Below are 54,695 nucleotides of genomic sequence, written 5' to 3'. Positions count from 1 at the left end.
CCTATTCAATGATATAAAGATGAAATCCGTAGAAGAATTGTCAAGATGCCACTGCTAGAAAGAAAGAATTTCCTCCTTCCTTTCCTGTCTACTGGCATCATCTGTGAGTTGTTAGTTTAACAAATGAATTTTTTAATTTGATGCTCATATTTAAATATCTTTGAGTCAAGCAGAAGTATGACAGAAGATTATGACTTTCAAAACAGATACCTTTGAAGATGACTTTCAAATACAAATTACCTAAGGAATTTTTTCCAGGAATTATGTAGCAGGGAGCGTGATGTCGTGATTATTTTGTGATATTTGAAGTTTTCCTCATTTCAAACTACTGGTAAATCTTTTTTCCTGGATTAAGAAGATTTGGACTCTTCCAGTCTTTAAAAACTTAGTTGGACAATTATATATGGTAGTAGAGAGATCTTACTGCTTAAAAAAATGTTATTTCTCCGTGTAACTAAATGGTGTGTGCTTACTTACATGTGTGCCTTGCAGTAAAGAAAATTTATCAGCAGCCAGCTAATTCTATTCTTGATCACATTGTTTTGTTCTTCATTATCTGTCAGAGTCACAGGATTTCAGTGTAAGGGAAGCCAAGCTACTAGTTAAAAACCTATATTTGTCTGCAGATTGCATCTGGTCTGTACAACAAAGGTCAGGCTGTCTGCTGCTTGCTAAAATTACCCAGTTGTGAGAAGGAAGAAGGGCTACCAACTATGCATTTTATCTACACAGATAAAATGTGTCATTAAAATCCCATATGCTCTTTTCCATTGCTGGAAAAAACTCAAAGGCATAAAAATGATCCAAATGTCAACTGATAAAATGTGACTAGAAATATAGCCAGAATTAAAATCTCATCAGTGATTTCTCATCAGTAAAAATGCTTTCGTAGTAATAGAATTCCTTTCTTAAATGATATTTGATGTACCTATCTGAAGTCCAAAGCACGTGACTATGTTTGCACAAATGTTTCATGATTTTGTGGTAACTGTGATGGTCTGGCTTAAAGTCATAACCCATCAACATTTGTGGATAGAGGTATTAAGAGGGAGTACAGCTAAGAGGGAGTAATATGTTTCATCCCATTTACCAAAAACTGTCATGGAAACTGTCTGTTACATGTCAGAATAAACCCATTAATGAAGGACAAAACCACACTATTGCCAGATGAGGAATGATTCTGGCAAAATATCTACCACCTCTCTGAGTCTTCAGTGCTGATCCTCAAGGGAAGATGTGTGGAACGTCTTCCAAAGGCAAATCTGTGAGTTCAAGCCTTAATTCTGAATTTTAAAAAAACACGTACTAGGCAGAAATTTGCTTTATGCTTGGCCTTGCTTTTTTCCACAAACCATAACGTATCTGCCTTGTTCTTTCCTTTTAGAAAGATAATTATCTTACTTCCCATGCTCTTTCTTATCTGTCTCATTTCTCAGCTGTTCCCCAGGTATCAACTGTTTTTCAAGTGTTCTGAAGATCTAGTTAACATGGGAGGAATCAGTGCAAGCTGAGAATTACTTTGGAAGTTTGCTCCTCCCTATTTCAGGCCTGAAGAAAGGCATAAGCACCCAAAAGGTTATCTGTTTCTTCCAGCTCATTAGTCTTAAACACTGATTTGCAAACTATGATGTATACCTTTGTACATTCTAATATTGATAAAGAAGATAAGCTAGCTGTGGTTTATCATATAACAATCAAAACAAGATTTGTGGCTGCAGGCATTGCTTAGTGTGCCCAAGATTGAAAGAAACCTTACTTAAAAGAATAACTTTATTTAAAAGAAATCATTAGTGAAATTCTTAATACAGATATTTAGAAGAATGAACAAAATGCTAATCCACTTGCAAAACGAAGGTATTTGACATTATAAATACCTTGTTTCAGACAGTCTCTCTGAAAAATCCAAGTTGCCCACATACATAAGGATACTTGATGTCAACTTATGGCCATCAAATTTCATTTATCAAGGTGCTGTCGGTACCTCTTATCATCATCATACATGATGCACTTAACGAGTGAAGTAAATAGCATGAGAACTGTAATAAAAACTTCAAATTCAGCAGTGTTTTAGACTGACATTGTGCCAGTGGTTTACAGAAGATGCCTGTATTTCTGAGTAGAAAATATGACTGTTATGCTACTTGCATTAAAGATATTTCTGTTTTACTGAGCTGAACTCAGATCAGCAGGGCCCCAGACATATACACACTTTCAAAGGAAGTTAAGAGCTAAAGAAACTGAATCACCGCGTAAGAAAAACACATTTCTTAATAGGAAGTACAGAAGTTACTAGGACCTTCCTCCACAGGGCTTGCAAGAAGCCTATACATGTGCATGCTTCTGAACTTGAACTGTAAGAAGAAAAGAGGGGAAAAAAGCACCCGTTTAAAAAACAAACAAACACCACCCCAAAACTCTTTCTTAGTAGCTAGGATTTTACTCTTGTGTAGATTGGCAATGTTGTAACTTTGATATCTAATGAAATGAGATAAAATTTGGTGGGACAGGTAATATCTTTTATTGCAGTTACTAGCTGGCTTAATGGAAGCCCAAAACCATGTACTGCTTAGTCTGTTACAGACCATTGCCTACACTGGCAAACCCTGTCTTCCTCATGTAAATTACTTACACTAGCCCCTTATTGGTGTTGGAGATCATCTGAACTTACCTGCCTTCCCTCCCAAGACAGTTTCAATTGCTGAAGGAGCTATTAAATACTAAATGTGAACTGAATGTGCATCCTAACTGCAGAGCAGAGCAGCAGCAGATGGGGTTACTACTTTAATGAGTATAAAAGCGGCATATGCCCAGCTCGGAGGCCTGCTGTGACCTCACTTGTCAGAAAGCAAAACAAGTTATTTTTAAACTTGAGGAAATATATAGCTTCCTTTGCTGAGTTTTGTTAGTATCTCTGCACGATTTAATTCGAACAAAGGGGTTGAGACATTTGGGCAGTCATTACTGCCCATTTAATGCAAGTGTTTTACGAGATCGTGAATCAGAAGGTTTGGGGTTTTTTGGTGCGAATAAACGTGTGGGAAGACGCTGTTTGCAGCTGTACCTCCACTGCGAAGCACCGGAGCAGCTCCCCTCCGAGAACATCGCTGGCCAACTTTTGAACACGCCGAGGGGTCTTTTACCGATGGAGCAACACCGCTAACCGCTGTGGTGGCCGGCTCAGCGTGGAGCTCCCCTCCCGGGACCCCACCATGTCCAGTGAGGCGTCCCTCTCCCTGCTTGGAAACGTTCGGCCTCCCATCTTCATGTAACCCAGCTGCAAAAGGGGGGGACGGCCGCGCGTCCCGTCTGCGGCTGCCGGTCCGGAAAGGCGCTGCGGGAGCGGCGGGTCGGAGCCGCGGCACTGCCGCCCTTTGCCTGCCCGAGCGGGGCTCCCGGGCCCGGCTGCCGGGCTTCGGCCCGGGCCCGACTTCTCCTCCACCTCCCTTCGCGGGAGCCACGGCGCCTTCCCCGCGGGAGGCGAAACGCTCCCGGCCTCTCCTCGCCCGCCCCCTCCGCGGCCCCCGCCCCGCCGCCGCGCCAGCCGGGGAGCGAGCGAGGGCGGGCGGGGAGGCGCCGGGCTCCGCCCGGCCCCTGGCAGCCCCGGGGCGCCGCCGCCGCCCGCCCCTCGCCGCCCCGCCCAGCCCCGTCCCGTCCCATCCCGTCCCGTCCCGTTCCCCTGTCCCGGGCCGGGCGGCGGCGAGGGGAGCGCGGGAGCGAGCCATGTCTCACGGGGCGCGAGTGATCCGCACCGGGGTGAGCAGCGGGGGGGCCGCGGCCCCCCCGGCCGCCACCGCCGCCTCCTCAGCGGGCTCGGACGCGGAGCTCATGGACGGCGCCTATTTCCGCTCCTGCGCCGGCATGCTGAAGGTGGCCCAGATGGTAAGGGGCGAGCGGGGCGGGGGGCGGCCGTTGGGGCCGTTGGGGCCCTCGGCGCGCGCGGGCGCCGCAGTCACCCCTGCTGGGTGTTTCTTTTGGCGCCGGGTCTGGAGAGCGTCGTCGCGGGGTGCCGGGGTGGCCGCTCATCGCCAGTTCGGCCGCTGCGATTTCACTCCTCGGCTCTCGCAGCTCGCGGGAAGAAGAAAAGTCCGGGTTCCTCTGGCAAAGCCAAGCGTTGAGGTCTGTCAGAAGCTGCCTTTGCGTTTTCCTCGGGCAGCAACGCGCGCTTCTCTTCAGACGGACGTGTGCGAGCCCAGAGGAACGCTACTTGCTCCAAGTACTGCGTAGTATTGTCTTGATAATGGTAGCTATTGGTAATGATTAGCATTAACAACTTTTTGCCTTTAATAATAATAATAATGGTAACGCCATGATGCGAAGGCACATCGTGCCCCAGTGGAATGCCTCATTCCTTAGAATGGGTAAGTTTGTGGGGGAAAGCGGGGCCGAGTGCCAGCGCCGACAGTGGGCTGGTAAGGGTGGGCACCATGGCTGAAACTGCTAGTCCGGCTGGCTCCATGCCCTGGCTGTCGGAGACCTCCAGGCAGTGACCCAGTGAGCCAGGGAGGGATCTGGGAGATGTATGACTGGAAAGCAGAAATTCAGAAGAAACCTATAGAAATCTGGATTTGAGCTGATGCCTTAACTTGACTCAGTGCACGAAATTTTGCTCCATCCAGATACGGAGAGGATTAACAGATGGATAAGCTCTTTCTCATTTCTGTGGCACATAATTGTCTATGGAGCGATTTGTCAGCTTAATTCCAGTAATGGCAGCAAATAATGGCTAGGAAAGAGCATGGACGACAGCACATAGCGATACCTCCTCACATACATTCTCATCCTGCAAAAACTCGTACCTCGACAACGTTTTGTGCTGGAGTTGTTGCCTTCATTTTTTATAAACCCCAATGCCTTTTTTTCCCCCCCTGCCTTTATTTGTCTAGTCCTTTTTTAAAAATTCTGTAAGTTATTAGCATCCAGAGTCCTAAATTGACATTAGAAGTTAGGAATCATTTTGTTCTAGGTTACTGTGGAGTAATATCAAATCCTGAAGTTTCTCTTTAAAAGCTGCCCAGTTTCTTCCAGTTGATTAATAGCCATCAGCTGCCCTTAGAAATGAGCCTGGGTAGCAAGAGACCTAGTGGAATGTGACTGGGCATGGCTACCTGCACCTGCAGAGCGTTTGTGCTGCACTCCTGAGACCTTGGGCTTGTCCCTCACTATGAATTGTGTTCCGTAGGAATACGAAGTCATCTGCTGCCTTCTCTTCGCCTGGGTTGTTCGCAAACCATTGCGTGGATCTGGAGTGTCTTTTCAGGAGACAAACGACATTCTTTTGAGCGTGTGTCTACATTGCAAATGAATCTGTAGTCCTAAACCAGTAGACTTGTGCTTTGCTGATGAGCTAAAAGTCTCTTTATCCTTTTGCTTTCACCACTGTGGAAAGAACAGGTCCTTTTATGGACTAGAAATACCTAGTCCTCTCTGCTCTCCATCCTGCTGTGGTGTCACTACAGCTGTGACGTATGACTCTTAGAGCTCGCACAGGCGTGCTTATTTGTGCTGAAATTTCAGGGTTTGGTACACGTATGAAGTGTGTGTATATATACTTTACATGTTTTTATGTAATGTCTGTAAATCTATGTAATTTTATGTAATACTTCACATAAAGTATTATTTTATCAATGCTGTTCAATATCAAATTCATCAGAATTTAAACTAGTGGCTTTCTGCGGTGACGTTAACTGAAGCTAAAAAAATGTAAATTAGTTCCCCTTAGCACTCTTTCAGCTTCACCTCCTTACATTTTTCTGCTTTCCAGCTTGCCTGTAAATAACATCAGTAGGAGTTACCTCGGGTATCCAAGGAACTTTGGGCAAATGAACTCCTTTTAATATGGTATCACGATGGTGTCTTCTTCACAAATAATTCCCGAAGAAAATTAAACGTTTGTGCTGCAGTGTGCAGAAATAACCAGGATAGGTTAGTTCTAGATTAACTCCTGCACCCAATAAAAAACGGAGAGCTAAATATTTTTGCAACTCTCCTTTATCTCTTCTCAGACAGTATTTCCACTGTGTCCATGGGTCCATTTGTATTAGTATTCAGTTCTTCTAGTAAGAAGTGTTTGCAGTGTCCTTCTTTGAAAATAATTCTTTATGGTAAATCTATAACCATTTCTGCATTAGTGTTAATGTGGCTGTGTGCAGTCTTACTAAGAAGGAGAACAATTTGCGGGCAGAAGACAAGGGTAAAGTCTTTTGGGTTAGATGTATATCACATTAAATTGCGTAGTGGGCCTCTGAATGGTTGTGGTTATGAAGAGGAAACATTACTGTTTCTGTTTTCTCTTTCTTCGTCAATCCATTTTACTAAGAAGTAAATGATGTGAGAGAGAACAAGAAAGAAGCATTTCATCATTTACTGTAACGTTAAGGGTTGTTAGCAGTGCTTGCAACCTGAAAGAAAATTTGATTGTATGTATATGTGCATGAAATAATTCTAATAGATGACAACAATATGCTATGGAAATCATACAAAGGAAATAGATAATGTTACAGCTGTTCTTCTGTAAGAAAGATCATAACACAAGGACTGAAACTCAGATATCTTGGACAAGATGAAGAGATGGTGCAGCAATCTGATGATTACTGAATTGTTGATAATGTCTAAATATTACCAGTGCTTTCTCTTCAAATTCTAGGAGCTGTGGTGTCTAGCATAGAATGAAATTAGAAAGTAAAAAATGTGTTTCTTGCCTGTAAGCCTACACAAATTCCTTTACTTTTTTGCTAAAGAATTTCTTTAGCCTTGCAGAATGATTATAGCTTTGAAAAGGTAATGCATTTTATGCATTGAGTTCGTGGCTTTCTAATGCTTAGGGAATGGTCTGCAAATATTTTGAAAATAAAATGGAGGAGGCTTGTGTATTTTACATGGCAGTAAGACAGTTTGAAAGCTGTTTTGCATGCGTGAGTATTACTAATGTTAGTAGGGGCTCCATTTTCAACATCCAGTCTGAATTGACGCTCTGACTTTAACAGGAAGTTATGAAGTATCTTCAACATCTAACCCACTTCAACTGGTTTAACTTGATGGTGATTAATGTAGCTTTTTCTTTTTTTTTTTTTTTTTTTAAATATATTTGCAGTTTTACCAAGATCTCTCATATTCACAGGTATACATGCAGGATTCCGTTGTGGCCACCTTGGTTCTATAGCAGCAGTGTACTAAGTAAGTGTATGAGTGGGTATGTACCAGTGTGCACAACACACTTATACCTGAGAAGTTAAATAACTTGAATTTTAGCAAGCTTGGCAAAATCAACACACGTGGCAATCTTCAGTATGCTACACTAACTGTGCTGATTTGTTTGAAGCACATTTGCTCTGTGTCCATGCTACCGCTGGCTTGTTTTATTGTAAGACTTCTTAGAAACCTATGTTACTACTTCTCAGTAGATCGGTTCTTGGAAGCCTTTTGAGGCATCCTGTGCCATTAGAGACAGTGGTATGAATTTGCATCCGTATTCTCACCAGGGTGGCTCAAGTGGCAGTGTTTATAGATCGAAACAAGTCTCTTCAGCTGAATTTCTTGTGGAGCCATGCCCTTATGTGCCTTTTGTATTTTCACAACTGAAGTCTGGAGGATGCCACAGACACTGTATTAGACTAGGTCCTGCTTTCAGCACAGCCCATGTTGGACAGTGGAGCCTATACAGGTATCCTACCATCTTCAGCAGTTGGCTGGTAGGAATGGCTGTGATTGTATCATCTGTCCAAAGTGTCTGAGGCAGAGATTTGCAAGAGTATGACCAATACAGACTGAAGAGAGAAAAGTGTTGAGAGCTCACATGCAGGAGAGCCATCACGGCACAGGACATGCTTGTGTAGGTCTCTGAGGCTTCTCAAACTGTTCTTGGACTGTTCCTTGTTTCTGGACTCTGAGAGATGCAGAGGTGGCCCATGGCCTTTTGCCCCTCTTTCACCTCCTTCAGGTTGGGCCAAGCTAACTGACCAGTTCAGACTGAAGGCGATTGTTCCCACAATGACACTCTTGTTACTGAGAGGACAATAGTTCTGGCACAGTTAAGCTCAGCCTCAGAATACAGGGTGTTTTAAGCTAAAACCAGCGCTGATTCTTTTAGCTCAATATGAACCAGGAAAGAGCAGTTTCACCAGACAGAAAAGAAGAAAATCAAAATGATCTTGTCAAGGCTGAAGAAAAATTTACAAACAATTGCAAGGTAAAAAAGGATAAACTCAATAAATGTTGACTTAACAACATTATTTTAACTTGTTAAAAATACTAAGGCAATAGTTAAAGCTTTTCTGCTGAGTATCTATTTAATTTCCAAAGTATGTCTTGACAAAAGCAATGACATACTTGATAAGTTAATAGCCAACAAGACAGTCTGTAAGTTTGAGTAATTTTGAAGTGTGCTGAAACCTCTCTGGGTTATTTGTGTACAAACATACAGTTGAATAATAGTATTCAAGAGAATATTAATACGTCTAACACTGAAAGCTAGAAAATGCTGGCAGTTAGGTTGCTGGAGCCAAGATCAATTTCTGAATGTGTTGGATATCAGACAAATTTACTGGGGAGCTAAATTCAGAAGAAGTTAGAATATGAAAAGAAAGCAAAATCTGTTAGTGGAAGAAAACAATTCCTAATCAAAACCATTGATACAGGAAAAGGAAATTCATAAAAGCAAATGATGCTTGGAGTGATTTGAGAGCTACTCAATCTTCTAACTTGTTCTTGAACCTGAAACATCTTTCTGTCCCTGGAGGTGATTGAAGTAAAACATCTAATTCTTTGCAGCAGCATGTCAGTGATGTATGATTTTGCCTGTATGGTCAATATGCTGCTCACTCAGAAGAGAGGGATTCTGGTGATAAAGCAGAGATGCTGAACCTGTAAGCCTGTCTCTGGGTCCTGTGTAGACTGCACTTTCCACTTTCCCCTACTATCGCTCTGCCTATAGCTCTTCCAAAGGAAAATAATGGCCAGACGTAACAAGCTTCGCGAAAGTTGCGGGATGCTAACCTACAAAGCTTAGATTCAAACAGTTCTGTGTTCTGCTTGACTTTTCATCTGGCTGATAACAGAAAACATGAAAAATAATGCTGTAATAGCTATCGGTGATGTCATGACATATTATACAAAAAGTCTTATTTTGAGGCATGCAGGAGGCATTTTATGTTTGCAAAGAAAATAATAATTGAGGACACACACACGCCCCCCAGAATGTGCAGGTGTCTTCAGTCTGCAACTGTGTGATAAACTACTGGCTGAGCAATAAGAAATGGGACATGTTTTTAGCAGCTAAGTTATTTTCAGGCCAAGGTCAGAGCTATGTGTTGTAGCTGCTAATTATTTTTGTTGTTCTGCTAGAAGCTGCAGTAAAAGGACCTTGCTTGGCATGCTGAGCAAATATCTAAGTCTCAGATGGCTCCAAAGTAAGCAGGAGCACTTGAGTGAGGAATGTCCAAGCTTAGTAATTAAAACCAATAGGTCTGGGAAGTCCTGTTATTTTCACTCTGAGATCACCGAAACAGGCTGGCTTGGCCAGTTGTATTTTTTTCCATGCCTCTGCTCTGGGTGGCCATTTTGCAGTTTCTGCCCAGGTATTTGCGTAAGAGCTGGGAGCAAACAGTGTTGCTCTGTGTGTTAACCAAGGAGTGTTTGGTGGTAAGCTGACACAGTTTTATTTGATGAGACAAAACTTCACAAGCAACACCAGTTTATGGAATTTTCCCTTTCTGTCTCACCTCCATGCAGCCATTCACAAGTGATGCAGCTGTTCACAAGGTTACTCAGTAAACCAAACTGGGGAACTGATTTAGCTTTACTTCAGCTTTCCTTCAGTTTTCCTTTTTTCATAAGAGTTTTTAGAGAACAGTGCAGCTGTAGAGACTACTGTCAGCAAGAGCAAGTGTCTGGCGTATAAGGGCAGGAACTACATAAGCCTGAAGTGGTTCCATGCGCTTCAAACCACAAGCTGAGAATGTAGTCCTTTTTCTCTTGGGCAGGGGAAGGTTTTGTGCCATCTGTTTTAATTTCTGCCTCAGCAAAAAACAAACTAGTAATTTTTCTGATGTTGAAACTGCTCTAGAAGGCTAAGAAATCAACTCCAGTACATTTTGTAAAAAGACAAAGTCATTGTTAAACACTAGGGAATCTCTGTTCTGAATGCATCAGTGAATGGTTTATTTGTATCCTAAAAGAGGCTTCCTAAAAGCACGAAGTTGGAGCTACTCTTCATTGCTTATTTGACCTGTCCGTTAGGATTTGTTGCAATATCTTCATTAGCAACCTGAGTGCATGTAGTGCTCTTCGTATAGAGGTGATTGAAGAAGGGTTAGCAAATACACTTTCTGAAACAAAAAAAAGGAAATGAAGCCTAGAAATTTACCACATCACCTGAGATGTGTTTAGTATGCTTGAAAGAGTAGAGTGAAGTATTGGCAGTGGTTTCCTGGCACATTTGTTTTACAGGAAGTTAAATTTGCAAATGCCATTTAAAAATCTTAGTCAGGTGTACATGGTGTCCGTGGATAATAAGATGTGGTGAAAAGCATGGATTCTTACTGCTTTGTGACTTCCCTTTAAGATGTGCAAGTGCGGTGTGTTCCCTGTCTTCACTCTCTTTGGGGATGGTGTCCCTTTGAACATCCTCCTCTCCTGCCACAGAGAAGCAGAAAGCAGGGGATCAGTTCTTTCCAAGTGCGGTCTCCATCTGCTCAGAACCTGTGAATGATAAAGAGCATCTTGCCAAGCATCCTTCACTGGGTTCCAGGGCTGTAGATGCTGGAACAATTTGTTGTGTCTCATCGTGATCCAGTAAAGCCATGGCTATACCTCAGTGAGGGCGGTATACCTGACCGTGAGGCTCTGTTAGGTACCTGCTCTGCATTACCAGGGTAATGGGGTATCGTCCCCCAAAGCCAGACAGTGTTTGCTTACTATGAGTAAGTGTTTCCTCCGCTCCCCTCCCTGGGGAGTCCTTGTGAGGTATTCGCTCAGTACTGCGGCTGAGTTGTCTCCTTTGCGCTATTGTCACGTCATGTGCGCCGTGGCCTTGTCCTCCTATTCTGTGGTGAGATGTAAAGTATACAGCAGCCAGAAATTGCTACTTTCTGTACACAGAGATCAAACTCTAAAATTGCCGTGATTTTCTTTCACCCACCTGTGAGCTTCCTCTTTTTTGCATAACTCAGATTCTTAAGGGATCATCACGGCTGAAACAACCCCCTGCACTGCGATGCTGGTAATTTGATGAATGTAATGGCAAGTACAAATGTGTCTGACTGGTCAAAGCTAGGTGTCTGCAGCTTTCAAAGCCAAAGCAACTTTGGCTGCTGTTCTTGCAACAATGGCAGCAGCTGCAACGCTGATGGTTTCCTCTCCTGCTCACAGCTTCCCTTAAGGAAAATGGAAATGCGATGATGACAAGATTGAGAAGCTGCTTCAAGGGGGAATTTTCTTAGAATGTTTTGGTGGGGTTTTTTTGGTTTGTTTTTTGTGTTTGGTTGGTTTTGGTTTTTTTTTTTTAAATGCCATTAGTGAGTTCAAGAAACAAGTACTGACAGCTGGGAGAGAAGTATGCTGTTAACCCGAGATGACCAGCAGCAGCTGCAGAACTACAGAACGACTTAGCATACTTTCCTGCAAGTCTGTAATCACACTCTGGGAAGGCCACTTCAAGAGCTCTTTCATCTGTTTGGGAAAAACACAGTCCCCAGTTGCTGCTTGTCACCTGCTGGCTAATTGAGCTTTTTGTAGATTGCTTGAGTGAAGCTTCCTAGTAGACACGGGAATGCTGTCCCAGTGTGTTTGAGAGGGCTGCTGGTCTCCAGGTGGTCACTGAAAGCTGTCAGCTGCGACAGTGCCACTGGGGAATCTCATCTATTCTCAGTTTTCCCCCCTTCATTCATCGCCCTTCACTTCTCTGGTACCTTGCCGAGCATCAAGTGTTTGCACTTAGAAAAGGGCAATCTTTTGTCTGCTAAGGCCTGGTCTGATCCAGCAGCCAGGTTGTGATGATGCCGGTTGGTCTGGAAATTGTCATGATGTTAGCATTTTCGGGAACTTTCACCTGTTTTTTCTGATAAAAATTATGATGTGCCAGCACAGCTAACAACATGGACTTCGGTGGTATAAGCAAGTCCTCCTCTTATTCGAGGAGACCTTGCTCAAGGCTCCGTTGCCATGGCTAACAAAGCCTTTGCTGGAGATGACAGATATGAACTTTTTAACTGCTGTCTGTGCGACTGCCAGATGTCAGTGTGGTGTTCTCTGGAGCAGGGAGAGATATGGCAGGTGTTAACTGAAGATTTGAATCAGTCAAGCAATAAATGCCTCAGACAATGAGAATGGGTTGTGTTGTGAGCAGCATCTGTAAGGGCGAGTGATGAACAGATTGCTTTCTGAGGGTTAGCAGGCATAGGCACTGACGCTGCACTGAGCGGTTTGCAAGACATTCCTTATCTTGGTAACAACTTTCAGGAAGATGAGATTGCACATGCTTTTTATTTTTTGTGCATCTAGTTTGATAGGTTACTAGAATGACTGTTGCCGTGAGGTACTGGTTTTGTATTATATTTCCTATTCAAGTTTTAAGTAGCAGTATGCTGTCAGATATGTATTAGATATCCAGGTCAAGGGGGAAACTTTGCAGCTTGCTGTGCAGAGTTTGTGGGTGTTTGTTAATAATAAACACTGTGTACCCTGGGCTTTAAGCAGCCAGCCAGTCTGAGCCAGGCTTGGCTAGTCAGCCAGCGTGGGCTCCTTCTCTGTAGGTGGTATTGCCATGCATGGTTGGTAAATCCATTTTTAGACAGCCATGAACTTTATCTACAAGAGCTCTATAGCTCACAAGTAAGGATTAAGCTCTTTCTGTATCGTATATTACTGACAATATAGGACTTTATGGACTATTTAGAGAGCAAACAATACAAACAACCTAAACAATATATCTGAGAATGGTTCAGAGCAGTGGTTTCGGAGGTGCCTTGCTCCTACAAGCAGCTCTTCTTCCCAGCTGACTAAAAGGACGTATGGCAGGTGAGGTGGGCAATCTCCTGCCCCCAAGGAGGGCTCCCTCTCCAGACCCAGGGGTGGTGAACTCTGTTGCTGCTTTTGCAGCAACAGCCTCAAAGGACAAAGTTCTCCAGCAATGTTTACATACCTTAGGTGTCTTTGTACCTCCATGAGCATGTATATTCCTGTACACCATTGTTGGATTCCTTTCTGCCATCGAGAGCCACTTTCCTGCCATTCCTTAAGAGAGCTCAAACCTGTTAATTTTTAGGTTCTACCAAACGCACTTTTGCTGGCCTACAGTTCTCTTCTCCTGGGCCATTTCTTTTTCTTGCCTCAGAAGCACCTTGTGTGCTTGAGGTAGTCTTTCCCTGTTTACACAAACCTATCCACACTGTGGACTGTCTTCTCCTGTCATTCTGTCTGACTCTTGGGTTTACCAGAGCAAGAGAACAGTTAACATGGCTGTCTAGGAGGATCTAGATGTTGGAAGTGTTGGCTTTGCAGAGGGGAGAAGTAACAATCACAGCTTGCTGTGCAATTTCTGAATCTGCAGAGATTTGCTTATGTTAATCCCTACATTTTTGGTTGCTATCACCGGATCCTCCACTTTTTACTAGAGGACTCTGGAGATTTGAGTCTCTTACAAAGTTTTTTACTTCCTATAATCTTCTGAGTTGTGATATAGGGATTCTCCCTACCATGCAAGATAGATGGTCTTCTACAGTGGAGTGAATTACAGCAGGAGCCACGTGCATGCATGCTTTTTGCAGCAATCAGGTAGTATTTTTCTAAATGGGCTTGGTGGTGTAGGATGTGGGTTCCTAGTGAGCACCACAACCAGTACATTACCTGGGAGGAGGGCAGAGAGCATGGGCAGAGCCAGTGATTGTATCTGTGCATCTGCAGAGAAAACCAATTATAGAAGATGTGTCCCTGCTTTTACCTGAAACAGCAGGTTCACCTATGATTTGGGGATTATGACTTGATTTGAGATGGGAGAGACCACTGGAGGGGGTGGCAGGCTAGCTGTTACATGGGGGTAATTGCCTGCACAGAGAAGTAATTCCTTATTAATAGATGGACAAGCTATGTGCTTGCAAGGTGTAGAGGCTGGCTTTGTCCAGAGTAGTCCTGGCTTTGTCCAGAGTAGTACCTTCAGTCATTGCAGGTGTCTAGAAAGGCATAAACACCTCTTTGAGAGTTAGAAGGAAAGCAGCGGTGTTTCCCAGAGTTACAGCCCTGGTAGGGCATTTGCTGTGTTTAAAATTCTGTTCCTGTCCTTTGCAGACATGCTAGCAGTCAGCTGTGCCACTAATACTGTTTTGCAATGAGTTTTACGTGTTTGGGGAATTGTTTTTGACTTGAATATGGCACTTGTGCAATGTTACTCAATTATCACCTACATTGCTGCAGTATTTTGAGTGTTGTGTGTGTGCATCTTTTATGTAGATTGGAAAAACTTACTGATAGTGCTTTTACAGTTGAAATGTTTTAAATTTAAAAGTTGATTTTTAAAACAAATCTGATCAATATTGGAGAGAAAAGAAATAAAATTATGAGGTGGTTGTTGGTAACAGACTTGCATTATGGGTTTTTTTAAATTAATTTGCTGCCTGATAAGAATATAGCATATTCTTTGCCATATAACTGTAAAGTCCTCAGCTTTCAGTTAATAACATACAGGATGGTATGGTGTCTTCCAGTGTGGTGCAGTGGTGGTGCAGGCAGCTGTGGGGATTGAGGCAGGGAGCTAGTTAAGCCGGCAGTCGTGGAATTGAAGTATTGCATACACTGGACTTAATTGTAGCTGGTCATTACAAAGAATTGCCTTTTTAATGACCATGGCTAACACCCTGTAACAAGGGCTCTTCAATAATGTCATTCATATGCTGGTTCTGTGATTACCCCACATCCTTTTTTACCACCAAGGCCTGTACTTGAGCAGGTAGATAACTTGTTATTAATAAAGAATACCACTTGCTTGTATTTAGGATTGTCCTCTTATCTGGGTTGTAGAGGGTCTGAATAAGATTATTTTGCCTTTTCTCACCCTCCCACCATTTTAATCTTCAATAAATAGCCTGTGGATGGGCGTGCACAAGAAAAGTCACTTATCAGAGGCCAGGCAGCCTCCTTATTTTAGCAAAGCAGCCAGACAAGGAGGAAATCTGCCCAGACGCAGGGGCTGAGAGATTATTGTGCAGCCAAAGATTGACTGCTTCACAGAACCATGCACTTGAAGGCAGCTGATTTCATCTGTCATTAGTGAAGTTTTAAATGGACTGGGTTTTTTATCTGCCTTTTCTAGTAGGGGTTTGGCTGTTACAGCTCCCATTTCCAACACTGCCCTGGAAGAAGGAAATCTCAATTACAGCAAGCAGTCAATGTTGTTGCTTAAATTAGCTGAACCAGTCTTGCATGAACTACAATTGTAACCTTGGCCTGCTCTTCGCTCATCTTTCTGTTTTGGGAAGCTGTTCAAAAAAATTATTCTATTCTGTCCAGAAATATGTACTTAATAATATATGGGCGTTGCTTCACTGTGTTGAGGTGTAACATTCAGAAATGGTACAGCTGCAGTCAGTGACATTTCTCCAGGGCATGGTTGTCCTGATTGGCTCACTTAGGGATGGAAAATTGCGCTTACTATCTTGGCTAGTGTCAGAAGCTGGAAACTTTGACTTTTTTTCATTCAAATATGGAAAGCATTTAACTCATTATATTGTTTTTTTTAAAAGACTGTGATAAAACTGGATATGAGTCAGTGGTGTCCCTTGCTCCAAATCTGTAGACAGACAGTTTTTGTACTATTGCTTGCACTAGGACTTGGGTAAGTTTTAAGAGAGTGGAAATCGACCAGTTTTTATCAATGTCATGGATAGTTCTCAGGGTCCTCCTCTTTTCAGATTCAGGAGTAGGGACATTAAAGCAGTACAAAGATTCATCAGTGCTCCAGCAAGTGCAATGGAGAAGCTCTCCTCTCAATGCTGTTTTACAGCATCCGGGGGAAAAAAAAAAAAAAGCTGTTTCTGTCTTCTAGGGGTTAAATTGTCAGAGAAGGATGGAAAGGAAAAGCACTTTCAGGTATTGCCAACTACCAACTGGAGACTAGTAAGCCAGAGCTGCTGCCTACAGTCTTTGTACAGGTGTAGCATCATGCTGAACCCCATCCCCTGACCTTTTTCCCCTAAATGGTGCTAATTTTTAGTTAGCTAATTGCAATGCATGTCCTGATGTAAGGGAGTGGGGAAGATAGCTAGGAAACATTAAAAGAGGGAATTATGGTGTGCTCACATGTATAGAGGGAAATTTAGATGGGAGAGAATGAGAGATACAAAGGAGAAGAAATATGGAGTGTAATGTAGGGAAAGAAGAGGAAAGGGGAATAAAGAGCAGGAAAAAAAGGAAACACTGGAGACAAAAAGTCGTAGTACAGCTTCTTACGGGAGAGTGTAGCAGAGGGGAGTACAGTCAAGAAAGAAGAGAAGATATTCTGAGAAAAGCAAGAAAGTGGTTGTACATTTCATGGCAAAATAATTCAATGAAAAGATAATGCAGTGCTGGGTGGATTATACATGACTGTGTGTGTCACAGTATTATGGTAAATCTTTGAGATGAGAGTTATAGTGTTTCTCTAGAACTGGGCACCTTGAGGCAATTTTGCTTCTTATTGACATTATCTTTCCTCCCTGCAGCTTAGCTGGCATTTCACGTCTTATTTCTATATAGAAAAAGAAAATTATTATCCATAGCTAAAAGTTACACAGTAAAACAGCAGTTTCAGCCTGTCAGTTCAGGGTATGATCTTGGGGCTTGCAAAACCCACGTTCAGTTCCTTTCTGCAGTGGCGGTGTTTCATATTGTTCTTTGTACTACTGCAGCAGCTAGAAGTCCCAGGCAAGGAGCAGGCCACCTGCAGTGGGTTAACCCCAGCCAGCAGCCAAACACTGACCCAGCCTCTCACTCGCTCCCCTCTCCTGCAGGATGGGGAGAAAATAAAGGAAGGCGAAAAGACCCATGGATCAAGATAATGATAGTTTTATAAGGAAAACAAAAGCTGCACATGCAAGCAAAGCAAAAGGAGGAATTCATTCACTACTCCCCATCAGCAGGAAGACATTTAGCCACTTCCTGGAAAGCAGGTCCTCGGCATGGCTAATGGTTGCTTGGGCAGACAAATGCTATAACGACAAATGTTTCCCCTTATACCTCCTTTTCTTAAGTTTTTATTGCTGAACATGACATCATATGGTCTGGAATATCCCTTTGGTCAGTTGGAGCCAGCTGTCCTCTCTGTGTCCCTTCCCAACGTCTTGCCCACTTGCAAGCCTGCTTGAGGGTGAGGGGAGGGAAAAGAGAAAAAGCAAGCCTTGCTGCTGTGCAAGCATTGTTCAGCAGCAGCCAAAAGACTGATTGTTATCAACACTGTTTTAACCACAAATGAAAAGCACAGTGCCATATGAGGTGCTGTGAAGGCAGTTAAGGCTACCTCGGCCACAGCCAGTACATCACCACTGTACAGGGTGTTGTACAGGCACAGTGGGAAAAGGGTAACCCTTACTTGGCAGTCATTAATAGAATTGTGAAAGAATGGCTGGATACGGGCAAGTGATAATGTGCGGTACAGAACAGTCAGGAATGGTCAAGAAGATGAATAGTAGTCTTGGCTTTAAATATTGCCCTTCCAGTTAGAAAACAGTTTATTTGCAATGTCTTGTGCATGGTGGCTTTTTTGCAGCACATGATATCAAAGTCTACTGTAGGTAAATAAGTGACAGTCAGGAAATAAATACTAATGCAATTTTACAGTGAGCTAGGACTCTCACTTTTTATTTATCTTTTGTGGTGTAATGGCAACATCAACCAAAAAGCAACCCCCAAAAGACCAACCTTTTCCTACCGTTTTACTTGTTCTGTGGCTTCCTCCTTGGATGTTTTAGGGTCATTCCCACACATATTTTCACCCATGCTTGTCTGTTACATCTGTGATCCGTTGGTAATTGGTTTGGGCTTTTCTGGGGGGAGACGCTGTGGGTTCGGTGTTTTGGGTTTTTTTTTTGTTTTTTTTTCTTTTTTTTTTTTTGTGGGCATCTATTCTGATTCACACTATGAAAGAAAACAGTCATCTTGACCTAGAGGTTGCTCAAGATTTTTGCCTTATTTTACACATCTAAAGTGTTTTGAAGGTGAAAAACTTTAGCACAATGCATATGGAGTCTTTATTAGCCCTCATTTGGCGAATGGGGGAGCTGAAGCAACGAAATACATGATTTACTGAAGTTCAAACAGTAAGATGGTTACAAAGCTGGGGTCAGAATGCAAGAGCCAGTGACATTCAGTTCCTCCCTTGTCAGTGTTTGTCTGTGGAAATGTATCTCTAATGCTCAGGACATTAGGCTTTCCTTTAGAGTAGGCTGTTGTCAATATTGGAGATCATGCTGGATTTATGTTTGTGCAGGTAGGTGTCTCAGGAAAATTTAGTTCTCTCCAAATGTTACAAAAGAATTAAGTATTGGTAATAAAGCCAGAGCTTTATTTATTACATCCATTAAAGCAGGACAGTAGAAAAAGATTATATGAAGCACTTGCACAGATTGATTCTTGGGTTATAAAATTGTTCTGTGGTCAGACAAACTATAGTCTTCTACCAGATGATCAGAAAATGCTTAGTGGTGCCAGCTGGCCTATGGGTACATGGGGGGCAAAACAAGTCCTTTCTTATGTTATGGTTCCTTTGATACCTTCAAGGCACTAGTGAGGAAAATTGCATCTGTAATCTCTTCTGCCTGCCTGTTCCTTGGAGCAGGTGATTCTCTAGTAAGCTGCTTTGAACTTGCTGGCTTGGTCCAGGTTCTTCCATCTGCTGGTACACTCCAGCACGATTGTGTTAGTGAAGGGGAGTCCAGCCTGTTAGTCCTGAGATGCAGGCAGCTCTTGGGCAATTTCACGGTGGCCCATGTGACTGGCAACAGGACTGGAAATCACAGGAGGATCTAGCCACAAGAGAGGCTGAGGATCGTGTTGCTGGCTTTCTCTTGGTCCTGTGAAGCTAGGATGTTTGGAGCTGAGCTTTCTCTGTAAACTAATTGCATCTGCAGTACTACAGCCAGCCAAGAGCAAGTGCAGGGAGTTAGGTGGAATCTAAACCATCTGAAATGAGTACAGTGGCATCTGGGCCTAATGCCATGGGCCTCTTCTCCAGTGTGCATTTGCCCTGAAAGTAACTGCAAAGTGAATCTTCATCCTGTATATAATCTCTTCATAATACAAAGGCATGATTCCTCTCCTTTTCTTAAGAATGTGTTGAATTTTCCTGCAGTGGAAGATTGACTTCCTTGTTTTTTACTGAGTGTAATCAATGACCAATGGACTTTAGATGCTTGTTCTTTGACAGGGACAAGAAGAAACAAGGAGGAAAACAGCTGTTTTTTAAAAAGGAACAGCATTTTTAGGGAACACTTCAAGTAGCATTTTATAGCACAGGGAAACAGAATTTATCACTGTTGTTCAGTCCTTCCCTATCCTCTCTAGCGTAAGAGGTACAGAAGGAAAGTGTGCCATTCTGAACAGGTTGATGTCATCTCTATGGGCAGGAAGGAAGATCCAGGGAACTACAGGTTGGTCAGCCTCACCTCAGGCCCTGGAAAGGTGATGAAGAAAATCCTCCTGGAAAACATTTCCAAACACATGAAGGACAAGAAGGTGATCGGGAGTAGTCAGCATGGATTTACAAAGGGGAAATCATGCTTGACCAGCCTTACAGCCTTCTGTAATGAGGTAACTAGCTTGGTGGTCAAGGGGAGAGTAGTGGGTGTTCTTTACCTTGATCTTAGTAAGGTTATGGTCTCCCATAATGTCCTCATAGACAAGCTGACAGGGTATGGCTTAGGTAAGTGGGCAGCGAGGTGGGTTAAAAACTGTCTGAATGGCCAGGCCCAGAGGGTTGTGGTACAAGGTCCTTGGAGGCCAGTCACTATGTGGTATACCCCAGGGGTCAATACTGGGGCCAGTACTGTTCAACATCTTCTATCACTATCTGGACGTTGAGGCAGAGTGCACCCTCAGCAAGTTTGTAGATGATAAAAAAACTGGGAGGGGTGGCTGATGAGCCAGAAGGTTGTGCTGCCATGGAGAGGGACCTTGACAGGCTGGACAAAGAGATATTTCATCAAGTTCAACAGGGAAATGCAAAGTTCTGCATCTGGGGATATCTGAGGATAAGCCCCTGCACCAGTACAGGCTTGGGGCTAACTGGCTGGAAAGCAACTTTTGCAGAGAAGACCTTGGGGTCCTGGTTGACAACAAGCTGACCATGAGCCATCAATGCACCCTCATGGCAAAGAAGGCCAACAGCATCCTGGGCTGCTTTGGGAAGTGTTGCCAGTGGATCAGGATCCTTCCCCTCTACTTGACACCGGTGAGACCACATCTGCAGTGCTGTGTGCAGTTCTGGGCTCCCCAGTGCAAGAGAGCCATGGACTTACTGGAGTGAGTCCAGCACAGGTCCACAAAGATGCTGAAGGTTGTGGAGCATCCTTCATGTGAGGAGAACGTGAGAGAGCTGGGACTGTTCAGCCTAGAGAAGAGAAGGTTCAGGGGAGCCCACCAACTTGTATAAATACCTGATGGGAGGGAGTGAAGGACAGGGAGAGGGAGTCTTCTCAATAGTGCCCAGTGACAGGACAAGAGGCAGTGGGCACATGAATGTCAATCTGAACATCAGAAAATGCTTTTTCACTATGAGGATGGTCAAACACTGGCACAGATTGCCCAGAGAGGTTGTGGAGTCTCCATCCTTGGAGATATTCAGAACCTAGCTGGACACAGTCCTGGGCAACTGGCTCTAAGTGTCCCTGCTTGAGTAAGGGGGTTGGACAAGATGACTTCCAGAGGCCCCTTCCATCCTCAACTATTCTCCGATTCTGTGATCCTTGCTGTGAGCACGAGACACGTAACTGTCTATATTTCCCGCATGGCTGGGACACACATTGTCCTGCTGCAGCCCCTCTCTCACCCCCCAGCCCTGGGGTGTGGCTGGTCGGCCTGGCCCATGCCTGGCACATTGAGTGAGTGTTGTCATGGCACAGGGGAAAAAGGGGCTTGAGCCTTGCCCTCATCACTTAAAGGCAGCAGCAGCATAACCCCTGGTCCTTCTTTGTTGTGAAGATCAAATCGCCTAGCCCATGTCCTACCTTCCATTAACATCCTTGAAAGATCTGTACTTGTTCACCCCTTTTTAGGGGCCATGAGTTGGCTTTTGAAGGAAGACTGTATCAGGAAAGAGCAAATTATGTTTCATTTTTGGTAGAGCCGTGCTCACTTCAAATCAGAATGGAGTTTAGGCTTGGGAGCTTATGTCAGTCCTATTCAAGAGCCAACATTTTCCACAGGCACATTGCAGAGGATGTGGTTGCCTCGTCTCCAGCTCAAAATAGAGATGAGAATGCAGACTCTTACCATCTTTCTTTTATGATGTCTGTTCTGTCTGGTAAGGTGTTGAGTGCCTCCTGGCAATTGCTGATTGCCTTTAGTTCACATTGGCTTCACTGCAAGATAGTTCCTGATATATAGCAGTGTTCCTAAACACGCTTCATGACTCACATCAAATACCTGGTTCAGTGGAAAGTCAAGAAGTGGATTAGTTTAAGCTGATCAGCTTCTGTGAAACAGAGTAAATATGGAACTTTATTGAAATCCAAAAATCTCTCCTTGGAGTTGATTGATGCGTATGTTCTTCGTTTTGCTTTTCAGAAGGCACTTAAATAGCAATGTCCTCCAATGTGTCCCCCACCCCTTTTGTAATACAGGTCTGAAGCCTGAATGTATTTTGTAGAGTGAAATCTTCTAACAAGACTGACCATCATTTGACCTGTACTGCTGGTCTGACTGGCTTGCTGGCTATGGGTTATATGTCTGCTGCTCTCACAGTCTGTGAAATACTGTATTGAAATGGAAATGGCAGTGCTCTAATTTTTTTGTGCCTCTAGTTTTTATTTTCAAGATGTATTAACCTACTCCCCTGAGCACAGATGCATAAAGAACACTCATAACATTTGATCATTTTATGGCTTTGCCATTCGTTTCTCTTTCTCTCTCTCTCTCTCTCTGTGCCACAAACTGACTTCTAAGATATATGTTGAACTGTATCCCGGACAGTTATGTATTAATCATTTTATCACTCAATTTCAACAGGGATTACAGGGGGCAAAAAAGATACAGCCATCACCGAGTATATCATGATAAACTGATATCTCGTGAAGGAACATTGGTATTCGTCACTTCTAAAGGAAAAATAATATTATGTGGCTCTATTTCCTACATTTGTTAGCATTCCTATTCAACAGGTGAGTTTTAAACTCTTGACTGTACCTGCTAGCCATGCAGGCAATATAGTGTGGCAAACATGGTATAGCTTTATATAAAGTTGTTGATATCGTCCCCTTTTGCACCTGTCCTGTGAAATAGCATTATGTGCCTCCAATCAGAGAACCCGCTTTAGAAACTGCGTGTAAATCTCATGTTGTGAAATTTACGCTAAGAAAGGAAATCTTTGAAAGAAATACCTCTTGCCACACAGTGGTTTCTTCCTACCTATGTGCTGAGGCACATCTAAAATCAAAGAAGGGAGAATCTTTACTAATGGTTTTTGGAATTGTTTTAATTGTGAAGTACTCTTGAAATGGAAAGCATGTTTGTTCAAATCCATGTTTCTACCCTGTTCTTAGGAGCTGAGCAGATTCTTCACTGACTGGTTGGTACCTTGTATCTTCTTATTTCTGAGGAATATAACACCTCAGATGAATTTCCTGATCTTGTCCTTGTATGGCTCACATTCTTCTTTATGCTGCTTCTCAAATTTTTATACCTTCTAACTAAAAAAAAAAAACCAAAAAACCAAGAATTTTTATGCTTCCATGGAGTTGAAAGAACTAGGACTGGTTTAAACTAAGTTTTTTTTACCAGTGCATCTTATTATTTGGATGGTGGTTGTACTTCAAGGATCAAGTCCTTCTTAATCTTTGTACACAGTAAAAAAGTTGATAATGGTTCAAGCATGAAATAAGCCAATAGGCAGATTTAATACTGCTGTGAATTAGAACTTCCTTCTTGATTTGTACAGTGTAATTGAAACTGAGAACTGATTATTGTGAAGGCACCTGAATAAGGGAGGCCTCTTTTAGCCTTTAGTGGTTAGAGAAGTGTTGTCCTCATGCCACCTTTATCCAAGAGCAAGATTCAATGCTTGCCATGACTCTTCCTATAGAACGAAATTTCATTAAATTTAATTTTCATTTTCTCATGAAAATGATAGCTGTGATGTCTTGCATCACTTCCAAGTGTTATAGATTATAGGGTAAATGACCTGCTGATCTCCTTCTGATTGTTCACATTATTCAACAGCTAAGTTATACAACTCTGTGCTCAACTGATGTTAAGATTCAGGGAGCCAAGATGGATGTTTTGCGGCAGCCTGAGCCAGCGTGGTTACACTCCCAAACCAGAGGGCAGGAACATATTTGGGGAGACAGGGACTGAGCAATACCATGCATTTTCAAAGGCATACGTAACCTCCATTCTTGAGAGGCGTTGAACACGATCCAACCCTGCACCTCAAAGTCCGCTCTTCCCTACCCTATATCTGTTTCAAAGGTGGGAGGAGATGTAGGCTTATTCTAGCGCAGAAGCCTGTAACTGGCTTGGACTGAACATCACTTACAATGCTGATATCAACTTTGGGCTACCACGATAAAAATAATGGAGCCGGACCAGATCTAACAATAGCTTAGCCACTTGTGTGGGAAAGGATCCTGGAGCACTGACTTTTCTTTTTGGAGCCACTTGTTTGAGGTGGTTCACTGTTGGAACATTGATGTAGCTGTTTGGATGAAGTTTGGCCAAGGTGCAAGTTCTTGTGAACTTCTTGTGAAGTTTTTATATGTGTATAGAGCTTTTGGTTGCACTTGAGGATGTGTATGTTTAGCCTGTCCACTTAGAACTGAGCAGGTGAAACTCAGTTAAAACCACAGCAGGAAGAATCTAAGCTATGTTGTTTGGGTGGTGTGGTTTGTTTTTTTTCCTTTTAATCTTAAGGAAATTATTCTGATAATGGATGCAGTTGGTTAGGAGTTTGGAAGATGAGTGTGCAGGAAAGGATGGTGGAGTCTTCGAGTGCTTGGCTTCTTCAGATAGTTTTTTAATGTCTTGGAGAAACACTTAAAATGTGAATCATTACTGCTACTGGCTGACTTTGGATGAACTAAAAATCACAGTGGCTGAAAGCATGCATTGACAAAGTCTGTAATAAGAAAATATTTGGGTGTATCCTTGGTAGATTTATTTTTATCACCCAGGCTAGCCAGGGTGGTAGAATCAGCAAGATCAGTAAAATAAACAAGTAACTTTAGATTAAAAAAATAAAATTGCTTTTGTCCTTTGCAAGCCTACAACTGAAAGTAGTTGCACAATAATGCTTTATAGTTTTATGTGACAACGTTAACATATTAAAGCTTTATAACTATTGTATTGGGGGTGGGGTGAATTAATCAGTTCCTCCAAATGTTTATATTATTTACTATGATACTACCTTATAGTCTGCTAATACTCCTGCTCTGTAGGTGGTAGAAAAGGAAGGGTAAAACTGTTAGCTCAGTTGCAGCCAGGTGTGCCAATTTCGTATGTGAGAACTCCAACAAAATGAAAGTAAAGGCACGTGTGTTCATGGGCACCTTAATTTTTATGGCTTTCAGTGATTTGCTTCTGAAAGTGTCTGGGCTGTAGATGCTTCAGTTGCTGGTGTAACTCCAGGCATTCAGTGCCTCTTCTCTATTTGAGACCTGTTGTATTGTACATAGAGACTTCTTTAGGTTGGATTCTTCAGGCTGAAACTGCTGCTTTCCTTCTAGCAGTTGGCTCTTTCCCTACTCTTAATGGTTCTTTTAGCTCATGTAGCAGCAAATTTTAAAATAGTATTACCACGCTTGTTACTTTGTCCTCCATTTTGTTGGGACCATCCAATTTACATTAGATGTTTGTCTTCTGTTTAGAAGTGCCGTTTTGTCGTGTTGAAAATAATCTCCGTGGCCCTCTGAGCACCATTGTAAAAATCTTCAATGTGCCTTTTATCTTTCAGATCTCACTGCTGGTTGGATTCATCAGTGTAAATAATTCTCCGTGGACAGATTACAGTGCATACAGCTACTTTCAGATTGTCGCCATCTGCGACTTGGTTATGATTTTGTTCTTCTACATTATCCACATTTTCAGAATCTACAGGAAGCTCACTTGTGTTAGCTGGCCACTTGCAGTAAGTCTGGGTTCCTTCCCTCTCTTGTGGGTTGATGTCTCGATTACTTAGTCCATTTTCTTGTGCTATCACACAATGATAGGCTGTCTTTCACATACTGCTTTTTTGCCTTGTATACAAATCCTTTTGTTGCTTTTGTATTAGTATTCAGTTCAGCAGATGCTGTAATTGTAAGTTTTTTAGCTGATTTGAATCTGATCCTGCCCTCCTTTACACAGATAGAAATCCAGATTTACTCCAGGGAAGGCAATAGTGTTATTCTGAGACAATTGAAAAGAACCTACTGATTATCAAGCCTTCAGCAGATGTCTCCTAGCTCAGGTCACTTATAGCAGCTAAGGGATTGCTAAATTACCAAATAACAGCATTAGAATTCATGTACTACATCCTGTCCCAAAATAAAGTCTGCTAGCGCTATTTAAGTCAAATGTGTCTCTCTCTGGTGTTGTTTTAGGTAATTTAAACACTAGCAAGAAATAGGAGCCTTAGCCTGATTGCCATAGCCTGGCCATTCCTGGAATATCCTGCAGGATGTTCCTGCCTCATTCCCATGTTTCCCCTGCACATCCATCTCTCATATCCTAGCAGAGAACTAACAAGCAGCACAGAAAATGCAAGACCTGAACTTCCTCAGTAGCTTTGGCTCAGGTCAGCTAACAGAAGAGTCCTGCATCCTAGTGTGGGATGACGGATTTTAATAACCTCTTAAAACATGTCTCCCTTACGGATAGTGACATGTTAGCTCCACAGAGGAAGGACCAGAGGGATGGGGAAAGCCAAGTGGAGAGATATAGAGGGATTTTGAAATCCAAGAAGTGGTTGGATGGTGTTTAATGGAAGCTATGTAAGTAGTTTACAGATCTAAGGTAATGGTTTGTCCATCCATCCACTTCTAACCAGAGAGAAAAATTTAATTTTCTTTTTCTTTTTAGCTGAAGAATATGGTTAGACTTGCACCCCTTTTTATTGTTTCAAATGTGTACCACCACTATCTGTCTCTAGAAAGTACTTCTTTATCTAGAGATAATACAGATGCAGGGATTGAAATAAGCTAATAAATGACAGTTTTGCAAAGCAGAATTTAATGTGTGCATTGCTGTAACAGGACTGTGCCATTTTGACTTCTGCATAAGCTGCTTTTGTTTTTCGTCATGTGTTTAATCATTCCTAAATGTTCCAGAGTCACTAGTGAGTTTATGGCACTGCAGTTTGTGGCTGCTCAGCTTCAAATAGCTTTATGGGATGTGATGCTTGAACATTGCTGCTCTTTTCCAACCAACCTCCTTTTCAGTCACATACTTTAGTATCTTTAGAACAGAATAGGAAGACCTGTAAGAGACTTTGGGAAACTACAGCTAGTGTTTGGCTGAGTTTCCTGGCAGGATCTCTACATTGCAATCAGGGGTGTGATTTGCAGTCAGTAAAGTTGCAGTGGTTCAAGAGGTTGTTCAGCACTGACACCTTTTAAAGCTGGGAAGTATTTTTCCAGAGAGGCACTCTGCCAAGGGCTGGTTCTCCACCTAATTTAGCCTTTGATGATTCTTTCGCACCTTTGCCCGTCCCTTGGATTCCTCTAAAGCAGTGGTCTGTGTACACTGCTTTATTTGGTGTCTCTAAAGAGGCAATGGCGTACCTAATTTGCCTGCTGCATTATGGACTGGCCAGAGAAGCCTCCTTATGGAAATAACTTATTCTAGCAAAAGGAAGGGTTGAGATCTTGATTACCCGAAACAGGGTTACAAATGAGGAAAGTAAGGTCACAAGGTGTTTTTTTCCCTTCCTCCCCCCCCCCCCCCCGCTTTTTTTTTTTTGACTGGTGGTTTGAGTAACCTCTGTCAACTTGTTTTCATTCTGAGGCATATTGAAATGCTTTCCTGATAAGTTTCCCTTCTGATGCAGGCTGTGCTTGTCTTCACAGGAGTTTCTTCATTATTTAATCGGTACAATTCTGCTTCTCATTGCATCGATTGTAGCAGCATCCAAGAGTTACAATTTGACTGGACTTGTGGCTGGAGCGGTAAGACTGTGTTTATTAGTCTTGACATTTTTTAAATTGCAATATATATTAAGTAGGGCATTGGAAATCTATTACTTGTCATTTTATTTTCTTACAGACTTGCCTTGCTTGTGTCTTGGTTGGGTGAACTACCTTCTAGCTCATTTCAGTGAATGTTCTGTAACACAATGCCAACAAAAATATTTTGTTGTGAGACTCCAGACTGAGCGCTAAAGTGGGTATTTGTCCTGTCAGAGAGTCGAAACCAAAGGTTCCTGCTTTAACTCATAGGAACTGATGTGTTTAGGGGAAGAATTAAGACAATTCAGTTTTGACAAATGGCTGTTACAGCAGCTAGAAGTTACTGGAAGGATTTCACCCCAGTCTTCGGCTTTTGACGCCACCTGCTCCTGAACAGAGCCCTGTTCAGGATAATTTCTCCTGAGCTAAAACCCACTGGGGTCCTGGGCTCACTTATTGGAAGATACTTTCTGCCACTGTTGGCTGGAGGGCTTTATAGACAGAGGCATGACTTCTGAGTCTAGGCAACAATATTTTCACAGCAGCAGAACCTGAAATACAACTCCTCCAGAATAAAGAATTGCTTTCAGAAACTTAGTCCTGATGATGCAAACAGACTAGAAAGCTTACCTGACTTGTTTATTTGGCAGATGGCAGGGAAAGACTTGTTTGAATAGGACAGTAAATGAACAGTAATCAGAGGTGTTAGAAAAAGTCTTTTCTTTGTTGCAGAATCCTAGTGAGAAGTCTAGAAGGTGAGACTCTATGCTGCTGTCTAGTGTTTTCTCCCCCCTTGTATATGACTCTCAGTCTGTCTTTCAGTCATTGTTTTGACAAGACATGAGCTGCTATTACACTATGGAAACTTTTATTTTTTTAGTATGTTGGCAGAATGGAGTAAGAAATCACTTTTTTGGGTCTATTAACATCATAAAATATGTAGCTGGATATACAAGAGTGTCTGTGCATTCATGGAATATGTGTCATTTAATGTTCTGTAAGTATTTGTGGTTTGTTTGTTTTCTCATCCAGACTTTCGGGTTCCTAGCTACGATCCTTTGTGTTTTAAGCATATGGTCATCCTACAAGGTTTCGTGCATCACGCAGTCAACAAGTAAGTATCATGCTTAATAACTGCCAGAATGCTTGCCTAAAATGAATATTTGTATTTTCTGCCACAGGGCTGTGTCTACCTGGAAGGATTTATTAATGTCCTGTTCCTTGTTACCCAAAATTACTCACAAAGCAATAATTCCGTATTTTCTGTCAACACGGATGTATCACAGCTACTGACAGCTGTTAACAACTAACTACAAGAGCAAAATAACTTGCTTCTAGCAAGTAGTAAATGTATCAGTGCTTTCTCTTCACTCTCCCCCATCCCCTACCAAAAGAAGGTTTCCTGTGTGTTCCTTAGTAAAGTAGATGAATTTGTTCATAGCAACACAGTTGACACTGTCTTCCTTTTCAAAGATGCATCTGTATGATTCCTTCATCCCTGCAAGACGTCTGCCTTACAAAATAGGATACCAAAGAGGAGTGTCCACTACTGAGGAGACAGCCTGGACAGCCGGTAGCTTTTGAAGATCTACTTGAATGCCTATGCAAAACAATGTTGTGAACCAAAGTTTTTTTGCTCCCCTCACTTCCCCCCCAAGAAGTTTATAATGGAGAACCTGCTTTTTATGAGTTTTACAGAGAAAAACAACTTCTGTCTCACAAGCTGGGCTGTGGTCATTTCCAGCTATTTGCAATAAGTACATTTAAAACTCATTTGGAAAGTCATTTGGTTCTTCTTTCAGATGGATGGAAAAATTGCTTCTGATTTCCTCCATCTGTTTACAGAAGGGAAATCCTGCAAATTCCGACCTGATTCTTAACTTCCAAGGATGATTTGTTTAATGAAGGAACTGTTACAAACTGATTTGTGCCTGGATAAGCTGACCCTAGTCTTTGTTACCTCTTTCTATCAGAACTGTGGACTTTTCTAACATCAGCTCAACCAGCAACAAAAATTATGAACTGCAACTTGAATACATCACTGCAAGCAGTCCCTCCTAGCCCCAACCATACATGATGAAATCAGGGGTTTTTCTCCATGAATTTTTACAGGTTATTAACAATCAAAGATTATTCCTAAAAACTTCCCTCTGCCAAATACAGGAAAATACATACCCAAGAATATGTGTTTAATGTTTTGTGGGACCTTTTTTTTTTTTTCCTTTTCACAAATACTCATTTGTAAAATGGGTATTTGTAAGACCTGTTCGGTAGAAAATTCTGTGCATTTCCTATAAATTATTCTCTTTGGGGTCTAACAGTGTTTATGGAAAGCCCATTGTGAATGGAGCAATGTGCTTCTTTCTCTCTCTTACATGTGGTTTGTCCCTTCCTCTGCCTCTGCTGGGATTCATGCTTTCGGAGACTCTGCCCAGAGCCTGGACAGGCAGAACAGTGCAGTTTTGTCCAACGTGGTATTGTCATGAAGTTCTCTGTAATTTCGAGGCTGAGGCAGTGTCTTCTTGGCACCTTTGTCTTTCTCTCCTTTTGCAGTCCATCTCTGGTAAGCTGGATATTCTTTGCGGGGAAAAAGGGAAGCACAGGCCCCTCCTCCTTGGTGCTTCCCCTTTCATATCTAGCTGTGAAGTAGAACTTGTACTTATAAGTTGGTCTCTTCTGTCAGGGCAACTGCATGATGGTGTAATGGGTTTCTGCAAAAAGTAGGATTTATACAGTTTACCAGGTCCAATCTGGAGGAAAAAAGCATTTTCTGGCCTGATATGGATTTTTCTATTTTTCTGAAATTCTGCGTCAATACTGCTAAGTAATTTAATGGTCCTCTCAGAAAATTATTTTTGTGCCTCATAGCAGGTCATCATACATTGTCATTTGTTGCCACCTTCTTTTTTTCTTTCATCCTAATATATGTATCTTTACTTCGACTTTTTTTTTCTTCACTCTTTGACAAAAGGAATTGGCCAACTGCTGAAGTGTCAAAAATTTTGAGTAAGTAAATGAAAATAACTGAGCAGATAACCTGGAAAGGTAGCAATGCCCCTCCTCACTGTGCACAGTTTCTGTGATTCTTATTGCTGTTCCTTTTCATATATGCCCTTTACAGTAACATAGAGCAGGAAACAATTTGAAAGTGCAAAAGTCTGCTGTTTGTGGATGAAGATACATATATTCACTCCAAGATAAACTGCTTTGACATTAATGTAGAGGATTATTCAAATAAAACTGTATAACAGGCAGTTATAATGTTATTAATTTCATACTGACTATTTTTTAGTTCTTTACAATGTCCAACTTTGGCCTGCTTTTCTGCCCTGTACCTTCAGATGACGTATTTTGTGTTTGGTCAGAAATGGGTCACTTTTTCCTTTTTAACAACCTGAATTGAGCATACCTCAAAGGCTCTCTGGCTTAAAAGAATAGACATCCTTCTCAGCTAGAAATCCACTGTCAGCAGAGTCAGTGATGGTTCAGGCTTCCTTGCCCTGCCAGCACAGGACCGGTCCAAAGGACATACATGACAAGAGGCTTCATTCTGGGCACTTTGAGTGAAAATACCTGCAGAAGAAGGTATGCACACACACACACACACATGTATTTTTTTGCAGCAGGGGTGCTTGATCACCAGTTCTCCTGCCAAGACTGACTTAACTACAGTTTTTGGAAGCCAGCACTCTGACTTTAATTTGGACTGACATGGTAGATATTTAAGGATACAACCTCTTCTGTTCCCCCAGAGGAAAGAGAAGTGCTCTATTTCACCTCCTGAGATGCCACCTCAGATAGATAGTAGGCACCTTCCTACAAGCTTCCAACACCTCTTGGCAATCCTGTGGGAAACGAATGTTCTGCTGCACCCAGCGTGAATGCAGCTGAGACCTCAGCGCTGCGGTGGCAGAGGGGAGAAACACCTGCTGAGGACTGGGGCTGGAGCCTGAGCTTGCTCTGAAGAAAACGCTGTTTCCCCTCTCTGCTGGAATCGTGCCCCCTCTCCTGGCACTACACTAGCATCTTTTTTTCAGCCTCCCACATCACTCTGTCACTTGTCACCATGTGGGGGTTAAAAAAAATTAGGGGGAATTTCATGCAGTCTGACAACCAAAGAATTTCTGAACTATGCTCTGTGATCGTCCAAAGAATATGTTTTGCTGCAAATACACTTATTTATGCTGGATCGAGAGAAGTAAATTACAAGTTTCCTTTTGGTTTTTGTGCCTATCTACAGGTCTAAGGTATGCCTGCAGCTTTTGCTGTTATGACAGTGCTGGACCCATAGACCCACCAGGTGCTCTTAGAGCGGGGTGCTTTCAGGCTGAAAAACTGACATCTCTGCTGCCAAAGCTTCCTCGCTTCCCCCACATCCTCCTCGTGAAACATGTCTACCAAGGAAAGCACAGGTTTTGCTGGTATCGCCAGCTCTACTGGGGGTCTTTGAATGACAGCTCTGTCTGGCAGGGACTTTGGCACCGCATTACTGTAGCTCTGCCAGAAAAAGTGTTTTAAGTTTCCTTCAGTGTCGACCTGGTTCTGAAAGCTCCATTTGTCTGCAACTTTGTCAAATATGGGATTCCAGCTGTTGTAGAAATAAACTATGTTTGCTATTTGGATGATGTAACAGCTTTGAGAATCAGATTGTTGTCTTGCTCATTTTTTTCCTTCCTCTACTAGAGCAGTGACTTTCTCTCTGGGGATTGTCAAAATATATCCTGTAACTGGAGGACAAGAGGTAGGAGCCACAGAAAAAACTGTTCCCCTGCTGTTGTGTTTGGATCTGCTGGTCTCTGACTATCCCACCCAAAAGTTGTCCATCCTCTTCAGCTCCAAGATGAGTGTAGTATATCCTTTAAGCCAACACAGGTGGAGTTTGGGGTTCGGTTTTGCTGAAAATTAAAATCTATGTGTTGGGAGAAGAAAGTCGGTAGTACAAGCTGTTTCATACTGCAGAAAAAAACCCTGATGTTTGAGCTCTGGGGCCTTGAGATAAGTTAGAGAGTGAATAGTGCTTTTGTCGGGTAGAAACTGGGAAAATGAGAAGCAGAAATGAAACTTCTAAAAAAAGAGGAAGGGTGGCTTTGAAAAGCTTGAGGTCCACAGTGCTGGATGAAGGAAGACACTGCAGGTTGCACGCTTTTTCTGTTGCTCTGAAATGGTTGTGTTTTCCATTGTGTGAACTACGAAGGAATGCGTTCTTCGCTCCTAAAAGGCTTTGGGAACAAATCGCTATGTGGGGTTTAGAGGGGATAGCAGGACACTAGGGTAATGGTAACTTTTAATGAATTGTAAGGGGGCAGGGGTGTTGAGTGATGCTCCAGGGAAGAGGACTAGGACCTTATTAGGACAAAAAGGAGCAGGAGACGAGGAAGAGCAGGTGCAAACATTAGTAGAAAGCTTATGAGAGGAAGAAGTAATGTGAGCATATTATACGCTACTAGAAATGCTGGCAGATATCAACAGTTTCTGGCTGTGTCAGTACTTAAAGGGCAGACCTGCCTGGAGTGATAGAAAAGTCTCTCTTCTGCTTGCCTCCTGTGTACTCTTCGTACCCTGTGTCTAGCATTTTCATGTTCTGCTAAAGCCGCGGAAGGATGCACTAAACCTGACCCAGAGGCTGTGGAACGTGGCATCAAGTTGCCACATGTTCTGCCCTGTTTAACCTAAAATTCCTCAGGGCTCCACTGTTCGTAGAGACAGTGTGGAGCAAAATGCTGCTGTTGAGTGTGAGAGACTGTGTGCTGACCAGTGGCCTTGGCTATCCCTCTGGCTGGGGGCAAAAGTACAGACCTGCTTTTAGACTGAGTGTCACCTGAAAGCCAAGGAAGGCTGGAGTTACGTGTCACTGGGCCCTACTGGGTCGTGCACTTGGGTCACAACAACCCCATGCAACGCTACAGGCTGGGGGAGGAGTGGCTGGAGAGCTGCCTGGCAGAAAAGGACCTGGGGGTGTTGGTTGACAGCCGCCTGAACATGAGCCAGCAGTGTGCCCAGGTGGCCAAGAGGGCCAATGGCATCCTGGCTTGTGTCAGGAATAGTGTGGCCAGCAGGCCCAGGGAGGTGATAGTGCCCCTGTACTCGGCACTGGTGAGGCCACATCTCGAGTACTGCGTTCAGTTTTGGGCCCCTCACTACAAGAAGGACATCGAGGTGCTGGAGTGTGTCCACAGGAGGGCAACGAAGTTGGTGAAGGGTCTAGAGCACAAGTCTTATGAGGAGCAGCTGAGGGAGCTGGGGTTGTTTAGCCTGGAGAAGAGGCTGAGGGGAGACCTTATTGCTCTCTACAGCTACCTGCAAGGAGGTTGTAGTGAGGTGGGGGTTGGTCTCTTCTCCCTAGTAACAAGCGATAGGATGAGAGGAAACGGCCTCAAGCTGTGCCAGGGGAAGTTTAGGTTGGATATTAGGAAAAACTTCTTCACCGAAAGGGTAGTCAGGCATTGGAACAGGCTGCCCAGGGAAGTGTTTGAGTCTCCATCCCTGGAGGTATTTAAAAGAAGGGTAGACGTGGTGCTCGAGGACATGGTTTAGTGGTGGACTTGGCAGTGCCAGGTTAACGGTTGGACTTGATGGTCTTGAGGGTCTTTTCCAACCTTAACGATTCTAGGATTCTATGATGAGCTGGACACTGGGCTGGCATCCAGGAGGTGCTGCTGGTTGTGTGAGATGGGGAGAAGCAGGTACCAGAGAAAGGGTCTGTGGGAGGCCCATGTCCTGTTCTTTCTGCCTGCAGAGATTTACACCCAGGTGGCAGGAGAGGGCCCTCACCACAAAGCTCTAGGGTATTCTTAAGCAACCCTCCTGTTTAGGCCATTTCAGTTTTCAGACTGGAGCGCAGGTGCAGGTGCCATGTCCTTGGCTTACCTTTCACTCCTTCGCAGATGCACAGGGCTGCACACTTGCGAGGCCAGCCTGCTGGGAACAGGCAGCTCTTCGTTTTGGTCCCTGGTCCCAGGGCTTGTTTAACGCCACTACATGGAAGCAGGTTGAAAAGTAATATTGTTGCTTGTCATCTTCCTCTCCTGGAGAAGGATGATTACTTTTTTTCCAGCACAACGGCAGCTGGAAAACAGGAAAAGCAGTAAGTGCTGTTGGCTGCTCCTTCCTAAGCCTGTCCCTTCTAGAGGTCACTGATTACCCACAGCTGGCTACTCCAGAGTTTGTTTCTATTCTGCTTGTCCCTGAGCCCAGAGTCCATCAGCCTCGGCTAGTCCCCTGGGTCAGCACTTGGGTTTCTCACGGCCAGTATGGTAAGCATGCGCTGTTGTTTATTACTAGGGACTGACCAGTATGTAGTGGGTTCCCATCATCCAGGAGCTTGCGTCAAAAAAAAAAAAAAAAGTCCATATTTACGAACACCTGATGAAGTAGCTTTATCCTCTTATTATCTCATATCTGCACTGGTTTACTGGGTTAAGGACTTGCCAATTTATTAAGTATCAAACAGGCTCTCATCACCTGCCCGGACCAGCCCCTCTGCCTTGGGGCAGTTGGCAAAAAAAATTGCGTCTGCATTTTGCCCTCTGCCAAACTTCTGTCTGAGCTGCTCTGACAGTGCAGTTGAAGCTGTCTGGCCATGCCCAGAAGCAGCACTTCGTGCAGGTAGGAAGCTTGAAAGTAGGGGGAGGGGAGGAAGAGAGAGAGAAAAAAAGTTGCAGCACCACAGGAGTTTCCTGCCTCAAGGGCAAGGTGGCTGCCAAGACAAGCTTTCAGTTTTCCATGGAGGCGGAATTTAGATACCGGAATCTTTGGCATTTTTCTGGCTTAGTGCTGTGAAAGCTTGGCTTTAAGAAGCCGGTGTTGAGTAGCTAAAGGCATGATATTGTGGCTGCTGGTTGTGTGCTGAGTGGGACAGTAGTGTGATAGGGAGGGTTCATAACCAGGAGGCTGAGAGGGACCTTGCCTTTTGGGGTGGCGGTGGTGTGGAATAAGGAGGGCAGAGCTAGAAAAGAAAGCACAGATGAAGAAGCTAAAATCAAGGGGCCGCTGCAGAGTAGCAGTGCTAGCCAACGTTTCCTGAGCTAGCAGCTCAGAACAGTGCTGTTACTTGGGTTAATGTTTTCATTCGCTTCCTGAACATGATATGACCTCCAGCAGCACCTGTTTTTTGCATATTGCTGAACTACAGCTTTACAGAAAGGCGCATAAGAGAAATAATTTCAAAAGCAGTTTTGTCACTGGGTAACTGCTAACTAGCTCTCAGGTGAGACTTGTGTTTGACCCGAGTATGTCCTTCAGAGCACTGGCCAGCCGTGAAGGCCAGAGCTTCTGAAGCGGAAGAAAGGATTAGGATGTAGATAAAATGACTTCAGTTAAGATGGATTTTTGTGGATCCTGGCTTGAACTGAGTTAAATTCAAAATGCCCGAGATGTTGTAGATTTCATATATTGCTCTTTAGGTGTTTCCAGACCTAGAATAACAGCAATGCACAAAGCAGCTACCCTTTGAAAGGAATGAACTGCAACCTCTAAAGCATTAGCAAAAGAGCAGCAGTCCTGCCCTCCTCACTGTGACAGGAAATTCAGCTAGCAGCGTGCAGTAACGCAGGAAGGCACAGGTGTCCCGGTGCCAACACTCGGTGCCACAAAGCCCCCAGGTTCCTCTGACTGGCCCTAAAATGATTTCAGCCCTGCCTGGAGCCACGTACGTCACCTTCAGAGCCCCTCTCGCCTGTGACTCCAGAGAGGCGTGCCCACAGGCTGGGACCGTGCAAAGGTAGACAGGCAGCTCTGCGGCACACCAAGCACCTGGGGAAAAGAGGGAATAGCACAGAAGAAAAGGAACAAACTGAGTGCTCTGTGCTTTGCATGTGTGGGTATGTGTAGAAAAAAAGTAATGCGCGGTGGCGAAGGAAACACCTGCGTGTTTCTGTGGCTGATGAAGGGGCTACCAGAAAGACAACAAGAATATGCCAGCTTTTGAAGTGTGGATGACGTGGTAGGCTAAACAGCGTGGTGGGGCATTTCTCCCCGCAGGGGTGAATATTCCCAAGCCACTAACGTAGTCATTGCTAAATTAAGTATGTCTGAACCACTTGTTCTTTTCTTACATGTTTGCACTTGCACAGGAAGAGCAACAGCAGACAAGCAACCCTCTTGGCATAGGAGGAATTGCAGCAAGACTCTAGAAACCTTGGGGAAGAAAAAAACCCACAGGTGTAGACTCGGAGGCACCTCTTAGGCATACAAGGAGTAGGAAATTAGAGACAGCACTCATCCTGCACCTATTTTTACAGCCCAAAGAGAGTAAGTACCATTCTCCCAGGGAAAAGCACAGTGTGTCTTGGAGGCGATTTGCATGGGACTGGCCTTAATACCCAGCCATTCTTCCTTGCATATTCAATGAAGAAAGAGAAGGGTGAGAGTGAATCACAGCAGCGACTCAGAGTGCCCGAGTTACCCTAACCCTCTGATTCACCCTCTAGATGTGCCTCTTCCTCCAACAGCTAGTCGGGGGAGCTTGGCCCCCCCAGCTGGGACATCTCAGGGTAGGGCTGAGGAGATGATACCCCTTTTACTTTGGAGCTCCATGTGGAGCTGGGGCAACATCCACCTCTTAATTCCAGCACTTGCATCTCAGCACTTAACTAATGAGATAGCTGGGTGGATGGGAAAAGACCAGGCTAGGAGTTGTCTAGCACCTCAAAGCCTGTAACTAGCCAAAAGCATCCAGCAATCCTTTTATTACATCTGCTAGCCAGCTGTGATGGTAGGCCCCCCAGTACAGCCCTGCCAGCACACACAATTCCACTAACACAACTTCGTTGTATTGAGATTATTGGGGGTTGTTGTACGAGGTGGACCGGTGCTGGTGGCTTTGTACCACCACGAGTACGAATTGCAGCTCTGCTGGTATAATGGCTCCTGTTAAATCAGAAGTGCTTTGTCCATTTAGCACAGTCTACTGTTACTTCTACATCTGTAAATCACTCTTAACATAAAACTTAATGATCTCCATCCCCCTTTTTTCATGAACCCCAGCCAAACAAGAGCACAATGGTGCAGCTGTAGCTATTAAGCTATGGTGGCAGCAAAGCACTCCATTAATACCTCATGCTCAGCAGTTTGTGATGCGTGAGAGCTGAATAATTATGCCCTTGTTACCCTCAAATGAGAGGCACAATTGCCAGAAACAAGCATTTACAATTAAAAAACTGTATCAAGTCGAGGACAACATTTGTTCATTCATAAAACAAGCCTTTCTGAGCAAGAGGACTACGAGGCAGAAAACCGACAGGCTTACGTTAATGAGACAGTTGTTTCTAGAGCTGTATCGTACCCCCTCAGATAAAGTGGCAATGGAGGTCTATCCCAGCCGTTTTGAGAAACCAGCAGGCAGAGCTTTAGCCAAAGCGCTTGTTGCTATGAATTGTACCGATAGGGAGGTTCAGTGTAGGTTTGAGGGACAGGACTGGGAAGCAGAACTTTAACAATGTGAGTATCACTAACCAGTGACCTGCAGCCTTTGAAACGGAGCAGACAGGCAGAGGAGAGTGAAAATGGGTGTTGTGTTAGCAATAAAAATAGAGGTGGTGAGAGTCTGTCCTCCTTTCTGAGGATGCCTTGTTGCTCCCACCAGGGCAGCAGCTCCACGTCTTTGGTTAGTGGCGTGCAGAGACCACAGAACAATGAACTGTTCCTTACCTACAGCTCAACATGAACAGGGATTTCAGAATCGTGTCTGCACTGATATTTTTGGAAGAGTGACGGCTGGGGCAAAGCAAGTAGCTAAAAGGAGAGCTGCAGCGCAGACAGACTTGCGTTATTTTGAGCAACGTTCCACCATTCTCTAAGCAAGGGTAGGGCATGTGGTAATAAAAAACTTGTCACGCTTTTGTCTTACAATATTGTAAGTCCAAGTGAGGCCTATGAGTACACCCCAAACTTAGCACTGCAGAATGCTACATGCTTGCGTGCAGCACATCTAGCAGCAGACACCTGACTGGCTATTTGCTGTGTGCTGTCCTCATCTGGCTGCGCGTGAGTCACGCTACAGAAGAATGTGGTTATGCTGTCACCTCCTTGTGAAGCCCTGATTCTCACCTCAGGACTTGCCAACTTCAAAACAGCCAAGTCTGTGTTATTTTCCCAGTCCTGTTCTAATAATCAGCCAAGAGATAATAGGTCATAAGAAACAAACTGAATGAGCGATCAGACACACGGGCTGGTCAAAGCAAGTTTCGCTGGGGCGCCTGGCGAGGACCGGAATTGCAAGAAGCCCTGTCTGGCATGCATTACAGCTATGTTTGCCGACATTGCTGTTTATGAACCCTGACGTTTTTCCAGCATGCATAATTTGCATTTTTTTGATTATAAGCTTCTTTCATTTAGCTTCCTGAGAGTCCAGAAAATGCTCAGATACTCCCCATTCCTTTCTTCTCCCACCCATGATCCACAGAACTTTCACCGAAAACCACAGCGTAATACTGACCACAGAAATCTTCCAAGCTGCAGTAGAGTGCTATAGGTGCAGATGTAGTCGCGCAGCCGAAGCTTGACTTTGTAATAAAAAGGAATTTTTAAAAATATCTATCTCTTGACAGGCTACAAAACAAAAGGAATAAAAGTAAAACTCTTTCAGGCTGCTTAGGTGAAGTATCTCTTGAGACAATATTGATCTATTATCAAAAACCCTTCAGGCTACCTTTTGAGAAATAAGAAAATGATTGGACACAGTATCACTAAAATGCACAGTTCAATTTATAGCCACGCTGACAAAAGAAGAGGGCAAGGGGGTTTCAACTCCAGCGAAAATCCAGGTGGGAAGAGGGCGAAGTCCTCCCGGCCGCATCATTTCAATCGCCGGATCATCTCTGCCCTCTTGTGGGCAAACTCCTCTCCTGCCGCTTCTCGGCAGGTCCCTGCGCAGGCACCTGCACCGCGCGGGGCAGGCAAAGAACAGCGACTCGGCGGCCCCACGACCCAGCCGAGTAGTTAACCTTGCTTGGTTCCTGCACGGCAGCACGAAGGAGGCTGTGCGATAAAGCAGGCGGCCGGTCGTGCTCCCGGCTGGAAGGAGAAAGCCCACCCGAAAGCAAGGAAACGCGTAGGCGCCTTCAAGGAGGGCTGCGCAGGCGGCGGCGACCAAGCGGTGCCCGCGCGCTCGCCAAGGCAAACCGCAGACCGCCGGCCTTGATTCTGCCCTGCTGCGCCATTCCCAGAACTTACAGTAAGGTAACCTGGATTACGCTCCTGGATTACGCTCCTGAGTACAACTCCTGAGGAGTTGTCACGATTCTGGCAGTAACAGGACTTAAAGCATGTGGTCATGCTCCAAATGAACTCTTTATTAATCTTTCTTAGGACTTCTGAGTTATTTTCTCATGCTGTGTGAATCCACCACTGACATAGCCCTTTAATATAACATTTTGCCTCAACTGTTTTCTTGCATCCAGTTTTCAAATGTAATTAAAAGCATTAGAGACCTTTTTTTCCCATATGAATCCTTACGGTTACACTCATCTCTGGCAACTTCATCAAAGAGGCAATTTCACCTTTAATGTCACGATATAAAGAAAAATACACCATGGCATTCCAATTTCGGTGCCAACAATGAAGAAAGTGCCATTCTCCTCCTGTTCACAAGATCACCACCAGGTAAAAAGCAGTCTGTAGGATTCTGAAACAAAAAAGCTACCCTGCCAGAAAGCGTGCAGGTTTCTTTCTTTCCCCTCGCCCCCTACCACTGGCAATCATCAGACAAACATTTTTAAAGGATCCAGCAGCTCCCCCTCAACCAAGTAACGCGGTCACCTGCATTTTTCTATGCCAGAAGAAATTATTTGCTCTTAACACCTTTTGGCTAGGTTGTGCTCCTTCCTTCAAGCCTGCCACTTCATTTTTTTTCAGCTCCAACTCCTCAAGACAACAGGAAAGCAGCACTTGAATTGCGCTTGTCACAGTAACCTAGAGACCCTGGTGGGTGTAAAGGCTATTGCAAAGCAGTTTGGTTGGACCCTGTGGTATGAGGCAACGCTGACCTTATGGGACCTTTCCTCCTGGGAACTGGCAGTGAGAATATCCAGCTTTGCAAGTTGGACCCTCTTCCCTGGTAACAGGCAAACACGATGCGAGCTCTTTCCTCCAAACCAGGAAAAAAGAATGATGTTATTTCCTATGCTCGGCTCTGGGAGAACTACATAGCGACACCAAATCATAGCAGCAGAAACGAGAAACACTTAAGTTATTTACTAATATTTTATTTAAAAAATGATTACAAAATATTTTAGAACTTTCTTAAGACCAAAAAAGCATAATGCATTAAAAATGACCACAGGTTTAGAATGGAAAACATATTTAAGTATTTCGTAATTATTTAAATGGAAATTCAAGGCAACAAAACTGTATAAAATTTTTATTTTATATATATAAAACTACTGTATTATCATCCTGATTTAATAATCATTAAAGGTCACTTAAATTCTCAAAGGTATTAAAAGCGATAAATAGTTCTGAACAGCATAAAATTTAGTATCTACAGACCTGCTTACGTTTACAGCAATAGACTAAACCAAAGATGAACTTCCATCTTAAAAAGCACTACCAGCATCTTGATTCATTACAATTTTATATAACCTTTAAAAAATTACACAAAGTATTTATTTCCCTTCAGTGTAGAAAGCTTGGTATTTTTATTGCACAAATTTAAATGAGGATCACCATGATGGCCATTATGCAAAAACGTCTTGTAAAGAGCTCTGAGAACTGTGGGCGATGATAGCTCACTGCTTGTTCAAGTTGGAGGGTGCAAAGGTAGAACTCGATTCTAACAGACCACAACCCTTCCCTGCTATTTTTAAGCGCAGAGCGCAAGCAGTAAGGCACAATTCCGTCACAGATTTAGAAGACAAAGGGCACTGGTAGCATTGTGATTTTAGCGTGGGCTCAACGCCAGAAGCAAAAAGTAACATTCACAATCTCCGTAATGCACGCGTAGGTTTTCAGAGCAGAAACTCACAGTCCAGCCACTTAACAGCAAGTCCTCACATGTCCTGGAGAATCCTCTGCACCGATTCTCAAGGCACCGTAAACAAAGCCTGAAAGCGGGTGCAGAGCCTTTAAGTATTTTTTTGGACGGGCTCAACTGGAAAAGCTCAATGCTTTTAATGCGTCTGAGCAGGCTCGCAACACGACTGCCAAGCACCATGGTGAAGAAGGGAGAAGACAATCCCCAGGCAGACGTACTGGGCCAGTTGCTTCTTTCCACAGGTGTTACTACCAGTTAAGATGCTACAGAGATGGTTGCTTTGCAAACAGATGAAGAAATTTAAGACAGTTGCTTGTAACAGCACTTCTGCCAGAGCTCCCACCACTCTCCTGAACAACCCCTAATCCACTTCAGTCAAAATCAGCTAACTTAATGTAAGTAATTTAAAGAGCTGGTTTAAATAAAGCAGGCTGATTTCATCAGAAGCAGGCTGGGAAACAAGCAGACCGCTTTGCTGACAGCACGGGAGAGGTAAGAGACATCCAGCCACGCGCGCAGAGCTCCTGCAAAAACAGATGTTTAATCCAGCTCCAGCGCCTTTCTCTGGGATCAGTCTAATTAAAAGACAAGACACTCAAAGCCTGGATCCGACACCAGAAGCATCGAAGCAGGTATGTCAAGACTGCAGGAGACCAGTCTGCTCAGCCGTGGCAGCGAGCAAGTCTCTCCCCGCACCTAGCCTGGGAGGGCAGAGAAGCTGGGAGGGACACACACCTGCCCCTTTATCTTAGGAAGCTGATGAAGCTTAAGGAACCAACCTTGCAGAAGCAGAGAACACCATGCACACTAGCAAACCTGCCTCTCAACTATTTTAAAACAGAACAAAAAGAACACCTGGTGCGTAGAAGCCTAGGATTAATAGTACCACCGTGCAGACACTGCTTCGTTAGGCAACAGCTGGTTTGGGAGCAACAATTCAGGAACTGCCTTAAACCTATCACCAGTATGTGACTTGTCTGCTTGTAGTATTTAACTACTACGTGACAGATTAATGCCAGCTAAACAGTATCTGGAATGGAGCAATAGGTATTGTGAAGAATAGCAGGACTTTTCCTATTAGCAAGCTTCTATGACATATGGGAAAACAACTAACCAGTTTCCCCGAAGACGACCGTTTGTCCTTTTCATTAGCGACGGCAACGCTTGCGTCCCTTTCAGTCAGAGATGGAATCTGATCCTCAGAGCTACACAGAGATCAGCCAGTGGGTGAGAGAATGGGTACAAACTACCTGCTTGGAACACCAAAATGAAAACGAAAAACACGTCAAAACCCCCTCGCTAACAACCCAAAACACACCAGGGATGCCAGCATGTATCATAGCGTCATAGTAGAATCCATCAAACCGTTCTGCAAAGGTTGGCAGTATTTGTTTCAAAAGGCCTAACAGTCAGACCATGGGAGGCAGGAGATCTCAGTCAGAGCCACCTTCTTCTGACACCACCTCCTTGTGGCACCTTTTCATGAAAATAACTCGCTCTGTATTTCGGTTCTCTGTGAAGTATCAGCAGGAGGTAGCATGGACAGGGAGGCCAAGGCAGAGAGAGAACTTTACAGACCCTTCTCAGTACCGCTATCTCCAATTCAGGAACGGACACCAATAACAAAGCACTTAGGTGGGGAAAAGTCTATAGAAAAAGGAACCAAACCCCAGAACTCTCTTCATGTATTTTCAAGCTGAGAAAAATTACAAGAAAAATGACCTCAAGATAAAAGTCCCATCATGGTGCTGCGTTGCTTAATAAATATCAGCAGTGCAGTGTTACTCTTACGCTATATTTACAGCTTTTAATTAGAGATCAAGATTTAGAGACTACAGGCATTTTGATGTGAAAACAAATTGAGTAGAAGCCTGGGCAATAAAAAACAAAAAAAAAAATCCCTCGGAATGTTAATCATAGATACGGAGACAATCCCCAAAGTAAGACACTGCAAATCATAGCAGAGAGATTTCTCATTAAGGCAAGTTTCGTATCACCAGTAACACTGCTTGTAAACAAAACATCTCTAATCTACCCAGTTTTCAGAGACAGCTACAGCAAGCTCTGTACACCTAGACTGAGATCAGGTTTTAGTGCAAATGGACACTTAATAAATACAAGGAACAAAAAGGCAGTCCAAAGAGCATTTTCTTCTTCACAAAGCAGAAAATTCTGTGAAAGAAAGTATTGTATGCATGGCTCTGAAAACAAGCTACAGCTTAAGCTTGACGTTTCACACCACCTGTCAAAATTTTACATCCTCCAAGCTAAGTGTAGTGTTAGACTTAAGTCTCAGAGCTTAGAGAGAGAACATCACAAACTCACATTCATCAGAAAGCGGCAGCATTGGAAAAAACCTCTGACGTTCTTTTACGGTCCTTTGTCTTACGACAGCTTCCTCATCCTTTTCCAAATACAGCTTGCTCAGCCAATTTCTGGAGGGCTTATCTTAATGCTGCCACAACAGGTTACAGGACTATAAATTTCTCAGACTAGGGTATTGATGAAATAGAGTTAATGCCTGGAAGACACGGCAGATGTCACGAGCACCCAAACAAGAACTGTTTTTGCATAATCAGCGTTTTCTCATTTGCTTTGGTATTTTGGAACATCTCCTGGCTTACAGCAATTTGCTCTACTTTTGAAGGCTTTCCTTTTAAGTGAGGTCTAGGAGTCTTGCTTCTGCCTCTGACCTCTGAAAAAATGCCTCTTCACCACTTCATTTCTTTTACAGCCGTCAACATCTGCTCTGGTATGACCGTCGCTTGTCTGATATATGTTGCATCAGTAGTGTTTCTTGCAGTCCTACAGCCTGTCGCTTTTAAGACAAATCAAGGCTACAAGTGCTTATTTACCTGTTTACCAACTGACCTAGTCAGCAGCAAGAAGTCTCAAGCTAGTGCCATATTTATAAACAAAGAAAATGGTGGGGTTCATAACCATTCTGGCAAAACTTACCATTTACTATGCATAAACAAGCTGCATATGGTATTAACCTTGCAAGTAATATTCACCAGGATAGTACCAACGTGCTGTAACTTTTTTCCCCATTGATGTTCAGATTGCCGCTTTTTGCGTTACTTCGTGAAAACATTTAATTCTTCATCTTTTTCCTCTCACAGCTGGCTTTTCAAGTTTCTTCCTGCAACTCTTATAGCTTTCAAAACAATCTGAAAGAAGATTCTGGCATACAAGTCCAAACTTTGACGACCACGGGGTGCAAAACTGTCTCCTTAATATACCGTTACATTGCCCTCCCCATAAAACCCGTATGCTCGCTATTCCCTTGAACTGGTCTCCACAGACAGAACTGAGACACATGAATAGTAAAAACAAAACAAACCCCCTTATGTAAGGACAAGCATTTCTGTAAGGCTCCAATCAGGTATCCCTTTTACATTCGGTTTGACCAGTAAGTACAAGAACAAATTCTGCTGTACTAATTTGTAACTCGGAACAGAAATATCTGGTCCATTTATACAGCAAATATCTTTAGGGAATAGCTCAGAGTTTATCATCACACATTAACCTTTATTAGTCACCTCTGTCAAAAATCAAATCAGCACACTGTTGTCCTTACGTTATTCTATTTAGACACAAGATTTTTTAGTGTCTGTCACCTGGACAGGTGGCAGGACCAGTTATTAAGCAGGACCAGTTACCTTAGAACACGATGCTCAAGATGCCATTACTTGACCTAAGGGTCTATAAAAATTTGTGATGAGCAATGCGTACAAAATTGATTAGAAGGAAGGGACAGAAGTTGTTACCTACGGTGCACTGAAAGTTCATTTTAGTTTGCTCCATTCAAAAAAAAGAAATAATTCGAGAAAGTTAGCTTTGTTTATTCAGTGGCCGACTTTCTGTGGCGCTCTGAGCGTGGCCGGGATTTTCAGGGCATCGGTCGACGTTTTGTTTCCGACAATAATACTCTACAATAATTTCAGCTAAAAATGCGCCACTTGCAAGAAATCCAAACACCTGTGAGAGTGAAAGGAATACATGATTTTAAAATGTACAAACATTAACAGTATTCTAACATTGTTTGGAGAGATTTGCTGGACTATTTACATACATTAATAACGCTTATACATTAAGATTACAGTCCTCCTTAAATCGGTCGTTCCATTTAAATTAGAAACAGATCAGAAACCATAATTCTAGCACATTTAATGCAAAAGTTTTTACAGTTCTCATTCTCTTAATCAAGTTTGAACCGTGCAATATGTTCTAAACAGCCCTTAATAGTAAAAGTATACTCATTTTGTTGCAGAAATGAGTTATTCAAGCAGCATGGCATTGCTGGTATAGCAGAGTATTTATCCAAGAGATGGCTGCTGATTCAAGGGATAAGTGAAGAAGAGTAACACATGGAAGGCGAAGGGAGAGATCTGCAGAGCCTAAGCATGTCCTTACCAGGTCAGCAAGGGGGGATGAAATGACATTTCGTTAATGACATTTCAGTCATGGTATGATAGTGATAAGGAGAAGGCTGCTTTCAGCAGCTTCTTTCAAACAAGGAAACACATGCATTATTCTAACTTTCACCTGAATTTTACACAACTGTTTGCCCCAAAGCAATTTGACACTAGTAAGTCTCAAAGCACAATAGTTTTTGTTTTTCCAGCGCCAGAAAAAAAAAAACGGAAAGACTTCGTACTCAAACCATTAGGTTTGAATATATCAACATCGCAGAAGATGATTACACAAAAGCGTGTACCTCTAATAGCTTGTGCTGCTTGTGGAACAGAACTATTTTGCTTCCTTTTCTAACTCATTTTTTCTCATTCAAGAATAAAATCAAAATTTGATCTTTTAAACTCACATATTCACAATTCCCAAGTTATTCTAAAGAAGTGCCAAAGGAGTGAGGAATTACGACACCCACAGCATCCCAAAGTCTCTTCAGTGCCTTGCCCTGAGCCTCTTCAGTGTTCCCTGGGAGATCCATGCCCTGTTGCTCTTCTAACTATTTCTGTCACTGAGGAAACTGCTGCTTTTACTGCAGCCTTTGCAAGTCAACATTCTCCACGTATGCTTTATAACGCCTGGCAAAAGACACGGTTTCTTGCTGACTTTGTGAGGGGGTGGCATTATGAATGGACAATTGAGGAAAAAAGTAGGCATTTCAGAGAGAGGCTATCAGAGAACTGGGGAAGCTGTGAGAGAGGGCAACGTCGAAACAGTGACAGATGACAGGGAATAATACGGAGCCAAGGCAGTGAAGTCTGAGGAACCCAGAAGCAAGCCGACAACGCTGGCGAGCTGCAAGTGCACGCAGAGCCTACCAGCAATCCTGAGGAATGCCTGCTCTTTGGATTTCCTACAGTAAATTTCTGGAAGGTCTGAAATAGGTAATTCCTCCTGAAACATCTCGCAATGCACTGAATTCTGTTCCCTGCCCAGTTTCTTCCCTGCAAACTGAGTGAGGTTTAGAGGGCGAAGAAATGAACATACAAGATAACTGCAAAGTAAATTATGCAATTTTAAGACTTACACATGCAGCACTTTCAACAGCAGACCCAGAGCTGGTCGCAGCAAGCACTACTGATGCTAACAGAAAAAAGGCACCTATGGCTGGCATGGCAAAAAGATTCTGCAAATATAAAAAAAAAGAATGTTATAGAATTGTAGATATACTACTGGAAAAAGAACAAGCATCGTAACAGCAGCTGAGTTAATCTGCCAGTGAATTTATGCTTTGAAACTTCGATGCTAATGGGAGCTTCAGAACATACATTCTACAACTATATTCCAAACAACATTCAACATTATCAACTATTTAAGAGAGTCTGCATTACATACTCCCCTGGTTTTGTCTTCTTTAAGTATTTTATTCATTTCATCTAACTTCTTTCACAATCAAATTCTGACTCAGGTCAACCATGCTAGCATTATTCCCTATGTAAAACATCTAGGAAACCAGAAACCAGTAAATAAACGTGCTCATTCAAATCTCTTGCTACACTCCCTCATCTGTACCTTCACGTAAAAAACCCGACTGTTTGGCTCTGAAGACAAATAGGAAGGGTCGCTCAAAAGACGCTATAATATTCTCACTGACTTTACAGAGCAATTTTGTGCCACTGCTGGATCTTCTGAAATATAAAAGCAGGAACTGTAACAAGTATGATTATTACCAATAAGGAGGTAGGCTACACCCAGTAGGAAAACAGATAGGGTAAACAGGCAAGTTGCAAGCATCATGCCGGCAGTAAACTGTGTTCCGTATATGTACATATATGCGACAACTATGCAGTAGTATTAGTCTGTGTGAAAGACTTTCACACAAATCCCAAAATCCTGCAGGTAACCAACATGACAATTTTGGAAAAGTTGTCAATATAAAAGGGACTCTCAAAGTCGACTCATTTTTTTTAAACTACAAGCTACTTTAATCTACCCTTTAAACAGAGAAGAAAAGCAGATTCATTCTGCATAGCCTTTTTACTCCACAGTAGTCTTTAAGCGCTTACAAGAAATGGTTTGTTTTAAAAAAAAAAAAACCAAAACTTCCCTTACCGCTTTCTGTACTTTATCTTCCCCAAGTGTTTCATATGCACCAGTGCAATACACACACAGGATCAGGAGGCTCAGAAGAAAGGCACTGCAGCTTACGAATTCAAAGAAGTAAAGTCCGCCACACTTGATACAATCCTCCACAATTTCTTCACAAATAACAGCCAGAAGAGAGAGAATCTGCAAACAAGTAACATCCTTGAGTTGGATCAAGTCTCTAAATCTTCAGCAAACAGACGTCTCCGATATGAACATTAATAAAGACAGCTGTAAGGAAAATCCTCAATCTACATAGAACTCGGAAAAATTCTGCACTATTTTGTTAGAGGCAGAAATAATTATATAGTGACACGGTTTACACTTGCTGTTAAAGTTGGACAATAAACTACACTCAGGTAAGCTGAGCACCCGCTGCCAAACACAGGCTGCTGGATTAGACAGTCAAGATTCCTGATTTGTGGTTTTGTGCGATTGCCAGTTGGAAGCAGACGAGGCAGGCAGCGTGGCCAGCGCACAGCCCGCTCAGAACGAGCGAAAATGCCATTGCTTACTACTTGCAACTGCACTTCATTTTAAATGCATTTAGGTTCAGGGTGGAGGGGGAAATTGGATGGCACCGACACAGTCAGCTACCTCCCTGAAAGTTTGCAGCCGACGTTACCTCCCTTGATAAACTTCAGAGAAAGTGCATGTAGCTAATCGCTCATGTGCTTGTGACCCAGTAAGGACAGAAGCTCAGCTGTACTTGTAGGAACCAAAACCTTAAACTATGTTTAAGCCATGTTGGACACTGTTTGATTTATGCAGAAGCTCATGTTCACCTTCCTGCCACAGTACGTTTTGAGGAAAGAACATGAGTTAATTCCTGTACAGTCACCATACATCTGCTGCTGGACGTTCTGCTATTTTACTGTACAAGAAAGAATATTGCTTTATTTAAATGTTCTCTCATTTTGGCCACTTCTTGCTAGTTTCCTTCATCCCATAAAGCTGACACAGGATTACAGATCCTTGCAGTAAGGAGTTCGCCAAATTAAAACAAAACCATTGAGGTCCCTTGAATCAGACTCGGCCATAAAATTGAGACTGATATAAGGATGATGACCCTATTTTTAATAAAAATTCTAAAATTCAGAATTGTTATTTTCCCGTTATTAGCGACTGCAGATGCTTCATCTGCACCTTATTCTTGGAAAACAACCACCAGCCTTCGGTTTCAGTTTTCTGACAGTAAAAATAAAAACAGCAATTTAGCATGTGCGAACTATAAATTCCCCCCACTATGCCAGACCTCAGAAGGAAACTTCAAAGCCTTATGTTTTGAATATTCTGCAATCATATAAAGTAAACAGGATCTCAGAAAGGCGAAGAACCGGAGCTGCGAAACTGCAGTATTACTATCAGGCCTCCACATACTTCCCTTCTCTCCCGCAGCGGCCGGCAAGGCAAACTTCTCAGCAGCCCTCACACCTAAAAAAGTCACTACAAGGGCTGTCCAAGGAATGTTTTCAACTCTCAATTTCCAATTTTTAAGGTTTTTGCTTTGTTTTGTTTTGTTTCATTTCAAAAGATTTGCTTACAGCTGCAGCCAATGACTTTCAATTTCACATTTTTCACAGGGTCAGCTGAAGTGTGAGATACGTTTTCATGTATCGTTCTAGCTCTTTTTATCAGCACTGAAAACTGAATGCCATCATTTTCACCTGGGATGAAACAGAACAGAAAGGAAATAAACCTGCCCTTAAAAGAATTTGTAAGCCCAGATAACCCTATGATGACCTAAATAACTGAAAAAAAACCCTCTCCGCTGAGTGTACAAACAACTAGGAAAAAAATCCCACTCAGAGAGTAGCTATAAAGGGTTCAGTGTCAAATAAATGAGATTTACCAAGTGGAGTCCCATATGGGACTTGTCCAAGTCACTATTCAATTTTTTTATTAATAAGCTGAATAACAAAATAAAGTACATTGTTACAAAAGCTTTAGCTTGTGGAACTTTGATTAAAGTAATGTATCAGCAGCACATTTATAAGCTGCCAGAGAGTTCTGCTTGGGTTTAACTTGCTTCTTGATATCACTATGAGAAACGAAAGGGATTACTCTGTTGTCCTACTACAAAAGAACAGTAGTTTTAAATACCACTTTATACAGTTACAGCTATATAACATAGCAAGAAGTTTTTTCTACTACTAGCCAGAAGATTATCATCTCTATTATTCATCTGCATTTTAGTAACATCCCACTACTAGATACAGTACAAACACATGAGCCGCTTTAAACAAGCCGGGAGATTCCACATTTCATTCAGTTTCCCAAGACCTGTTCTGCCGGAGATCCACCTTCGTCCATCAGCGTTAGTCCTGGGATGAGTGCAAACCTCTACAGGTTTACATGAAGCAGCCAAAGCTCCTTCTGTTTTGTTTTTATATCTGCCTCCTCCACACGGATCCCATGGAGAATCCCTAGCAGCCGATGCCCAGAACATCACTACTGCTTTTGTTTGAGCCGCCAATAACAAGCGGAGAGGTAGCTCCTCATTTTCTTGAGAGCTAAACCTTCCAGGCAGATTTTCTTTCACCCTGAAGCCCAGGGTAACACCTGAAGAGACAAGCAGGCAGCCACCGCCACCGGCCTTCCCTCTCGCCCAGAGCCCTGCACCGCTGCAGGGAGGCAGCGGCGACCCGGCAGGCAGGGCACGGCACGGCGGGAAAACCCGCACCTCGCACCTCGCCATATGCGTACGCTGCTTGCCTTCCTCTGTGCTGTAAAGGCAAAAGCAGCGTCGGAAATGCAGTTTTTAACTTCTTTTGCTTTTTAATTTTTAGCCCTATCTGTCTATACGTACACCAGAACTTAAACATCTTCATCTGTCCCTTACCAGCAAGAAGTTATTCATTGATACTGAAATTACTGTTGGAAGTTTCTACACACGTGTCAAGTTTCTAGATTTAGTAAGTGAAAAGGCTACAATAGAATGCTACAAAAATAAAGCAGACCAATGAACTTTCCAACAGGCCTGTGAAAATGCTCAGCAGTGGCATTCCCGATACAAATCTTCTAGTTCAGATGGGTGCGCATATTAATTCTGTCAGTCGCCCCAGTCAGGGCTGCTCTAGGAAGTGAACAGCTCAGAAAAATAACAGATTTTTAAGACTGAATCACCATTTTCCTTTCCAGTTTGGGCACTTTTGTTCAAGTCAAACAATAGTTGATGACAACTATTTCTGCTTTAGATAAGAATTTGTTGCTACCTCAGTCTTGGCACAATATGCGCCGTGCCGCTTACCCTTGCACAGAATTTGAACCAGTCATGGACTAACAAAAACGTTCCACCTATATAAAAAATAATAATAATAAAAAAAAAATCTCAAAAACCCTGCAATAAGCATGCCTCCCAGCATCCTTTTGGCAGTTACATTTTCCTTATTTCATTTGCCCAAAAAGCTTTAACGAGGCAGGCTAATATTACAATGTACACCATTATTAATCAGAAGAAAAGCATTTCTGAGGTCTAGAAACCAGTTTTCTGCAGGTGATTTCAGTGTTTTGTAAAATACTCGATCACTTCTATGATGAAGACAGCTGATTTTCCAAGCGCGATACCCTGTTTAGCAGTCCACGCGAGCGATTATCAGTGCGTAATCCCAGTAACACCTCACAGTCACTACTGTAACACAAGGCTAGTAGATGTTAGTGACCGTCACCATCGCTGGCGTTTCCAAAAATCAACACTTTCCCAAAAGAGGAACATTTCTCTTACTGGTGATACCGAGGCTTCCACCTTCAGTAATTTCTGGGGCTTGTTTAAAGCGTTTTGAGCAACAACTCTGAGATCTGTGCGTTTTGGTACAGGGAAACAAAAAGGGGGGAAAAAACTGCTGGAAATTAGGAGGGTGAACAGCTATTCCATTTTCTTTTTTCTCTTGTTGAAAGACAGGTACAGGCCATAAATTCTTTAGAAGCACATCAAGCAGCTATCCATCCTGTTTAGGATAATCATAATTTTCCTTTTTCCTACCCAGAAAGCTTTTTAAATAATGCATCTGTTCAGGTAAACAGTTTAAGACTTTGGTACACCAGTAAATTTGCATATGTAATGGTTTATTTTAGTCCATGAAACCACTTATATAAATGATCTGCTTGTTTGGGAGCAACAGGCAGCAGATCTTACTTTATTAATCTCCAGTAGATGAAGTAAAAGTTTATGTTCTATTATATTTGTTTATTTAAAGCACTCTTGGGTATGATTTTTTTAAACACTCTTAGGAAACACCATTTTTGGCAGCATTACCGTTATCTGTACCAGCACTCAAGAATCTTACATTTATGGTGGAAGGGTTTTTTGACCGTGTGCGAGACAAAGTTTAAAAACCAAATGTCCTCTTTTCTGCAATAGTGAAGTAATGAGAAAGGGCTGGAAACCACCTACAATTCCCGTGAGCGTGAGACATCTGACTAAAAAGCCACTTTGTTGGCCGGAAAATGTACTCTGACACACATTTACAGTCAGCTGCCTTTCCCCACTTTCATTTTCACTACCTCCCTGCCAGCACTTAAAAATGAAGCTGCTCCCGTCCTCATCAGCACAGTCCCACTGGCACGTTTCGGAAGAGCCCGTAGCCAAGCGCAGAACAAGCAGGAATCTGAATCAGGCGCCCGGCTGCTGAATGCGTTCAGGAATAACGTTAGACGTGGCAAAAAGCAAGCAGAATATAAGCCTTTTATGTCCTGGTGGGCACAGGACCGCCCAGCATGAAGTGATGCACCGCAATGTCTGATACAACAGGCCACCACCAACACACACTGCACGTTTCTGGTACAATTTTCTCCCATGGATCATGGGAGAAATGAGATTTTCGCAGCGTGATACGCTTACAAACGGGCTGCAGGGCGGCAGGAGAGGGAGGTCTGGATCTGATGACCCAGCGAAAGCTTCCCAGTTCTGCTGCCCTACCCTGAGGGTCAACCTCAGGCTTCTACCTCCTGCTTTCATCCAACGCGGCCCTGAGAAGAAAATACCGAGTTCCCTGTCAGGTTTCCCTCTGGTTTTAAACCTCAACGAACCACGGCACCTCGGCTGCACGACTCGCACAACCACCCGATGTCAGCACCTGCCCCCGTAGCTAGAACACGAAAAAGGAACAAGCCTGTTACTTCCCCACCATAACACAATCCCAACCCGCCGAGACGGCGGCATCATAAGGCACCACCTCTGCTTTCCAGCCGAGTCACAACTCTGCAAAGCTTTAGTGACCAAGAGCAAAGCCGGGCTTTGCCGCTGCTACGCCTGAAGCCGGGCCTTCTGGTGGAGCCTCCGCTTTGCCGGTGAAGAGTTTAATTTCTAAGCGGCGGGGGTTGTCCTAAGGCCGGCGGCCATGGCACCGCGCTCCCTTCCATACCCAAAGCCGCCCTTTGGGTACGCAGGGGCGGCTGCAAAGCGGGCGGCCGAGACGGCGGGAGCGGCCGCAGCCCCGCACAGCCCGGCGCGGCCACCTCGGCGAGGCTTTCGGCCTCCGCCGCCCCGCCGCCATTCTGCCCGGCGCGGCCCGCTCCGCGCAAGGCCCGGCACGTCCCCGGCCACGGGGCGGGGGACGCGGCCGCTGCCTGCGGAGGCGGTCGGTCGGTCGGTCGGTCGGTCAGTCAGTCAGCCCGCCGGCGGGCGGCAACAGCCGCCCTGGCCCCGCTCCCCGCCGGGCTGAGGAGAGGAGGGGAGGGGAGGGGACTCACCGCTTGGAGCGCTTTGGTCGGCAGCCGCCACCCCCGCAGGTGCCGCAGGGTGCAGCTGAAGAAGCGGCGGGGCGGCTTGGCCTGCGGCTCGGTGGTCGGGTTGTAGACGTCGCCGTTGTCCATGGCCGCGCCGCCGGCGGCTGCCAGCTCGGGGAGAGCGACAGGGAAGGGGCGGCGGCGGTGGGAGAGAGGGGCGGGAGGGAGAAGGTGGCGGCAGCGGCAGGGGCAGGGCAGGGCAGGGCAGGGCCGGCGGCGGCGGCGGCCCGCCCAGGCCCCGCCGGGACAAGGGCGCTTCCGGCAGCGAGCGCCATCGCTCCCCCCGGCGGCGGGCGGGCGCGGCTGCCGAGGGCGGCCTGCGGGGGGCGGCGGGGCCGGGCCGGGGCGGGGGGGGCCGTGCCCAGGGGCCGCCTCAGGCCCGGGCTGGGGGGGGGGGGGCGTGCCCAGGGGCCGCCTCAGGCCGGGGCGAGGGGCCGTGCCCAGGGGCCGCCTCAGGCCGGGGGCTGCCCTCAGTTTTGTAAGGGGTGCTTATTTAGAAGAGTTTACAAGATTATTTACTTTGCTGTTGTCACACCAGATTGCCATATCAGAAGGATTTTTTTTCCCGGTTTACGCTCCTGTCCTGGTTTCCGCTGGGATAGAGTTAATTTTCTTCCTAGTAGCTGGTATAGTGCTGTGGTTTGGATTTAGGGTGAGAATAATGCCGGCAACGCACTGATGGTTTAGCTGTTGCTGAGCAGTGCTTACATGAAGTGAAGGCCGTGTCAGCCTCCCCTGCGCTGCCCGGTGCACCGGAGCCGGGAGGAGGCACAGCGGGGCAGCTGGCCAGAGGGCTGTCCCATGCCGTATGGCGTCATGCCCAGTATATAAACTGGGGGAGCTGGCTGGGGGGCAGCGATGGCTGCTCAGGGACGGGCTGGGCATCGGTCAGCAGGCAGTAAGCATTGTGTATCACTTGCTTTGTGTATTCTTTTACCATTATTGCTATTATTTTCTCTTCCTCTGCTGTCCTATTAAACTGTCTTTATCCCAACCCACGGGTTTTACTTTTTTTTCCCGATTCCCTTCCCCCATCCCACTGGGGAGGGGGAGCGAGCAGCCCTGTGGTGCTCAGTTGCCGACTGGGGTTAAACCACAACCATTCCTTGTTGTCAACGAGAGAAAACACCAGT

The 54,695-nt window shown here is 43.9% G+C and overlaps 2 protein-coding genes across 3 annotated transcripts; one reads left to right on the top strand and one right to left on the bottom strand.

Moving 5' to 3' along the window:
• The first annotated feature begins 3,584 nt into the window (after nt 1-3,584).
• CMTM7 (CKLF like MARVEL transmembrane domain containing 7) lies at nt 3,585-31,956 on the top strand. 2 transcript variants are annotated; one of them, XM_087770757.1, is made up of 5 exons: nt 3,590-3,879; nt 25,121-25,294; nt 27,213-27,311; nt 28,344-28,425; nt 28,785-31,956. In XM_087770757.1, the coding sequence occupies exons 1-5, from the start codon at nt 3,721-3,723 to the stop codon at nt 28,796-28,798; spliced, it is 528 nt and encodes a 175-aa protein (XP_087626883.1). In that variant the 5' UTR covers nt 3,590-3,720; the 3' UTR covers nt 28,799-31,956. The 2 variants fall into 2 exon arrangements, with proteins under 2 accessions (XP_087626878.1, XP_087626883.1); XM_087770752.1 differs by lacking the exon at nt 28,785-31,956 and having other exon boundaries at nt 3,585-3,879; nt 28,344-28,457.
• Nucleotides 31,957-40,503: 8,547 nt separating this feature from the next.
• CMTM6 (CKLF like MARVEL transmembrane domain containing 6) lies at nt 40,504-53,786 on the bottom strand. The gene is made up of 4 exons (XM_087770740.1): nt 53,527-53,786; nt 47,803-47,979; nt 46,778-46,876; nt 40,504-45,261 (listed from the first exon to the last, which is right to left on the bottom strand). Exons 1-4 carry the CDS (start codon nt 53,647-53,649, stop codon nt 45,115-45,117), a joined length of 546 nt encoding a protein of 181 aa, XP_087626866.1. The 5' UTR covers nt 53,650-53,786; the 3' UTR covers nt 40,504-45,114.
• Nucleotides 53,787-54,695: the final 909 nt, after the last annotated feature.

This window comes from Nipponia nippon, unplaced genomic scaffold (genome assembly GCF_047370975.1).
Source record: "Nipponia nippon isolate SJK-2023a ecotype South Korea unplaced genomic scaffold, ASM4737097v1 scaffold_1, whole genome shotgun sequence".
Taxonomy (NCBI): Eukaryota; Metazoa; Chordata; class Aves; order Pelecaniformes; family Threskiornithidae; genus Nipponia; species Nipponia nippon.
The sequence above is the reverse complement of the archived record's forward strand: the minus strand, read 5'-3'. Positions and strand labels throughout refer to the sequence as shown.

Excerpts from the sequence above, each read along its gene's own strand:
- CMTM6 (XM_087770740.1), bottom strand. The coding sequence starts at position 53,649 with ATGGACAACGGCGACGTCTACAACCCGACCACCGAGCCGCAGGCCAAG. Across the intron at positions 47,980-53,526 it reads CGACCAAAGCGCTCCAAGCG|ATTCTCTCTCTTCTGGCTGT; the intron begins GTGAGTCCCCTC and ends ACTTGTTTGCAG. Across the intron at positions 46,877-47,802 it reads AAGATAAAGTACAGAAAGCG|AATCTTTTTGCCATGCCAGC; the intron begins GTAAGGGAAGTT and ends TTATATTTGCAG.
- CMTM7 (XM_087770752.1), top strand. The coding sequence starts at position 3,721 with ATGTCTCACGGGGCGCGAGTGATCCGCACCGGGGTGAGCAGCGGGGGG. Across the intron at positions 3,880-25,120 it reads TGCTGAAGGTGGCCCAGATG|ATCTCACTGCTGGTTGGATT; the intron begins GTAAGGGGCGAG and ends TTTATCTTTCAG. Across the intron at positions 27,312-28,343 it reads CTGGACTTGTGGCTGGAGCG|ACTTTCGGGTTCCTAGCTAC; the intron begins GTAAGACTGTGT and ends TTTCTCATCCAG.